Below are 72089 nucleotides of genomic sequence, written 5' to 3'. Positions count from 1 at the left end.
CCCTGTTGGCGATATTGACAAAAACAAAACCCCTTGTCGGCACAGCGGAAGCGTGAAAATACTTTTGTCAAAGTCTTCTCTTTGTCTGAGAAACTCCTCAGGTGTTAAAATTCCTTCAAGCCCGGTCTCCTTTACAAATACTTGTGCTACTTCTGATGCTTTCATGCCAATCATTTTGGACTTCAGAAACCAATCGAAGTGTTTCCCATAGCGTTCCTGGACAACAGTATAAAACTTTTCTGTATCGAGCAATAAACCATCCATATCGAAGATAATGTGGATAATGCATTTGTATTTCGAGGTTGCAAAATCACCCATTGTTACATCAGTGCAGCTTGTTATGAGTGTGTTGTTGAAGTGTGAAGGGAGTGTTGTGGGAGTGGAAACGTGGTGGCACTGCTCCATACCTCGGCTTCGAACATTGTGGTATTATGATGATACACAGTTTTGTGGTATTACGAGCGCTATGGTATTACGTTGATACACATTTTGATACAAAATTTTGTGTATTACCTTAATACTCTGTTATGTTGGTATTACGAGTGTTGTGGTATTGATTTGGCAGACGTGAAAGCTTATATATGTGATTTCAAAGCGTGGAGAATCATCATATCGTTGTACTCGCTTCTTAGTCTGGTAACCCATATCATACTTGTGTGTGAATCTGTAATAGCTTCGAAGATGTCGAGAGACTAGAATATATTTTTTCCCATATTTTCGCCATGTATGGCCATCGTCTAGCTACACATCATGCCCTGCTTCAGTATTAATTGCATGTACCTTCATGGTCCATTTAGGCAGGTATTTCTTTTGCTTTGAGGTTTCAATTCGATCTATAATACTGGATGATGATTCCTTTTTAGAGCTTTCTGCAGTTTCATTGGTCTTGATCATGGGTAAAGTAGTAGCAAGATGACCATGAATAGCAGTGAATTCATTGCTTGAGGAGGATTGTTTTAAGCTACCTCCAATGATTATTGCATGGCTTTTCTGAATGTGGTCACTATTTCAGAAGAGGATGTGTTGGTTATATGAAACCCATGAGGCCGTGGTGTATATATGAGTATTTTTTCATTGCTCGCTACTAAACTGAAGATCAATAGTTTCATGATTATTTCCTAGTTCCGAGGTTTATGAGATTATGTATAGCTCTTTCTTTGGCGATCTGTTATCCCACAATTGCAGCTGTTCCACATGCTATCATCAATGGTTACAAGAATGTATTAGTAGTCACTATTGAACTTGACTATTCTTTTCCACTGGCCGAGAAAGTGAAGGAGTATTTGAAGGATCCAAGCAAGTTTGCAATTGTTGCTGCCCCTGTGTGGCATTGTATTTAAAACTCATTATAGTTTTTGTCTACATATATATATGCATTGATTCCTTGTTACTTCGATTGCTGCATAAGAGTTTAGTGCGCTGTATAAAGGCAATGATTGTTTTGACAAATAAAAGTAGTCTTTTGTGGAGAAAAGATTAGTCGGTTGTATTGTCAGAACATAATTCTAGTCATGAGTAAACCCTTATTTTTATGTAATGGATTGTAATTGGTGCTTGCTGGTTGCACAATGATCATTTGCTGCACATTTATAAAGGATTAAGTGGGTATTACTTTTTTGCATTGAGTAGTAGTTGTGATCAGCTTTTAAGGTGTAATTCTGACATTGAAGAAAAAAAAATGGCCAGAATCAATGAAGTATTAGAGTTCCTCAAAACTCTGATATTGTCTACTACTCATGATACATTAAAAGTCAGTAAATTTTCTCTCACAAAAATTCAAGTTTGTCTACAAAATGCACAAGAGAAAATTATTCTTTTGCAGCTCGAATCTCAGCTACAACAAGAAGAATTAAAACAGAGGAGTCATCATTCTGAACCTATTTCTATTTAGAAGATTGAAAAAGACTCCCATAAATTGGTAGTTGTACATGCAAATGCAGAAGTTCAGTTTGCACTTCCCAAGCCCATCATCAGGCCTTGGGAAGAGCTTGTCCATAACAAGCACATAACTGGTCTTGGATATGAGAAGGACTTGTCCTTTCATAATCCAGACTACTCAAAGCCCATTTAGTTTCAGAGTGCTCGATTCTTTCATGACAATTCACCTCTAGCTTTTCTAGATTCTACTCCTCTTCCACAGCAACAACAACAAATTGTGAAATGCCAACACTGTGACCGAGTTGGCCATCTGAAAGATCACTGTTTTGATCTTCATCCTTGTAAGAACTGTCATAAAACCAATAATTCTTCAAACAGATGCTTCAAAAACAAACGTCTTGCAAGAACAAAAATTCAACTTAGATGGATCACTTCTTAGCAATGGGCATCAATAGCCAAGAAGATATTTCAGTCACATGTCAGAACTTGTTCAAGAGTATTGAACAGTCTTGCAGTTGAGTTTTCTCCATCATCTCACCTTGTATCTAACAGGGGGGGAATGATGGTCATCTAATGGCTTCAAAGCCACATCAAGTGAGCCTAAGCCACAACCTACCACACCAGTTTCAGAGTTGTAACCAGAGACAAAGATCCCCCTGAGCATGCCTTCAGTTGGTAATCTGGGACACTTCCTCTAGCAGAAGACTTCAGCTTCTTGCCAATTTCAGAAGTATTCCAAGAACGAAATTGAGGACACTTCCTCTAGCAGAAAACTTCATCTTCTTGCCAGACTTGGAAGACTTCCAGGAATTGCATTAAGCATTCCAGAGTTGTTGGTCATCCTTAAACCATCACAGGTTGAGACTTCCCTTTTCAGGGTGAAGTTCTCCATTTTATGCATAGTGAGACCTCCCTTTCATGGTTGAAGGTTTCCCTCTTCAAAACAATAGGAGCACTTCCTCTAGCAGAAGACTTCAACTTCTTGCAAGTTTTGGAAGAGTTTCGGGAACTGCACTAAGCATTCCAGTGTTGGTGGTCATCCTTAAACCACCACCCTTTATTCCAACATTTCAGAGAGCACATTCAACCTAGTGTTGCCATGCATTTTTGCAAATTTTGTATTACAGCTCTCTTCTTGGAATCATACATAACCCTTCAGATTAAGGGGGGGAATGTTGGACACCTAATCCTCAATGGGTTAGTGTGGAAGCCGAATAGACAAAAGGAAGTCCAAGAGACCTTGAGATGTGAAACCCAACGATCAAACCATGTACTATAAATGCATATGATCTGTTAATAAAATTACTCTCTCATGTTTTACCTTTCCTATTTGTCTTTGCCATGTGTGTGTTTAACAATGATTGATAACTATGTCAGAATTGCTCTCACAATTTTATTTTTCATGGTCGCGAGTAAGGTTTTCAATATATTTTTTGAACCATATGCAAAGTTGAGAGAATACATGTGTAGGAGCTTATTTACGAATTTATAGTTATTGTTTTGCTCATAGAAACGGTTACCAATTTATCATAAATATAATTTGAAGAGAACCAATTTCAAGAATGGAATCCCATCAATGGAAGGACAAGAGGGCTTTCTTCCCCACTAAATTTCTGATTCATTGAACCCACCATTATTAATTTGTTAAATCTATATTCCCTCTCAAATCAAATTTCACGTAACTTTATACATTTACATTCAAAATTTCTCAATCATCCTTTTGGAATCAAGATATGAATTACTTTTTTAATATTTTTGTTCTCATCATTACATAACTCACAAAGATAGATTTACTTATATATTATATAGATAAATTTATATACTATTTCCACTTGAAGTTTTTGAAAATGTTTTAATTATTAGGTATACATATTTATTTATTACTAGGTATTAAATTATTATAGGTATAAACTTATTTCTTCTCACCAAAAGCATTTTCATATAACAATATTATTGTACAAAAATTATTGTACAAAATAGAAATGGTGTATATTTATCTATCACATGATTTTTTTTAAATGTTTTAATTATTAGATGTACATATTTATTTAAATATTTTCTTATTACTAGATCTCAAATTATTATAGGTATACAATTACTTCAACTCATAGAAACTATTTTTATATAATAATACCATTATACTTTATATAAATCATATACCGGAAAAATTTTTGAAATACACTGAGATTTAATTTAGATTACCCTCATTAATATATATTTTCCCTATTAAAAAATATAATAAAAAATCAACATATTTCTATAATATTATATGTATGAAGACTCTAATTCAATCAAGACGATGTATTAATAATTCAATCAAGACAATGCATTAATATTATATGCTTGTTTTAACCCAAAAAAAACTATGATATGCTTGTTTTAACTCAAACAAAACTATGTAGACTCTAATTCAATCAAGACAATGTATTTATTCAGAAAAATTTGTAATCCATAATTAACAATTATGACCTACTTAGGGCTGAAATGATTTTATTCACAATAACATGAGTTTATTCCCTTCGAAAACCTAATATTTTATATTATCTCCATCCCATAATGTTAAAAGCATTACATGTATATTTCAAAAGTAGCAACATAACTAAAAGGTTTACCTTGACCCTACATTCTTGAGTGAGCTTCAATTATCTAATGAGGAACCTACATTCTTGAGCTTCAAGAATCTGATGAGGCTTTATTGCAATGCATAACATGTAGATTAAATTTTTAGTTATAAAAGCACAGGCTCAATGACGGTTGTCATGACCAAATTCTTTATTTCATAGTTCACAACGCTGAAACCATCTCGGTATTTGTAGAGATGGTATAAATCTCTTAGAATGTCAAATGCGTGTTTCTTGGAAGTGATCAGAACATTGCTGTCAGTTCTCAGATACTCCTAATTTAGTTCCTTGAGTAATTTGTTGACCATGGATTTTATATGATTGATCACATCTTCCTTTATTTACTCGGAATTCTCTTTCATATAACATGATATACAAGAAGTTTTTTCTCCATGGCTCCTCTCAGCTTGCACTTTCCAGGCTAGTAAATCATTTATCCAACTCTAAATTAGAACCAATCATGCAAGGCAAAGAAAAACTAACCAATCATGCTTTCAGTTTTTTTAGTTTTTGTATATGCTTTTTAAAAGATTTTTATTTTTACTTATTTTTATAGTTTTTTTTTAAATTTTGTTTTTTTTTGCCAATTTTTTTTATGGTTTACTAGATAAAAAAAATGTAGTTTCTTTCGAAAATGTTTTTTACTTTTTTTTTTTCTAAAGTAATCGTAGGTCCTTCTATTCCAATTAAAAGAAAAGTTACATAATGATGAGCAGTTGCCCAAGCAAAAGCCGAGCCTCACAAAGCATTAGTCCGTGGGTCCACAAGCCAAGACTCGGGCCCAAACCACCTTTCCACGTTACCACCTAAGACTTTAGCCGTTCGATCAAGCCCCGAAGATCTAACGGTCTAGGTGATATTTCAGGTTTCCTTCAAGCTCACTCAATAACAACAAAAATGGGCCCGAAAAGAAAATTGAACTACCAATAGAAACCATTTCGGGTCCGAATGGGAAGATAACCTCTGTGTAGTTTAGCCACCTGAAATTCACCAGATGCATGCGATCTCAAAAGGCTTGTCCAACAAGCGCAGAACTTAACTGCGTCTTCGGACCCGATGCCAAATAGAGACTTCGCCTAATCTCATTTCGGGTCCATTTGGAAGGTTAACCAACTATTTGTTTGCCGTGCGAAATCCATTGTATTTCTATGATTTTGCTAACCTGCTTGCTCTTTAATGAAGCTCTTGGCACCAAACATTAAAAGGCTACATTTAACTTTTTCCTAATACCTTTGAAGACTTGTTCTATAATTAGTTTCCCGCTTGAGAAACTTAGGAAAGTAGAGTTTCGTGTTCAATTTCCTGCTCGATAACCATAGTCAAACTCTAGATCCGTCCTTGTCCTTTTGCTCATACTTCTTCCTCATGTCGACCAAAATTCCTTTGTTCTTGAAGAACGTCTTGCTTATACTATATCCTACTTATTTCCTCTGTTTTGACGGATTTCCTTGTCTAAGGTTTCTTGTTTGTGGCACTCATCCCGCAATCGACCTTGAGGAGTCTCTGACCATTAATATATTTTATTGCTTTTGGTACAAAGAACGCCTTCATTAGCCATAATATCCACTAACCTATTGTTAGTTATTTGCACATGAATGAAACTAAGGGTTCTCATGGTGCGCAGGTGGGATTGAATCAGTTGATAAACTTGTAGTAATCTCCAGTTTTCGACACTTTGTCTGGCACTGAGCCATTGCATAGTTTCTTAACTGAATTGATTATCATTTTAGAATCAACTTCAATTATGGTATTATGTAAGTTTGAGTCCCTTAACATTTCTAGGAATTTCTCAAGGGCCATGAGCTCTGCCATATTATTAGTGGCTTTACCCAAATGACTGTGAAAGATGGCTTTTATTAAACCCTTTTCATCTCTTGTTACTCCTCCATAACCAACAATGTCAGGGTTTCCTTTTGAGGCCCCATCTATATTGCACTTCATAAAACCATTTTGGGGGGGGGGGGGGTGTTGCCAGAAATCCTTATCATATGTTATATGACTTACATTCTTGGTTATCCCCTAGGGGAAGAGCCCCTGAAGGCCCAAATGCAAAAGTATCTGCATATCCTGATCATGAGGTTGGTTCTCGGGGGGGATTTTATAAGGCTTCCCACAATCTCTTTGAGCTGTCCTATGATCTGATCCATAATGCTCTGGGCATTACCAACCTTGTTCTTGAAGATTCTATTGTTGTGTTCTTTCTAGACATCCCAAATTAGAAAGCCAAGAACTAGCTCCCAAGCTTTGTTGATTATTTCATTTGCAGAGAAATTTCTCCTCCAATTCCTCAAAGTGTTGTTGATGCTGCCAATGTCGCTGTCAGACTGTCTGAAGATTGAAGCCACCCAATTCCACAAGGTGGATGTGAATGGGCATAGGTTGAGAAGGTGTTATAGTTTCTTCTTGTAATTTTCAAAGTTGGCATCTTGATGGACCAATTAATCCTCTCTTCCACAGGTTTTCCCAACTTAGAATCTTTTTATGTTGCACCAACCACATGAACAATTTGATTTTTATCCAGTTTTGATTCTTCCATAAGTCCTTCCACACCATGTTAGGGTTTGGAAAGTCAAGCCCAAGGGCTATTCGCTTGGCCTCTTTAAGGTTAAAATTACCTTCATTGTTTTTTCCCCATCTTAGTTGGCCTAAAGATGTTGAAATCAAAATCTTTCTTTGTTCCAAGATAACTGTGAGAGCTTCTGCCTGGGCCTTGAATGGAGAGTCCTCACTGTAAATCAGGTTCTTCCATACTCTCCAATTTTTTTCGTTTCTATCCTACTCCCATAAGTCATTTACCTTGTGTAACCCTTTTTCCTCAGTATCCTTCTTAAGATTGTCAAAATCTTCTCTCAGCAATTGTGGTTCTTATTGCCAATTATCTTACCAAAACCAAGCAAGGTTTCCATCTCTGATTTCCCAGAAAATATGCTTTTGAACAATAGCTCTATTCTCCCAAGCTTTGTTCCAGATGTGTGAGCCTTTGATTATTCCAGACATCTTGATGTGCTCCATTTCTTGCCAATTGTTTGCATATTTCTGTTTCCATACCTTGGTCGAAGGGGCACCTTATTCCTTTAGCCATCTCCACCATAGTTTTTCCCTCAAAACTTTGTTTAGGGTTTCAGGGTCATCAAGTCCCAAACCTCCATGTGTCTTAGGTTTACAGATCTTTTCCCAGGCTACCAAAGCCCATTTCTTTTTCTCTTCCCCTTTGCCCCAAAGAAAATCTCTTTGAATATTTGTAATGTGTTGCATAACTTCTTTAGGAGTTGGGAGTGCTGAAAACATGAAAATAGGAACAATTTGTAGGATGGCTTTTGTAAGAACTAGTCTTCCTGCCAAATTCAAAGACCTGTTTGTCCATTTTTGGATTCTGTCCTAGAGTCTATTAATAACAGGCTCCCAAACTATCTTTCTTAGAGGCTTGTCTGTTAGAGGAACTCCCAAATATTTGGAGGGTAGCATTTCTCTTTGAAAACCTAGAATTCTGGTGAGGTTTCTCTGTATAGCAATATTAGTATTAAAAAAGAAAATATTTGATTTGGTAAGGCTTACCTCAATACCCGTAGCCATAGCAAAGTCTGTCAAAATTTGTTTTAAGGCATGAGCTTCTTTGACCGTAGGTGTACCCTGCAACATGGTGTCATCCACAAATTCTTAATAATTCAAAGCATCCCCATTTAGGGTGAGTTTGAGCCCCTGAATTTTTCCTTCTACTTTGGCAGCTTTGATCGCATTTCCTAGCCCTTCCATCATGAGAATAAAGAGGAAGGGTGAGAGCAGATCTCCTTGTCTAAGTCCTCTTGAAGGCTTAAAGGTTTTGGATGTTGAGCCATTCAGCAACATTGAAAAGCTTGAGGTGGTAACAAGGGCCATTACCCATCTTATCCAGTTATGGTCAAAGCCATATGCTTTTAGAACAGTTTCCCTGATGTATGCCCAACTAAGCTTATCATAAGCCTTTTCTAGATCAAGTTGTATGATCATACCTGTCTGCTTATTACTCTTCAGTGAGTGGACCACTTTGTCAGCTTGAACGATATTGTTTAGAATTTGTCTACCTTCCACATATCCGGTTTGCTCCTCTAACACTAGAGTTGGAAGAAGGGGCTTAAGCCGGTTTGCAATTATTTTGGAAATAATTTTGTACACCGCATTGTATAATGCCATGGGTCTAAATCTATATGGTGTATCACATTATCCTGCTTTGGAATCAAGGATATTAAAGAGATGTTGATCGCCTTCAAAACAATTTTGTTTTTCCTTGGGTCCTCCACCACCTCTAGAATATCTTGCTTGACTATGTTCCAGCATGATTTGAAGAAGTCAACATTGAAACCATCCAGGCTTGGAGCTTTCCCATTTTGCATCTCTTTGATGACTTCACTGACCTCCTATTCATTCACTGGCCTATTAATATTATAATTGTCTTCTCTTGTCACAAGCTTAGGGATGTGCTTAGTGAAGTCCTTGATGAATTATGATCTGTCTATGAGAGGCTCCTCTACTATGCCTTGCAAATGTTGAACCAGAGCAGATTCTATTTCTTTGTGGGTATTGAGCTAATTTCCTTGTGTATCTTTCAATTTTAAAATCCTGTTATGAGACTGATGATCCATGGTGGACTTGTGAAAAGACCTTGTGTTCATGTCTCCTTCCTTTAACCATTGAACTCTCGATTTCTGTTTCCAGAATATTTCCTCTTGCTTACATAAGCCTTCCTAGTCTTGTTGAAGTGAGTTAGCTTGTTTCTTACCCTCCTTGGTGAATCCCTTTGAGATGAGCTCCTAGTTAATTTCCTATAGCTTTCCCTCAACTAAATTTTTGGCTTCGAAGATATTGCTAAACTCATTCTTATTCCAATCTTTAAGCCTGCGTTTGATGTGTTTCAGCCTCTGTTGTAGAAGGAACATTTTAGTACCCTGAACATTCAAATATCTGTCCACCATTTTTCAATATTGTTGTAAAAGTCAAGATGGGTAAGCCAAATGTTTTCAAACATGAAAGATATATTTCTTGGCGTTCCTATAAAGGATGCTTCTAATTGAATAGGCCAGTGATCCAAACCTCCAAAAGGGAGGATCATAGTTGACAAGTCAAGGCCTAAGAGGATAAGGTCCTCAAAGATAATGAATCTATCTAGTTTAGAGGCCACTTGAGCATCCCCTCCACTTTTATTATTCCAGGTGAAGATACCATTGTAGGTCTCTGTATCTACTAGCCTCATGTTGGTAATGAAGTTTTGAAAAGCTATGGAATCTCTGCCTAGAAATCTAGTCCCACCCTTTTTTTCTGAGAGAGATATAATCATATTAAAATCCCCTTCCAGAATCCATGGGATGCGTGGATGTCTTTCTCTTAGCTCCTTCAGAGAGGTTAGAAGCTTAAATTAATCTTCAAGCTTTTGTGGACGATAGATATTTGTGATTAGATAAACTTTCTTGTCCCCAAAGGTTGGATGACCACTGATAAGTAATTCTTGGATGCTTCATCATCTAGGATTCTATGTTTCTGAGGGTTCCACGGTATAAGAATTCCCCCTACTGCGTTGTCTACTTTAACTTCTAGATATTCATACTTAATAAGACACTATCTATGTATCTCTCTTATTTTGTCTAAAGAACATTTTGTTTCATGGATAAATACCAAATCTGGTTTTTATTCCTTCATTCTATTGCTTAAATTTCGTTGTTTCCTTTTACTTCCTAGACCCCTAATATTCCATGTTGTGAGCTTCATTAAGAAAGATTCGTAAATGAGTAGCTAGTTAGGTCTTTCATCTTACCTGAGTTGATCATGAGTTTTCCACATTCAATCAATAGCTCATTTGTCTTTTTCTTCCTCTTTTCCTTCCTGGGTTCTTGGAAACTTGTCCCTCTATTGCCTCCACAGTTTTGACCCCTTCGTTATCCTGGCTATCATGGTTTCTTTTGACCCTAGAACCCTCTGCCTGAGTTCTATAGAGGAAGAGCTATTGTACTCTATTAAATTCCTCTTGAGGTAGCGAATCCACTCCTCTGGTAGTTCCTTCCTCCAAGAACTTTTATAGATCGAGATGCTCCCTTTCTAGTATGTCCTACAGTTCATGCTCCTCCGTTCCCACTACGCTTGGCGTCATCTCTTGGTCCTTATCAAGTTCCATCATGCTGGGCTAATCCTCCTTTTGTTGGCTTTTGTCAGGTTTATCCTCCATGCTGTCATCCTTCTATTTCTCTACTGGATTGTCCTTCAATACTTGCTTCGCTCTTTCATCCTCCTCTTCTTCTTCTAATATCTTGAACCTATTATGACTAGGCTGCTTTTCCTCATAGATTTTTTTTTGGTTCGTTCTCCTTCCTTTTCCTTTGCCTCCCACTTTGGTAAAACTTTCAGTCTCTTTACCTAAGGGTGCTTTGAAACTGCTCTCCATTTTATTTAAAGGGTAGTATCTGAAGAGGTGTCCGTGTTCATGGTATTTGCGACATCTGAAGGGTATATGCTCATAGTCCACTGCCTACACCCAATATTCATCATATACTTCTAGAATTATTTCATCCAGCAAAGCCCCAGAAAGGTCCATTTCCACGCATATTCTGGCAAAGGAGGTATATTTTTTGCACAGTGTGGCCTATGATATTTTTATGAAATTCCCTAGTTTATTATCTATAGCTTTTAGTGATTCTGGCAGCTAATAATCTAGAGGTAGCGAATAAAGTCTTATCCATACCGGCACCGAAGTAAATGTTTCTCACTCCAGGACGAAGTTCATCACCCATGGTCACATATAGAGACCCATAGCGGCATAGAAGTAAGGTCCTCCTTCAAACCTCCTATCCTTATCCTCTAGGTTTGTAAACACAACTGTTAAGAAACCCATGAATCCAAGGTGTAGATCTATATCTCCCTTAGGTTTCCAATGGTTTTTTATCCATGCGTGTAGGGCCTTCTCCGTTGGCCATAACCCCATGAATTTGCATATCACTGCATAACTTGCCATGTGCTCCCTGTGTGCCTGTAGCACTGGATCACTTAACACCACTTAGGGTGTGATGGAAGCCCTTGGTTTACATGGTCCTGTCTGAATTATGAGGTCAACTTTCTAACTGCCTACTCCTGTACGTTTCTCACTTCTAACTTCCTCCTGCATTTCTGCCAGCCTCTGTGCTCTGTTGTTTTCCCATTTTCCTCTTTCTGTACACCCGGTTTCCACTTCCATGGGCTTCTTGAAACAATTATAGACTACATGACTATAGGAGGGAGTAGAATTGCCCCCTTCTCGGCCCTCCATGGTACCCAGCACCGAACTCCTGCTACAAACCCTAGTTCTGCGTGTTTTTCCACCTCAAGGTTCACTAGCAAATCTCGCCCCTATCCTCCGTAACTGAATCGAAAATATGTTTTACTTATTATTTAATTTTTTATATTTTTTTAACTTTTTTTAGTTTTTAAATTCTTATCCTTTATAGGATAATTTTGTTTTTGTTTTTTTTTTTACATCTTTATGTTTGATTTTTGTTTTGTTAATTTTTTGTTTATGTTTTTTGTTTATTTTTTTTTGGTCTTTTTTGTATAGTTGATTTTTATTTTTATTTTATGTTTTGTTTTCAATATATATTTTTATTTACGATTTACAATTTTTTTTAACTTTTTTTTTGTTTTTTTTCATTGTTTTAATTTTTAATTTTATGTTTTCATTATTCTTTTGAAATTTCAATGTTTTTCGAACTCATGATAAAATCTTTTACACCATTATTTCAAAATGTTGAAAATTTACCCCATAAAAAAAAGTGTTATTCCAACATCAACACTTTTCGTTTTGAGGGTGTTTTTTGCACAATTTTTGCACATCAAAATTCAGTTTTACTAATATTTTTTAAAAATGTTGAAAATTGACCCTAAAAAAAAATCCATCATTCCAGTATCAACACTTTTCGTTTTTTAGGGTGTTTTCTGCACATTTTGTGCACAAAAAATTTGTTTTCACTGCCATTTTTAAAACATGTTAAAAAATGACCCTAAAAAATAAAAATAAAACGATCATTCAAGTATACACACTTTTCATTTTTAGCACTATTTTTCATGTTTTTCTGCGGTTTTTTGGCCAAATTTCCTATTTTGAGTTTATAGTTCTCGCTTCAAAGTTTACATTGTTATAGATTAAACTTGTGTAAAACATCCTACAAAGTAGGTCATAGCAAGGAATTTCCCAAAATCAGAAATAGATAAGTTAACTAATAAGTTATTAGATGACAAGTTATATGAGTAAACTTTAGATAATAGTCACAATCATGCAAGTGATCATGAAATTCATGAAGATGGAGACCAATACACCATTCAAACATTCATTACCATCCTACACAAGTAAACTAGTTAGTAAACCATGAATATTCAGTGATTGAAGCATTCATTCATGAATCATACAAAACCATATATTAACAATTAACATAACAAGCATAGTCATATATGGATAAATTATTATACTTATTTTAGTGAGTTAAAATTGTTAGGAATTGAAGGATGGACTTCCACTCTCCACCCAACCATAGCCCAACTACACTGTAATATCTCTTGCAATTAGCCACCCCGAAGTTGGATCCAGAGTCCAAGGGGATGCTTCTAAAGGGAAAATTCACATCAACGACATGGTCAAACACTCAAGAGATGAATCCCATTGTCTAGGTGGTTCATTAACTAAGCTTTCGATAGTAAGAACTAGAGTGACTCACTTACTCTTTGAGATTCACATCATAGGGCGTCACCCAAATTAAAAAGGGGAGTGGTTTTTTTAGTTTCCAAGGATTGAACCCACTATGAAGGTGGTTAATCACCCAATTAGAAAGAACTTAGCAAGCACTAAGTTATTCATCAGCCTAACTGCAAGCACCTAATGGTTTAACCCAAGGATTGATTCCACTATGAAGGTGGTTCATTAGCTAGTTAGCAAGCACTTAGAAAGCACTAAGTGGTTCATTGGCCCAACTACAAGTACCCAATGGTTTAACCCAAGGATTGATTCCAATATAAAGGTAGTTCATTAGGCAATTAAAAATAAGCACTTATCAAGCACTAATTGGTTAATCAACCTAACTAAAATCTCTTACTCGTTTAACCCAGGGATTGATTCCAATATGAAGGTGGCTCATCAGTGAGTTAGCAAGCACTTGGCAAGAATTAAGTGAGTCATCAACCTAACTACAAGCACCCAATGGTTTAGCTAGGGATTGATTCCAAATGATGGTGGTTCATCAGCAATTTAGTAAGCACTAAGTGGTTCATCAGCCTAACCATAAGCACACAATGGTTTAATTCAATCACAAAACTACAAACTAGAAACATACGTTGACACGGGGATTTTAGTGGCCTCAATCACTATCAAGGTAGTTAACACTCAAATACATAGGGCACTGACTCAAGGTCATACAACCTTCGAATTTAGAAGGGGAGAAAAAAAATCTAGTTTCATAGGAAGCTTTAAACAATGAATTGTTGAGAAAATTCCTTCTCATCTAACAAGTGAAGTGAACCCTATATTCATTTCAACTATGTGTATATATAGAATTTCTCTTGTATCCTTTCCCATCACCTTGGCTCTTCTGTGCCTTTGCCTTCTAGGTTGTCTCTTCAATTCGTAAGAGGAAAGGATGAGAATGGGAATTGCCCATTCCAATATTTACTCTTCATAAATGAATTGTCATCAAATATGCCAACTGTAGTTCAACCGCAATTGCATCACATTAAAACCTATAAGGTAAAATGACTTTTCTCAGTTGCAAGTGGTTCTGACATTTAATTCAAGAGGGTTTACCTTTTAAAGTCATTCAAGGAAAATAAGCAATGCCCCTTAGAACTCAAATCTATAAGTTGTCCCTTCCTCCAACAAATTTACTTAAATTTAATTAATAATTGACAACTGCTAAAAAAAAGGTTCAACCAAACTTTAGTCTATGAGACCTAAAGAAACGAATTATTATTTAGTTTTATTTAAGATTTTATTCCTATGCTCAAAAATCTTGGAGAGACGCCTCACGAGCTCACTATAATTTTTACATCATAAAACGCTAGGAAGGTCAATATTGCAACAAAGATTATGAAACTGAGATCTAATGTGGTTGTACATGGGGAACTCTAAGAGGAAGTGATTTTCATCCTCGATGTTCATATTCTCACAGAGATGACAGGTCCTTTCCATCCATGGTGTTTTAGGAACTACCCAACGACCCGTTTCACTATAGAGCTCATGAGAGTTCATTCTAATCTTGGCTATATTAATTTTCTTCTTTTGCTAGTTAAAACAGAGAGATACTATTGATATTCTAGGGTGGGGTTGATGAACTCCTTATAATATCTTAATTTTCTTTTAGCTGCTCAATCTTTCTCACACCACATTTTTTCTTTGAACTTAGAGCCAACAATATTTATAATGTTATTAATGTTTTGCAATGAAACATTCTTGTCAATCTCCCAATGGTTTAACCAGGCTCTGGTGTCTTCATACCAACCTCGTTTGAGCCTTAGGTGGTTTTAGATGGAATTTAAAGCTAGCTTAGGAAGTTTATGGTCTCCTATGTTATTGATTTTGTGCTTGTACAACAGAAGCCTAGTCATAGCTAGGCTCTTGGTAGGGGAAAGACCTAATTCTATAAGGAGAATAGGATAGGGTGTATTTATTTTAATTTTGTGGTTATACATTATAAAACGCTTTTGGATTTGCTTAATCTTTCTCCAAGATTCTCTAGAGATGCTACAACCCCAAACCTCACATCCATATAAAATAACAGGAGTGACTAAAGTTTCAAAAATGAACTTCTTTCTATCTCACATTACAAGGTTCTCTATTTTACAATTATTTTCAAGACCAAAACAATCTTTCCACCCCCCATTAATCTTTTTCTCAATGTTGTAGTTCTAGTTGAGCTTGTGATGAATATCAATTCCTAGGTACTTATAAGAATACACTTCCTCCTAGCTACTATTGTCATACATAGAATTAGTGTAAGTGTCCTTCTTGGATTTGATAATCATAAATTTTGTTTTGTCAGTGTTAACAGTCATACCCATGGTAGAGTAGAAATCCTTAAGAAGTCTAATTTTCTTATCAAGATCAGATGGGCACCTTTCCAGAAGAACAATATTGTCAGCATATAGAAGAAAGATGATGACTATCCCAACTAAGATCGTGCCAGCATATCTTGCTTCCTCTAAAAAACCTTCTAGCTTGTCGATGTAAATGCCAAATAGGTTAGGGAAGAGGGGGCAACCTTGTATAACTCTGATATTACACTTAATATCTTTCGATCACCCCTCATTACTCTTTAAATTGGCAATTACATTCTCGTATAACCTTATAGAGACAACTCTCAACTCGAAAGGAACCTTTAGCTCTTTTAATCTATTCCATAGGTTCTTTCTAGGAACCGTATCGAAAGCCTTTCTAAAGTCCATAGAGAAACAAAAGAGATTGGATTTATTATTTCAGAATTCCTCCACAATGATCCTAAGCATAACGAGGTGGTTAGTTGTCGAGTGTTGCCTTCTAAAACCCGCTTGGTATTTAGCCCGCTTACCTTCACTTTCAAGCCATATGCTCAACTTCTTTTCCAAAATATTACGATATAACTTGGCTAAGATAGGGATGATCATAATTACCCGATAGTTAGAGGGGTTATTTGTATCCCCACTTTTAAAAATAGGGATAATGAGGCTCTGAGCGCATGGTTTAGAGAACCCTTTCTTGACCGCTTGATTGAAAAGATTTTGGATGTGGGGGATGAGGATAGGACCTCCAATTTTTAAGGTTTCTGTCTAGTAACCTTCAATGTCCTTAGCTTTCCCATTTTCGAGGCATTTAACCTTGAAATCAATGTCTTCTAATGATAAAAATTCTTTTTTTGTGAGCAGGGTTTCAAAGTTATCCATGAAATTTGGAGATTCGTAAAGCTTTTTAAGATAGGAATTCCAGTTTTGTAAAGCAATTTTATTATTATCTTTAGTTTTCCTAGTTAGAATCTGCCTCCAAAATTTCTTAGGAGCTACCTTAGAGAGGTGTAAGAGATTCTCTTGTCTTTTACGAATATACTGCCTTTTTCCTTTTAGTTAGGGCTTTGTATATTTTTATCTTGCTAATTTTAAGAGATTCATCAACAACTCCCTTAATTTCTCTCCTCGCACTTTTACAATCTTTGTCATACCATGGGTTGGTTTTGCTATTTCTTTTATTACTTGAAACTTCAATTGAGAACTTGTTAATATAATATGAGATGGTTGTAGTAAAATTATGATAGAGGTCTTTTATGTTGTCTATACTAGATAAAGGAAGCAAAGCAATTTTTAATTCATTTAGAAAGAGATTGTTTTTATTTCTATCAAAGATTAAGTTCTTTTGGCTATAAGGATTATCTTCTAATGGGATCTCTATGCATGACAAAATAAAGTGTTATAAGTAGAGGCCTATGATCAGAGCCAGGATCGTGGTCATTTAAGATGTCAAAAATTATTATTCCGTTGTATAAAGGGAGATTGGAAATAACATAGTCTACCATGCTGCTACCGAGCCCATGGATGCAGGTCATCTGGTTAGAATTGGGCCACTTCTTTAAATGTTGAAAATTATGAGATCCTGAGCACTACAGAGCTTGAATAGCTTCGACCTAAACAAATTCTCCCCGAGGTCTTCAGAGCTCCATTTGTACCGACTAGCCAAAGTAAGGTCTTCATCTAACGAGAGAGGAATAGGGTTGGAATGATTGGTTAGAAGAATAGCTTGGTTGCTTGAAGTTCAAGCATTAAAGTCACCGATTAAAAGGATATTACCTTCATTCCTTAGGCTAGAAATATCATTCTCTAAACCATTGTAAGGACTATTTTTATGTAGATTCTTTTTCTTATAGAAGTTAGAATTGATGGGGGAAAAATAATAGATTGCTATGTAGGTATTTTTATCATTAATGTCAGTAATCGCTATCCAACTATATTGGTTGTAAGGGTCGTTTTTATAAATCCTAGCATGAGGGGAGATATTCTTCTTAATGTAACAAGCTGTTGGGTCCCTATAATACTAGTGATTACCCCATTACTATTGTAGTTATACCCCTTATTTATATTGTTGTGCCCCTATTACCCCCATATTGTTATTTCTGTGCCCCATAGAATCCCTCTATTGTTATTTTTGTGGCTTTATATTATTATTGTTAGGTCGGCTGGATTATATTGTGACTCCTTAGACTCCTATATATAGAAAGGAGGTTTTGTCATTTGTATCATCCAAGAATTGTTCATTTATGTAATGTAAAGGAGGTTGCCCCCTCGAAGAGGCTGAATTCTAAGGCGTTGATCTATCTTTTCTATCTTTTCTTGAGCTGGTTTCATAACATTTGGTATCAGAGCTTTGGATTCTAGGGTTTCGCTGCTCCAAACAGGTCATCGTGGAATTTTCGCTATAACTTTTTTTCTGTGACGTTTCAGAAGTCGCAAAAAAAACCCATTTGAGAAGAATTGGCGCTGAACCTTGGGTCCAAATTTCAGAGCTTTTCGCGCGATATTTTTGGAGATATGATCTGAGGAAGTTGGTCTTTTTGCAGACTCCTGAATTACATTCAAAACAGGTGACCTGGGGAAAATCGTCATAACTTTCTCTCTGAGGATCGGATTGAAATTTCGTAAAAAGGTACAGAAAGAGGACGGACTGTAGTTTCTTTTGTATGTGTTTCAGATTCAAAGGTTGAAACAGTGACTCGTGGCACGTCGTACAAGTTCGCTCTACTGAACCAGTCTAAAAGCAAGTCACTGTGGGAGATTTCACATAACTCTTCTTGGAGAATCCAATTTGGCTCAGACTTGTGGCATTGGAAAGAGGACGTAGAAGGCTACTACAGGTAGCAATTTCAGAACTGGATGATCCAAAATTACAGAGATACATCAGATTCAATATCAGGCTTCTATAAAGTGAAAAAAGGTGTGTAGTTTTTTTTTAATTTTTGTGTAAGCTTGTTTTAACAGAATTCAAAGGGCATAGTAAAGCATTATTATCGGTAACTGATGCCCCGAGGAAAGAAAATGCAAACACCTAGTAAGGAACCTGAAAGCTCTAGCATGACTCATGAAGAAGAGGAAGAAATGCTACATGATATATCAAAATTACAAGAACAAGTGCAACAAATGTCACGCTCACAAAAGCTAACAGAAGCTAAGATAAGTGGCATGGAATCTAAGGTAAATGGCGTGGAATCTAAGATAAAGGGAATGGAAGCTAAGATGGATGGCATGGAAGCTAATATTGACGCTAAAATTGATGGCATGGACGCTAAAATTGATGGCATGGATGATAAGATGGATGAATTGAAGAAGTTGCTACAAGAAAGGGTCACTAATGGTGAAAAGGTAGTAAAGGAAACTCATGATGAGAACAAAAGAAATGTTAATCATGATTCCATAGACTCTAATGTTGGATCGAAGACTCACCATGTTCCAAAAATCGATATGAGGAAGTTTGATGGCAAGGATCCCGCCACATGGATATTACAGATGGAGCAATTCTTCGATCTCAATAATGTGCAAAACACACAAAAGGTACGTATGGCAACTTTATATTTGGAACCAAATCAGTTTGTATGGTATCAATGGCTTTGTTCTCGTAAACAATTTATCACTTGGGCAATTTTTACGGAAGAATTGATAGCACATTATGAGGATACAAAAAGCAACACTTTTTTTAGCCAATTGATAAGTCTCAAACAAAAGGGTTCAATAATGGAGCACATTGAGGAGTTCCAAAAATTGAACATAAGGGTAAAAGATATTCCAGAGGAGCATAGGATTGATGTGTTCATAGGGTCTTTAAAGGATAATATCCAACATGATGTGCGCCTTTGGGAACCTGATTCATTAGAGAAGGCATTCAGGTTAGCAAGAAAAATGGAAAGCAAAATTATGGCAACTAGGAAGCATACCACTCACAACTATAAAGACGGAAGTGTTGTTGCCCATAGTCTTCCACAACCTACAAGGTTGACACCACAACAATTGGAAGAAAAAAGAGCAAAAGGGCTTTGTTACAATTGTGATAGCAAATACACAAAAGGTCATAAGTGTGCTGAGAAGAAATTATTCTACATAGATTGTGAAGAGGAAGAAGAAAAGGAGCAAGAAAGGTCAAAAGAAGAGGATATATTCCAGGAACAAAGCCTAGATGAAGAACAAATAAATCCGACCATATCTTGTAATGCATTGGCGGGAATTACCACTCCTCAAACCATCAAGATAGAAGGACAAATCAAGAAGAAAAAGGTAATAGTGTTGATTGATTCAGGAAGCACCCACAATTTTATTCATTGTAGGGTAGCAAAAGAATTGAATTGCTTCCTATATCCAGCACCAGAGTGTCAAGTGATGATTGCAAATGGAGGAACAATAAATTGTTCTGGAAAGTGCCATAATATCAAGCTATCCATGGGAGAATATGTATTGACTAGCCCAATGCTTTCCATTCCAATGGGAGGTGCTGATGTTGTACTAGGAGTCCAATGGCTACAATCCTTGGGTACAATAGCTTTTAATTTTCAAGAACTTTTCATGAAATTTTCTGTGGAAGGAAAGGAAGTTGAATTAAGGGGTATTGCAGGGAAACCAGGAAAGATAATCAGCTCTAATGGCATGACAAAGCTTCTAAAAAAGGAGCAAAGAGGTGTAATTGCACAATTATGTTCGCTAGATGTTTCCACATTGGAATCATCTATTTCTCCAGATCTCCAAAAAGTCCTGGACAATCATTCCAAGGTATTTGAGACTCCCAAAGGTCTCCCACCTATGCGTGATCATGATCATGCTATTCATCTGATTCCAGGAAGTGTTCCTCCAAACATCAGGCCGTACAGATATCCCTATGTCCAAAAAAGTGAAATTGAACGTATGGTTGCAGAAATGCTAGAGGCTGGTATAATTCAACCGAGTCAAAGTTCTTTCTCAGCTCCAGTAGTATTGGTGCACAAGAAGGATGGATCATGGCGCATGTGTCCGGATTATAGGGAGCTCAACAAGCTCACTATTAAAGATAAGTTCCCCATTCCTGTCATTGATGAATTACTGGATGAATTGCATGGATCAATTTACTTCACCAAGTTGGATCTTCGTTCGGGATATCATCAAATCAGAATGAAGATTGAAGACATTCCGAAAACGGCATTTAGAACTCATGAGGGTCATTATGAATTTTTGGTCATGCCTTTTGGCCTTACCAATGCACCTTCAACATTTCAAGGTTTGATGAATTCAATTTTCAAACCATTCCTTAGAAAATTTGTGTTAGTATTTTTTGATGATATACTAATCTACAGCAAGTCTTGGAAGGATCATGTTGAACATGTTGACAGGGTGCTACAACTATTGGAGGAGAAACAATTATATGCAAAAAGATCCAAATGTTTCTTTGGAGTCCAGGAGGTGGAATATTTGGGTCATATTGTATCTCATGAAGGAGTTAAGGTAGACCCTAGCAAAATTAAAGCCATTAAGGAATGGAAAATCCCCACATCCATAAAGCATCTGCGAGGATTTCTTGGGTTGACAGGGTATTATCGCAAGTTTGTTAAGAATTATGGGAGAATAGCAGCACCTCTAACAACATTATTGAAGAAAGATTCATTTTCATGGACTCCGGAAGCAACAAAGGCCTTTGAACATCTTAAAGAGGCAATGTGCCAAGCACCGGTCTTAGCTACACCGGACTTCACAAAAACCTTTATTGTGGAATGTGATGCTTCAGGAAATGGAATTGGTGCTGTTCTAATGCAAGATGAAAGACCCATTGCTTTTGAAAGTCGTCCAATCAAGGGAAAGTTTTTAAGCAAAGCTATTTATGAGAAGGAAATGTTGGCAATACTCCATGCACTTAAGAAATGGCGACCCTACCTAATGGGAAGACACTTCAAGGTAAAAACGGATCATGATAGCCTTAAATACTTTTTAGAACAAAGATTATCCTCTGAAGAGCAACAAAAGTGGGTCACAAAGATGTTGGGTTATGACTTTGAAATCATCTACAAAAAAGGGAAGCAAAATGTGGTGGCAGATGCACTCTCAAGAAAGGATGAGGATGTGGAAGCATTGTTGTGTGCCATTTCTATTATCCAACCAGATTGGATAAACGAAGCAAGGGAGGAATGGAAGAATGACGAAGAAGTGTGGGCACTTATTCGAAAGCTACAACAAGATTCCAGTACTTCTGATACATTTAGCTGGAAAAATGATTCGTTATGGTACAAAGATCGCTTATACCTCTGTAAGAATTCCCAGCTAAAACAAAAGATTCTTATGGAATTGCACACTTCTCCCTTAGGAGGGCACTCAGGATTTTTAAAAACTTACCACAGGGTTAAGAAGGAATTTTTTTGGGATGGCCTTAAATCAGATATTCAAAAGTTTGTGGCGGAATGTTTGGTTTGCCAACAAAATAAAGTTGAAACAATTAAGACACCGGGTCTATTACAACCTTTATCCATTCCAAGCCAACGTTGGGAGGAGGTTTCAATGGATTTTATCACAGGTTTACCCAAGTCTGAGGGAAAGAGTGTCATCATGGTGGTAGTTGACAGACTTACCAAGTATGCACACTTTTGTGCATTATCACATCCATTTAAAGCCAGTACAGTTTCTACTGCATTTATGGAAACAGTTCAAAAGCTACATGGAAACCCAAAGATTATTGTAAGTGACAGAGATCCCATTTTCACTGGAAATTTTTGGACAGAATTATTTTCTTGTCTTGGTACTCAGTTAGCTCATAGCTCATCTTATCATCCTCAATCTGATGGGCAAACTGAGATAGTAAACAAATGTTTGGAAGGATATCTTCGTTGCTTTGTATCTGATAAACAGACACAATGGGTCAAATGGTTGCCTCTGGCTGAATGGTGGTATAACACTTCCTTCCATACAGCAACAAAAATGACCCCATTTATGGCACTTTATGGGTATCAACCACCATCCATCACATCATATTTAAGAGAAAATTCTAAGGTTCAGGCAGTGGAACATCACATCGAACATCAACAACAAGTCCTCCAACTCTTAAAGGATAACCTCGTGTTGGCACAAAATAGAATGAAACAACAGGCAGATCAACATCGCAGTGAAAGAAGTTTTGATGTAGGTGATTGGGTATTCCTACGGCTACAACCATATAAGCAAATGTCCCTAAAGCAAGCTAAGAAGGATAATAAATTATCACCAAAGTATTATGGTCCGTACAAGGTGTTGCAAAAGATTGGTACTATGGCATACAAATTGGAGCTTCCTGCAGCTTCTCGATTGCACCCAGTTTTCCATGTTTCATGTTTAAAGAAGGTTATAGGTGACAAGCTCCCAATTCAAACAATATTGCCAGAACTTGACGAGGAAGGAAAAATTATATTGGAACCGGAAGCAGTCACAGAAACAAGAACTCGACAGCTACGAAATCGATCAATTTCAGAGTATCTTATCAAGTGGAAGAACTTATCCGCTGAAGATTCCACATGGGAGGATGAGAATTTTATGCAGAAGTATCCAGAACTACTCAAGCGTTGAGGACAACACTTTTTTGAAGGAGAGGGGCATGTTGGGTCCCTATAATACTAGTGATTACCCCATTACTATTGTAGTTATACCCCTTATTTATATTGTTGTGCCCCTATTACCCCCATATTGTTATTTCTGTGCCCCATAGAATCCCTCTATTGTTATTTTTGTGGCTTTATATTATTATTGTTAGGTCGGCTGGATTATATTGTGACTCCCTAGACTCCTATATATAGAAAGGAGGTTTTGTCATTTGTATCATCCAAGAATTGTTCATTTATGTAATGTAAAGGAGGTTGCCCCCTCGAAGAGGCTGAATTCTAAGGCGTTGATCTATCTTTTCTATCTTTTCTTGAGCTGGTTTCATAACACAAGCTATACCCCCAATGCCTCTACGAGAGGATCGATTTTTCCAGGTAGACCATAGTGCAAAGTCATCTATGTTGGGGACCTTAGATTCTTTGTGCTCCCAAGTTTCAACAAGCAATATAATATTAACATCATTCGAGATCTGACTTAGCTTAGGGCCTTTGTTCCATGGAAATCCCTGACAATTCCAAGAAAGAATCTGAAGCATGTTGAATTGCTATTTATTACTATATTTTTGGATTCTATCTCGAATAATGGCTTTTCTATTTCTAATTATTGACCATTTTCCTTCCTTCCTAGCTTCTTTTACCTTTTGAACCTCCTTTATTAATTCTACTTGATCTTCTGGAATGAGATCTTCATTTATAAATATTCTCGTTCCTTTTAGACTTGAGGTTTTACTAAGTATATCATACTTATGGTCAGTAGAGCTCACCTTTATTTGGATCAACCTTCCTTTATTCTCAGTTAATTTCCCCAACCTTTTTGCTTCTGTGAGACACGTTGTTTCAATTTGTAATATATTATGTAATTCTGTCTAGGCTATGGATAAAGTATCCTCGCCTACCTCCTTTTTCAAACCGAAGATTCTAAGGTTCAAGGCCCTTTTGTTATGCTCATGGTCTAATTCTATCAAATTTTTCATTTCATCTTTAATTGGATTGAGATCTAATTTACTTGCAACATTATATAGGGTGAGATGGTTATTAACTTTTTCTTCTAGTTCTTTAATCATGTCAGTTATTCTAAGACTCTCTAAAGTATCATCATCTCCTTATTGGGAAGTTTGGTTCATATCTTGGTTTGTTTTTCTATAACTTGCAACCTAGTCTCCATTGCCTCCATTTTATTCTCCAATAGTTCTATTTTATTTTCTATTTGTTTTTTGATCTTGTCTTCAAGAGATGTGAATTTATTATCCCGCATGGCTTCTAACTCTGTTTGTAGCTTGACTTCTCTTTCATCTCTACATTTCTCTAAAGACTCTATATACTCATAAAGGCTCTGTAGAGTAACTGCGCTAGGTCTACCTTTGGTAATCTTTAGTAGCTGTGGTGAATTATGCATGCTTGAAAATATATGACCAGGTATGTATTACAAAAAGATAAGGAATGTGTACACGTGATATCGGTAAACTAGATCGCAGACTGCACATGCCCTGGATAAACCATAGCCCACAGACCAGATTGGATCAACAAAATAAAAAATATTATCACCCTAGATTCCCTGATTTTCGAAGAAAAGTTTAAAACACCGACAACCGAAAATTAACCAGAGTTAGCGACCCGGTTTTGTTCAGTCCGGGGTCTTGGCCTCCCGCCGCGCGTAAGGGATCTGCACCGAATATCAGAGATTGGTGATCTCCGAGCGCTAAAAGTGAAATGGCCATTGAACACGACAAAACAGAGAGAGGGGCCTCTGTCAGAAAATAGTTAAAGGCTTTACGTAACTAACCCTTTCATTCATCCGCCACGAGTCCAAGACTCACGGGATGGACTGAAAGTATTTTTACTGTTCTGTGTGATTGTCAGTCATTCGCTAAAGAACTCAGAATAGGAATGAGTGTTCTTCCTCCTCAAGGGTTGTATCCTTGGCAAATAAAGATTCATCAGAGTTGTAGAAGTTAGGGCTTGCTTCTCCACGCCCACACTGGAGAAGTAATTCCAGCAACTACTATATTCCTATGTTTCCTTAACGTGGGACTCCAGAATTCTTTGGCTCCACTACCTTTTCTAGCTATTCCACCACCTCAAATCCATCTTTGTACGTGCGATTTCTTGTTTCTCAAGAGGGGTTAACGCACATATCCAGATCGTATATGGAGCCCTCAACATAGTCCATCAATTTGATGGGGTTATGCAGGATTCCATTGCAAGTCCATTAAGGTAATGAGATTTGGGAGGAGAATAAATAAGGTTTACGTAAACCCAGGTTTCGTTTATGCTGTTTTTATCGTTGAGTTAAGCTATTCTCTAGGGTTTATGGCAATAGGGAAAATGGAGAGCGTCAATGGAGCTCAATGGCAAGAGCCCTCACAAGCTTCATTTCATCGGAATATATCATTAGCATTCAACTCTTCTCTGTTATAGACGATGGTAGGGTACGCTATGGCTTGCAACTTATGGGTCGCAGAGATCCTAGACTGCGGAGACTATATATATATAGTAAGCATGGTTAAATTATATTATCTAAGCTAAATTTGTAGTATTTATAGCCATGAGTTTCGTCTCTGCCTCAAAGGAAGGAAACCAGATAGATAAGACAAGAGTACTCCGCCCCTTGTGGGGGCAACCAGAGCTTATATTGTTTTTAAAAAAGATGGAACCGTATGAGTTCCATAGGAAGGCAAGGCCTCAAGGTGTCTAGACAGTAGACTGATGAAAGATGATCGTTTCAGGTTGAGGGAGAGCAAAAAGATCCTCTATCTCTGAATTGACACTCTTAGGTTGAGTTGCAATGGTGTTATCACACTGGAAATTTCCAAAGAAAAAAGATATTTTGCGAGCCATTTACCAAAAGAAGAAAACAACAGACCTCAAGTTGCTTAGGATGTCACCAGATGATGTGAACTGTTATGATGCAAGAAAAAAGTCGAGTTGGAGCCACCATGTGCCTAAGAGATTACATGAGTTTGCATCGAACTAATCTTTGAAATCACCCTCTGGTCACACAAATCTGGGGAATATATAAATATATTTCATTTCATTTCTTCATATAAATTTTGTACATTTTACTTTTATATATATAAACAATGTAGAGATGTATATTGTAGATTTCATTTATATGTAAATGTAGATATACATTTCATTTACAATGTACACAATGACCTACATTTCTTTTATAATTTACATTACATTTTACTTCATTTCACTTTAATAATACATTTCATTTTTTATATAAATAATGTTCATTTTACTTTAATATATATATATATATATATATATATATATAGATGTACATTTCATTTATATATAAATATAAATATATATTTCATTTACAATGCACACAATAATCTACATTTCTTTTATAATTTACATTTCATTTCAGTTCAATATTTAATATATATAAATTGTTAGAAATTAATGGAGAATAGGTTACGTAGTTATGATTTTCTCTTTATTTGACATTCAGTTCCTATTAATTAGGAATCTGTTTTTGCCTATGTATCTATTTAATTCCTGATGATTAATGAATAAGTGAAGCGAATGCATTTGCTGGTGGGAGCTCCTGGTGATCTGCACCTGTGAGCTCCCGTGTGTTTGTCTAAACTTCTGTCTTCTGCATTTCTTATCATGGTATCAGAGCAATAGGTCAGAGGCCTGTGTGTTGTGTGGTTGCCTCTTTTGTGAAGAGATCGTAACAACCCTTCAAGGAGATCGGAAGCATTTCTTTTGTAGATCGGCGTTTTCTTTTGAGACCTCTTCTGAAGTGAGACATCGGCGCACTCGAGGTTGACAGTTGAGACTATTTCAACGTGGCAGATATAAATAATATGTTTGGCATCTTCTGCATTGGCGGCGTGGAGTTGCCTTCAACCTAGTCGTGAAGGAGACTGGGATCACCAGGAGGACGGATCGTATAGGGATCACAGTGAGATTGCATCTGAAGGTGGAAAGAGCGTGGATCAAGCACAGATTTTTCTGAGGTATCAGCGTGGAGCGATAAGGAATCACCCTCCGTGCGAGGGCGTTTACAACCGACTGTTTTTTTATTTTGATTCTGCTACGCCATTAGAACAGTCGCGCCATCTCCGGATCTGGATTGGATCGGATCTACCTTAATCATTTGGTTAAGCCTGTGTCCGAGAATCTGAATCTGTATTAGATCAGTGCACTGAAGAAAAGTGGTCAGCGGTCATTGTGTGGTATGACTGAAGTTCACCACAGTGAAAACATTACTGTAATTGTAGAAATTCGGTGTGGATCGTTTCAGCAGTGGATTAACACCAGCTTTTCTCAGCGTGGATCGTGGAACTTATGCCCAGGATGCGTGCATGCTGCTCTGTCAATGATCTCTAGGATTAGTGCCTGAGGAGTCAAACCCCGATTGCAATTTGTGGTTTGGCATAAGTGCCTGAGGGATCGAACCCCATTCCAGCGTGACTGAGATCGACAATTTTTTGGAAGGCGAAGGGTTGTGGCCTGCGCCTGGTTGAAGTGTGGGCCTGGTTTAGCAAGAGATGGGCAACGTGTGATAGGAGCGGGGGTTTAGTCTATTGTTGCAGCCCACAACTGAGGGCTTCTTGAGGATTTAAATCTGGGCAGCGCATTGGATTTAAGGCGTGATCTGGGCACCAAATCATCACTTGTGTAGATCGGTGGTTTCAAACAATAGTGAAAGAGAACCGAAGACTTCCCTAGAGGCTAAGATCCTGAGAGGCCTGCAGCCTGATCCATTGCCGCTGGAGCGAGGGTGCCTGCTCACCGTGGCCATTGAGATCTGAAGTTGTGGTGTGGATCGAGGTGGTGTGCTTTCCTTTCAGATTCGTCTTTAACCGTTAGGAAAGAAGCAAGATCAAGATAGACTCTTCTGCGTGACAGAGTGGACTCGCTGTTGCGGGCCAGCCAGAGGAGTTGTTGCTGATTGCCAAAGTGGGCCTTCGCCTCTGCCTTAAGATTTGTTTTCAAGATGAATTCTCAGATGGCAGATTATTTAAATGAAAGCAACAAATTGGATGGTTCCAATTACTTAAATTGGAAATTTAAGCTTCAGACTTTGCTTGAAGGTCAGAATACCTACAGCATTGTCATCGGTGATGAAGGTAAGCCAACTGTTGCAAATGGTGGAACGGATGCAACAATTCAAGGATGGGAGAAAAGGGAGCTGAAGGCAAAGGTCCTACTAAAATTTTCAGTTAAAGATTGCATCATCCCTCATATTCGGGATTGCAAGACAGCGAATGAGATCTGGACAACTCTCAAAGACATGTATGAAATCAAGAACACCAGCCGAACCTTGTTTCTCAGGAAGAAGATCCTCTCAATCAAGATGGAGGAGAATGAGTCTGTTTCGTCATTCTTATCTCGGATAAAGGAAGTTAAAGATAAACTATCTGATATCGGTCAAACCGTGGCAAATGATGATCTGGTGACAATCACAATGAACGGTATGACAGATGACTATCAGATGTTTATAACTGGATTGAATGCAAGGGAAAAGCCTCCAAGTTTTGAAGAGCTTACTGGAATTTTGCTACATGAAGAGGAAAGGAGGTTGTCTCTCAAGCCTCAAGATCCAGATCTTGCATTGATAACAAAGTTCAAGCCAAAAGGGAGAGCGATGGCTGATCAGAGGAGGGGCAACACATCAGAAATGACACCACAAGGTATGACCTCGTATAGAAATGACTCTGCTCCTGAATGTTTTTATTGTGGTAAGATAGGCCATATTGCTAAATTTTGTCACAAGAAGAAGGCAAATCAAGAGAGGTACAATCAGAAAAGGCATGCAGGTCATTTGGCAGAAGCAGATGCAGATACAGACCCAGATCAGAATCTGGATGTTAGACTATTTATGGCCGAGGGTGATACTGCTATTGAAGAGGATGAATCAGATATTTGGATCATGGATTCAGGAGCCTCCTCGTATATGTCAGGTAAAAAGCAATGGTTCAGAAATTTTAAAGAATCCAACACTGGAGTAAAAGTCTATCTTGGAGATAATAGTGGGTATGAGATCAAGGGACATGGAGATGTCCTTGTTACTCTGCCTAATGGTAAGATCATGAATATATCTGATGTGTGGTATGTTCCTGGCATTAAGAAGAACCTGATTTCTGTGTCCAAGAATACAGATCAGGACCTCAAGGTAGAATTTTTTAAATCTTATTGCATTATTAAAGATTTGTTGGATCAGATGAAGCCCATTGCTACAGGTATTCGCATAGGAGGACTCTACAAGTTGGATGTGAAAAGTACGCCTCAGCAAGCTTTGATGCCATCAAATAAGTTTGCTGAAAATCTGTGGCATCATGGTCCTCGAAGAACTCCGCTTAACTGGACAACTAGAATGAAAATAGCGTTGGGTGCAGTCCATGGTTTGACCTTCATTCACCACTCGTGTAAATCTCCCAAGCTGGCCCATGGGAATATCAAGTCTTCCAATGTTTTGTTAGATAAGAGTGGAAATGCTTGTATCTCAGACTTTGGTCTTGTTGTGCTTATTAGTCCTGCATCTGCTGCATCAAGAGCTGCGGGATACAGGGCTCCAGAACAGGCCGAGACTCCCATTGCGGCGACGCCCAAGCGAGCAGGGGCAAATGCTCCCTCACTAGCACAGGCTCCCATTGCCGCGACCCCCAAGGGAGCAACGACCGAATCTCCAGTAGCATCTCCGCCGGCCTCTGCCCCTTTGGAAGTTGCCATTGCCGCAACGCCCAAGGGAACGACTGAATCTCCCGTAGCATCTCCACCGGTCTCTTCCCCCTCGGAAGTTGCCAAAACCCCAAACTCAGCCCCAACACCGTGTTCATCGAATACTTCTGAGACTCCAGCCTCCAGCCCCTTCGCCGCAGGCCCAGGTATTGCTTCAGCACCAAAAAGCGGAGCCGCCGCCACAGCTAAGGGAGATCAAGCTTCTATCATTGGAGGGGCCATCGATTTCGTTAAGGAGCTAGAACAGCTCTTGCAGTCGCTTCAAGCACAGAAACGCAAACGAGAATGCGAAGAATTTGGGTGTAGTCCCAATTCTCCTACTCCTTTCAATGGCTTCTTCCTCTCTCCACAGTATACATCATACTCCGCACAGTGGAACTCGAGATATGGTGTGGAAAATACTTCATTTAACGATACGGGCAACGAATTGATTGCAGAGAACAAGTCTGCAGTGGCAGACATAGAAGTGACTATGATTGAAACACATGCTAGTATTAAAATCCTATCACAAAAGAGGACAGGACAGCTAATGAAAACCATTGAGGCGCTTCAAAGTCTTCACATGACGATTCTACACCTAAATATCACCACTATCGATCAGACTGTTCTCTACTCTTTCAATGTCAAGATTGAAGATGAGTGCCAGTTAACGTCCGCTGATGAAATTGCAACAGCAGTACACGATATCTTCAATATCATCCATTCCAACGCCATCAACTAAACGTGCCCACTTAGTCAACATTGTCTCCATATGCTTGCTCTTCATACTCAGTTTAGGTCTCCAGTACAGATTTTCTCTGTCATATTTATTTCAGTTGCAGAATGAGGCAGTGCGACGGGTTAGTACAGTGTGATCATTCTCTTCTTCTTCAAAGTAATGAACGCCACTGCAAGCACAATTAAAGGCCGATCAAGCTCTGAATTGTACTATCTCCATATTCTCCGTCCATTTATGTTTTCTTGCATTCATTAGTTGGGATCTCAAACAACCGTTCATTCCTCTTGAAGGTGCAAATCTAGCGTGGGTTCTTGCATCTGAATCTTGTTTATGTCCCTTTCTCCATTAAGGGGGGATGTTAGAAATTAATGGAGAATAGGTTACGTAGTTATGATTTTCTCTTTATTTGACATTCAGTTCCTATTAATTAGGAATCTGTTTTTGCCTATTTATCTATTTAATTCCTGATGATTAATGAATAAGTGAAACAAATGCATTCGCTGGTGGGAGTTCCTGGTGATCTGCACCTGTGAGCTCCCGAGTGTTTGTCTAAACTTCTGTCTTCTGCATTTCTTATCATAAATTATCTACATTTCATTTAGATTTATAAATAATGTACATTCAGTTTAATAAATAGTGAAGAGCTAAACAATGCACAAATAATAATAAATAATGTAAAACTAAAAATTGTAGATTTCACTTTAATGTGCATTTTGGTTTATACAAATCTCTTTATCAAATAATGCACGTCTTACTTTTTACAAATGTTTTCATCCGTGTACGTCTAATTTTGGCTCTGTACCTTCTGACTTTGTTGTAGCGGATCAGATTTCCAACCCACGACAACGTCCATTGTGTTAAATAATTAATAGTTAGACTACCTCATTAATTAATTATCAAATATATAATATTAAAATAATTAAATAATTTAATTAATTATCTGATTATAACATTAAAATAATTAAATAATTATAGAATTTTAATATATTATTGATGAATGTAGACTTTAACATTTAATGTTAAAAATCTTTGATGTGAGGGATGTTTGGTATTCCATCCAAATTATTACATGTTCTGATGTTTTCAAGTGAACTACTGCAACAAGTGACAGCATGTTCATCCCACGGTATGTGACAAGGGATCAAAGCAATTAAAAAGGCCTCCACATCCTTGATTGCTTCCCACATGATGACTGATAACTATGTTTTCAAGTGAACTAGTGCAACAAGTGACAGCATGTTCATCCCACGGTATGTGACAAGCGATCAAAGCAATTAAAAAGGCCTCCACATCCTTGATTGCTTCCCACATGATGACTGATAACTATGTTGGAATTGCTCTCACATCACATTGTTGTTTTGCATGGTCGCGAGTAAGGTTTTCAATTTTATTTTTGAACCATATGCAGAGTTGAGAGAATACATGTTTAGGAGTTTATTTATGAATTTAGAGTTATTGTTTTGAGCATAGCAATGGTTACCAATTTATTGTAAATAGAATTTGAAGAGAACTAATTTCAAGAATTGAATCCCATCCATGGAAGGACAGAAGGGCTTTCGTCTCCACTTAATTTCTGATTCATTGAACCCACTATTATTAATCCGTTAAATCATTCCCTCTGAAATCAAATTTCATTTAACTTCATACATTTATATTCAAAATTTCTAAATCCTCCTTTTTAGAATTGAGATATGAATTACTTTTCTAAATTTTTTATTCTGATCATTATATAACTCACAAAAATAGGGCTCAAATGATTTTATTCACAATAACATGAGTCCCTTTTAAAACCTAATATTTTACATTATCTCCATCCCATAATGTTAAAATCATTACATGTATATTTCAAAAGTGGCAACATAACTAAAAAGTTTACCCCTACCCTACATTCTTAGCTTCAATCATCTGATGAGGACCCCGACCCTACATTCTTGAGCTTCAAGCATCTGATGAGGCTTTATTGCCATGCATAACATGTAGATTAAATTTGTAGTTATAAAGGCACAGGCTCAATGACAGTTGTCATGACCAAATCCTTTATTTCATAGTTGGTAACGCTGAAGCCATCTCGGTATTTGTAGAGATGGTAGAAAGCTCTCAGAATGTCAAATGCATGTTTCTTGGAAGTGATTGGAACATTGCTATCAGGTGTCAGATACTCCCAATTTAGTTCCTTTAGTAATTTGTTGACCGTGGAGTTGATATGATTGATCGCATCTTCCTCTGTTGACTCGGGATTGTCTTCCATATAACATGATATACACGAAGATTTTTCTCCACGGCTCCTCTCAGCCTGCACTTTCCATGCCAGTAAATCGTTTATCCAACTCTAAATTAGAACCAATCATGCAATGCAAAGAAAAACTAACCAATCATGCAATCCAAAGAAAAATTCCTTCCATTAACAAGATATACCTGGTAAGTGAGAATGTCGCCTTTTAGTCGGAGAATGGAACATGCCACATCACTGAGCCTCGAAGGAAAGTCTATTTCTTGTAGGATGTGATGAGGAAAGGGAATGCCCAACGTCAGAATGGGTTGCAATGTGCCAATGCGATAACCGAAACTAACTTTCCCGTTATCCAGGTACTCCTCAAATGTTGGCAAAAAACCACTGAAAATCCACTTCGCTTCTTTCATATAAGCATCAATATAAGCCTCCAACTGCACAGGCAAGAGCACAAGCAAAGCAAATGAACTAATAATCACATTACGTTCTCACAAAGAAATAGTTGTGTATGTATGCTTTATTATTGTACATACAGCCTTTCGGGCATAGCTGAGCGTGTCTCGGCCTTGAGACTTTTCTGCTTCTCCTGCCATTTCGTTAACGGTTTCGTAAAGCACCATATATACTCCTTTCATATATTCTGGAAGCCACTCCGTCGCAGACGGATGCCACCTGATCATATAAACACAAATTTTGGTCAAGTAAATTAGTTCCTAAAGATTAATGGAGTGATGAAGCTTACATTCTTCTAAAATTCTTTGAATTGGTCATCTCCAGTACAACCTCTTAACTGCCGCTGTGAAGAGTTCTAGCTCATCTATCGTTCCAAAGGTGTCGTAAATATCGTCAAGAACCGTGCCAAGATGACTTATTTTGGCAAATCCAAGTCTGAACGAAGAATGTTGAGGTTCACTGTCAATGCAAGATGCCAAAGTGTAATATTCCACGTGACGATGCCGAGGGAAGGTCATTTGAGAGAAACCCGAATCTTTCCACCATCTACACACAAAGTTCATAGATTTCACGTTATTTTACAGTAGACCACTCAAATCCTAGTTTGTCTGCTAAACAGATATTATCCGATGACATAATTCATCACATCACCTGGAGAGAAGTTTTAGCTCTTGCTGTTGTAAAGAGTGAAACATATTGAACTCCAACTTTGCAAGTTCTAGAAGTTTTTGGGTCTTCATATTTGGCGTCCTGGAAACAAACAAATGTAACGAACATTAATTGAAAATTTGACAGGAAATCTAAATTGTTAACACAGATTTTTTGTGAAAAGCAACAATGTCCCTTGGCTTAATGGACAAAACAACATCAAATGGCCTAACTGTATCTGTTTATATATCAAAGAACATATATCCATCTTCATCCAGATTTAATAAGGCTTTGGATTTCTCTCAACATAAGTGGATCCATGGAACTTTGCGAATAAAAAATGTTGTTACACGATGAAATCATGGACCTACAAATAAATGGGGTCCTGTCCAAATACGTCGATGTAGTTCCTTGCTTCCAATCTTGGCAAATTTATATGCCAACCATATTCCAGAACGTACGATATCTGCCAACAACAAAATTTAAATTGTAAAATACAGATCACAACATATGTGTAAATTAGGCTATATCATGTTATGATGATAGTATGACCCCCTCACCTCTCGTGAAAGACCGCAGACCGGAAGCTTTAGTATGGCTTCTTTTAAATATATTGTAGAGAAGATTTCTGCTTCTTCCATAACTTTCTCTCCTGGAAAGGCAATTTGGGAAGCCCGAAATAAGTTGAGAACACTTCTTATATCTCCCTCTGTTTGAATGGCCGAACATGCAAACTGCCCTTTTTGTTCTCTGAAGTGTTCTAACACATCTGATTTTAACATATAATGTATTAGCAATAAATGTCTGCCAGTAGAAGGAAGTTCAGAGCTATCATAAAGAACTTTAAGGATTAATAGATTTTTATGTATACCTGAAGACACCGGGTATCCGTGTAGTCGAAGAGTTCGAAGTCCCAAGGCAGTTGAGTTGAGATCGGCAACAACACTATCTCTTGCACACCCAATGCCTTTTTCGTTCCAATAACTATAGAAAATGGTCAACAGTAAGAGGATTTCAATATTTCTTTTAAAAGCTAATTTTTCAGATTCCTCGAAATTGAAACGAGGATAGATTTTATGTGCCCTCGAATTTCTAAATTAGGATTACATTTTTTACAGGAAGAGAAAAAATTCTGAAGTATTGGAAAGGATTCGATGTACATTGGAATAGAGATCTGCAAGAATTCATAATTCATAAAAAGAAATGAATGAAAATCAAGCAGAAGGTTATGGATACACTTAAAGATCATTGTTTCCTTTATCTGTTTGAGAAAAAAACCACAATAGAAATGTTACGGATTCAGTCACAGATTACCTTGTCATGCTCACATAGATTAGTGATCAAGTTGATGCAGTTGAGGAAAAGATAACAGATGCAGATCATGGCACTGACTGGATTTCCAACTTCATGTCAAAGTTATTTGTACTTGTAAGAATCTTCCTAATGTGAGAATATATTTACAAGAAGAATTGAATTGAGTTAAAAAGATAACCAGAAGGGTGGTGATCAAAACATAACAAACAAATAAGGGTCGAGGTAAACTACCTAATATAGATAAGGACAATAATAATAAGTCAACCTCATATTGAAGGAAAAAGAAGTTCAATAAAAGCAACTGCTAAAATTAAATCAATAAATTTGTTTGGGAAGAATATAGAAATAAATTTGTATTTGAAGCCTTTTGTATGGTCTCAAGTAAGGCAACTAAAACATGACATGGTATCTTGGTTAACAGAAATAATTGTTCAATTTAAGATGAAGGTGATGGAAATTTCTGATAATTTCGAACAAAATAGAGGAAGCAAAGTTCCTCAACTCGACACAAAGAAATGAGAGAAATCTGGACAAAGAAGATATGGAGAAAGGCTATGTTTTATTAACCATAAAAATGACAATAAAAATTACAAAATTCTTCAGAACTACAGTTCTGGAATAACTAAAAACTCCATACTTTGTTTTTACAAACTCTGTTTTTTAACACAGATTTGTGTTTCAGCATCTAGTAGACAATTGCTGAAACACCAGTTTCAGCCACACAGTCTGTTGCTGAAACACACAGACAGTTGCTGAAACAGCATGTAGAATGCATTGCTACTCCAAAACACAGCGACTCTGTTTTCTCTGTTCTGCCTTCTTCTCTGTATTTTTCTATTTCTAAAACTCTCTAATATTCTTCTAACATAAAAAATAACTGTTGTTCATTACATTTATATGTTAAAAACATATTTGACTTTAAACAATAAAATAATAAAAATATTTTCTAAAGCTTATTTGCACATTGAATGCAGCAAGCGGTGATACCTCTTGAAGAAATGAAGTCAGCTGTTGCAGGGGAATATAATTCTGAAAATTTAATGCACAGTAATGTGCAAAATATCAACCACGACTTTGAGGCATCCAACAGTCTCGAATATATACAGCAAATCGGATTTCTGTCCAGCTGTTTATGTTGCAGTTGGAATTAAATTCCAACACTGATCCAGATGGATCTTGGTGGCCACCTGCCAAGTTCACCTGGACCCCCACCATTTTTTTCTCTCAGCATTTTCACTTTCATTAGTTGTAGCACAACTTACTATTTTTAGCAGTTTTTGGGGTCCTGAACTTCCGGAGTCGTTTTGAGGCCCTAAACGACATTTTTTGGGAAATCTACCGCCAACGATTTTTTTGGTAAAAATCATCTTTTCCGTCGTAGTCCTCAGAGAGTTCTTTCCAACGGGCTATCATGCGCGTCAAACGGAGATAATACGACCAATTTGCGACCCCGGGAAGTTGGCTATCCAACTCACCCTAAAACGGGGCCCACAATTTGGCGTTTCATCTTCTAGGGTTAGGTTTTGGAATGTGAAGGGTTTTCCATTGTTTCTCAATAATAAATAGGCCTTCGAGCCTCATTGTAAAAACAGTTTGATATAGTTCAGAGGCATGTAGCCAACACATCTCTTCTCAGAGATAAGCTACCATCGCCCTAGCTGGGTTATTTCTATTTCTATTTGTAAGCATATTTCAGTATTTTCCATTAATGAAATGAAGTATTATTTCTGCTGCATATTTGTCTTTATGGTTATCTCTATCTCTTATTGCATTCCTATTTAAATCCGGATCAGTGGTATTAGAGCGGTTTGCTTTTTCTCTGTTTTTCTTTGCATGTCCCCAACGAGGTCAGGATATAAGGAGTTAGGGCTTGAACTGGTCGAACCTTTGCGAGACCAGCCTCGCAGATCCCGACGGCCTCCTATGGCGGATGAGAAGAAAGATGAGGGGGCAGGAGATCCTATCAAAATCTTGCTCGAAGAAGCCCTCGAGCGACAACGGAACGCGATGATGGACAGTTTTGCCCAAATCCTTCAGCGGCTACCCAGAAGCGACACATCGGCTTCCAGCAGCTACTCTGGAAATGCCACGCCCTTTAAGGTACAAGTTAATTTTGAAATCCCCATATTTGAGGGTCAGATAGATGCAGATGTTGTAGATAAATGGTTAAATCTGCTGGAGGGTTATTTTTTTGTTCATGAATTTTCAAGTCGGAAAAAGATTGTTTTCGCTCTTCTCAAAGCAACCCCCCACGTCAAGGACTAGTGGGAAACCTACTGCGAGCAGAAGGATGAAAATACTGGCTCACTATTTTCAGCTGCACCCACCTGGAATTCATTCCGGGATGCCATCAAGGAGCAGTACTACCCTGTCGGAAGCTATGAGGATGAATACATAAAATGGACCACGTTGCGGCAGGGAAGGGACCAAGCTATGCCGGAGTTCACCAATCTTTTCCATACCCTTCGCACAAAGCCGGGTATCAAGGATATGGAGCAACATTTGATACTCAAATACTGCGGCTGCCTGCACAAGTACATCCAAGAGGAAATAAAATTCCTAAACATCTCCTCGCTCGGCACAACGTATCAATATGCCGTCAAGGTCGAGCAGAAGTTTAAACGAAAGAAGCGAGACTTTGGATATGCGAATCTGAAGCAAGGGAAAGGTGCCCCTAAAACACAGAACAAAGGACAAAGCCAAGGCGGGGCAGCCCAAGACAACCCGCCAAAGCTGCAGGCGAAGAATAGCGCCGCGAAGACGAAAAAGGACACGAGAAAATGGTGTGAGTTCCATAAGAGCTCCACTCAGAACACCAGTGAGTGTCGAGCCAAGCAGTCACTGTTGGCTGAACTAAAGGTTCCAGAATCAGATGCATGTTCCGACTCTGAGTCAGAACCTGACAAGGGGGATGAAAAAGGGAAGCAGATCATTGACGCGGATCCCAACACCACTGTTGCTACCACAAAGATCCAGAAAAATGAACCCGAAGATCTAGAAGAGGAGGAGTGTCTCTTCCACTCCCAGATGTGGGTAAAGGGCTCCCCACTACAGTTCATTGTCGATAGCGGGAGCCAAAAGAACCTCATTTTGGCAGAGGTCGTGAAGCAGTTGGGCTTGCTGACCACAGCACATCCACAACCATACACCATCGGGTGGCTTCACCAAGGACGAGATCTTCGCGTGAGCCAGCAGTGTCGCCTTCCGTACAACATCAAGCCCTTCACGGATGAGGTATTGTGTGACATTGCTCCTCTTGAAGTTTGTGATGTATTATTAGGACAACCATACTTGTGGAAGCGACATGTTGTGTATGAATCAAGGCCCCGTACTATTATTGTTACATTGGGAAATAAGTTGTACAGGATACCAGAGGTAGTACCGCCTACCGCCATCTCTTTGATTACTGCAAAACAATGCAGTAAGCTCATTTCCAAGATTGGGAAATTTGTTTTCCTGATGATATGCCCACAAGGAAAGAATAAGACTGTAGCCATGGCCTCCAGACAAGACCCCTCCGCACGACAACTACAGATGGATAAGGTCGTGAAGGAGTACGAGGACATCTTCACCTCCCCCGCAGGGGTTCCTTTGCACTGTCAAGTCAAGCACTCCATCGATCTGACCCTAGGTGCGTCGCTACCCAATGGACCAATTTATTGGCGCTCCGTTTTGGAGAACGATGAAATCAAGAGGCAGATTCAGGAGCTGTTGCAGAAAGGTCACATCCGTCCGAGTTCATCACCTTGTGAGAGCCCGATCGTGTTGGTACAGAAGAAGGATGGGACTGGGAGACTCTGTATTGACTATCGGGTGTTGAACAAGATCATTGTCTGTAATAGGTACCCAATCCCACGGATTGATGACCTCTTGGACCAACTAAAGGGGGAAAAATATTTCAGCAAGATCGATCTGAAGTCAGGATATCACCAGGTACCAATCGAACCCTCTGATGTGTGGAAGACTGCCTTCAAAGCCAAGGAGGGCCCCTTCGAATGGTTGGTTATGCCTTTCGGATTGACGAATGCTCCTGCAACCTTCATGAGGCTAATGGATGACATCTTGCGGCCATTCACCAACTCATTTGTAGTGGTATACTTGGATGACATTCTGATCTTCAGCCAAAGTTGGGAAGAGCACCTCCACCACATCCGATAGGTTCTTCAAACACTGCGGCAACACAAGCTATGTGCCAATTTGGAGAAATGCACTTTTGGCATGACCCAGGTTCAGTCTCTGGGATACATTATTGATGAACAGGGGGTGCATGTAGATCCGTCCAAGATCCAAGTCATTTGGGATTGCCCATCTCCAACCACTCTGATGGAGCTCCGCAGCTTTCTAGGTCTTGCCAACTTCTACCGTAGGTTCGTGTTGGGGTTTTCTCATATCACTTGGCCCTTGAGTCAAGTCACCAAGGGAGGAGCGAAAGCGAAATTCTTCTGGTCTGCATCTCAATAGAAGGCATTCAGAGAGTTGAAAGATTGCCTATGCACGGCACCGGTGCTCGCATTACCAGATTTACAACAACCATTTGAGGTCGAGACAGATGCCTCTGACTATGCTATTGGGGCAGTCCTTACTCAACACGGGCATCCAGTGGCATATCACAGTGAAACACTTTCAGACACAGTCCAGAAGTATCCCACTTATGATAAAGAGATGTATTCCATTGTGCAGGCCTGCCGACAATGGAAGCATTACATTTTGGGGAAGGAAACGGTCATCCACATAGACCACCGACCCCTGCAGTTCATACAGACCCAAGGGAAATTGCAGAATGATCGCCATCAGAAGTGGTCTACATATCTGCAACAGTTCCATTTGAATATCAAGTATAAGAAGGGCAGCACCAATAATGTTGCAGATTGCCTCAGTCGACCACCAATCATGGCATTAACCACCGTGCTCAACTCTTGTGGGCACGAGACTTCTGATTGGCCACTTCTCTACAAAAGCGACCCAGAATTTGGCCACACATACCAGACACTCTTGGGGGGTCGGCATGTTCCAGATTTTCATCTCCAAGATGCCCTGTTATGCCACCTGGGTCACCTTTGTGTTCCTTCAAGTGAGCGTGCCAAGATGATTTGGGAAGCACACTACAGTCGGGCTGTTGGGCATTTCGGGGTCGAGAAAATGGTGGCAGTACTACAAAAGTATTTCTATTGGCCAAATCTTCGACAAGATGTCGGGAAACACATCAGATCATGTACTGCCTGTGCCATTGCCAAACCAACCATCAAGAAGAAAGGCCTCTATACCCTGCTGCCTACCCCTAGTCGACCTTGGGAATCCATCTCCATGGATTACATGTCAGGCCTTCCTTCCACTAAGCATGGAAATGATTGTGTTTTTGTGGTCGTCGACAGGTTCTCAAAGATGGCCATTATGGTGGCCTGCAAGAAGAATATCACAGCAGAAGCCACTGCTAAACTCTTCTTTGAACGAGTTTGGGTGCACTTTGGGATCCCATAGTCTATCATCTCAGATCAGGACAGTCGGTTCCTCAGTACATTTTGGTCCAGTCTCTGGTCAATGCTGGACACCAAACTCACTAAGTCCACAGCTTTCCATCCTCAAACTGATGGCCAGACAGAGGTTGTCAATCGGATGATTGTACACATTCTGTGCATGTACAACTCAAAGCATCCACGCACATGGGACGAGAGCCTCCCATATGTTCAGCACAGCTACAACCGAGCTCTTCATAGCTTGACGAGCCACAACCCTTTTCAGGTGGGTCTGGGATTCCAGCCACTCTGCCCCATTGATGTGGCCATGCCACTTGCAGCTACTCACATAGATTCAGCTCATGTCCAGTCCGAAACAAATAAGGCAACTAGCTTCATTGAGCACATCCAACATATTCGCCAGTAGGTCCATGACATTCTGGAAAAATCAAATGCCAAGTACAAGCAGCGACATGATCAACATTGGGTGCCACACAAGTTTCAAGTGGGCGACAAAGTCTGGTTGCATTTGCAAAAGGAACGCCTTACGGGAGCCTATCGGAAATTGAGACCACTTCGATATGGTCCTTACACCATTATTAAGGCTGTGGGAGACAATGCATTTGAGCTCAGCATTTCCCCATTCCTTGGCCTACACCTAGTGTTCAATGTGGACCGCCTTCGGCCATACTTTCCACCATTGCTAGACACATCCGACATTGCAGAATAGCTGACACCCACAGAATTAAATGCAGATTGCATGGAACAAGCTGCAACTGATCTGATCATGGACACACAGGTCAAGAACACTCGCTGATAGAATATCCAACTGTATCGAGTTGTCAAAGTAGGCCAACACCTTCACCAGGGCAAGTGGTTCACCAGGGACCAAGTTCAGCAAAGTTTCCTCATCTCATGGAGGAACTCAATGCAATGGGGACCATTGCTTCCTAAGGGGGGAGGAATGATCCAGGTGGATCTTGGTGGCCACCTGCCAAGTCCACCTAGACCCTCACCATTTTTTCTCTCAGCATTTTCAGTTTCCTTAGTTGTAGCACAACTTACTATTTTTAGCAGTTTTTCGGGTCGTGAACTTCCATAGCCGTTTTGAGGCCCTAAACGACGTGTTTTGGGAAATCTACCGCCAGCGACTTTTTTGATAAAAATCGTCTTTTTCGTCGTAGTCCTCAGAGAGATCTTTCCAAATGGGCTATCATGCGCATCAAACGGACATAATACGACCAATTTGCAACCCCGGGAAGTTGGCTGTCCAACTCACCCCAAAACGGGGCCCACAATTTGGTGTTTCATCTTCTAGGGTTAGGTTTTGGAATGTGAAGGGTTTTCCATTGTTTCTAAATAATAAATAGGCCTTTGAGCCTCATTCTAAAGACAGTTTGGAACAGTTCAGAGGCATGTAGCTGACACATCTCTTCTCAGAGATAAGCTACCATCGCCCTAGCTGGGTTATTTCTATTTCTATTTGTAAGCATATTTCGGTATTTTCCATTAATGAAATGAAGTATTATTTCCGCTGCATATCTGTCTTTATGGTTATCTCTATATTTTATTGCGTTCCTATTTAAATCCAGATCAAACACTCTCCCTTAATTTCAACTGCTGGGTTTTTCTGCATACCTAGGCATTTCCTAAAATGATCAAAACTTTTCTTTCTCGATGGTTTTGTCAAGATGTCAGCTAACTGATCCTCCGTCCTGCAGTGCTGCAAAACAATCTCACCATTGTTATCCAATTCATGTATGAAGTGAAATTTGGTGTCTATGTGCTTTGTCCTTTTATGAAAAATAGAGTTTTTAGACAATGCTATTGCCGAGCTATTGTCACAGTAAATGGTTGTGCCCTTTTCTTGTTCATGACACAAATCTCTGAGAACTCTTCTTAGCCACACTACTTGGCATGCTGCTACTGTTGCTACCACATACTTTGCCTCTACTGTTGACAAAGACACAACTGGTTGCTTCTTGGAAGCCCATAAGATGGCTCCCGATCCCATATGAAACACATATCCCGATGTGATTTTCCTATCATCAACACTTCCAGCCCAATCACTGTCAGTGTAACCTATCAACATGAAACTTTCAGAAATGGAGTATAAAATACCAAACCCCTTCATTCCATTCACATACCTTAGAATCCTCTTGGCTGCCTGCCAATGAGTATCTTTCGGTCTTTCCATAAATCTGGAGATTAAACTCACAGCGTGCATAATGTCCGGCATAGTTGCAGTCAAGTACATAAGGCTGCCAACTATTCTCTTGTACAATTTTGGATCAAAATCCTTGCTGCTGTCTTCTTTGGTCAATTTCAACCCCATTACAGTTGGAGTCACAGCTGCCTTGCTGTTCTGCATGTTAAATATGTTCAACACTGCTTCTACATATTTAACTTGAGAAATGAAAACACCATTTTCACTTTGGTCCACTTCAATTCCAAGAAAATATCTTAAGAAGCCCAAGTCAGTCATTTCAAATTCACTTTTCATGACTGCTTTAAAATCATCAATGAGAGAAGCATCATTGCTAGTAAAAATCAAATCATCTACATATAAAACAACAATAAGAATCTTACCGTCATTCTCCTTTATGTAGAGTGTGGGTTCACCATCACACTTATCAAACCCATTCTCAATCAGATAAGCATCTATTCTGCTGTACCATGCTCTTGGAGCTTGCTTCAGCCCATAAAGAGCCTTCTTCAGTTTGCAGACTTTATGCTCTTGGCCTTCAACTTCATAGCCTGGAGGTTTTTCAACATAAACCTCTTCTTTTGACACTCCATTCAGGAATGCAGATTTAACATCCAGCTGATAAATCTTCCATTTGTGTTGTGCTGCAATAGACAACACTGTTATGATTGTTTCCATCCTTGCTACTACTGCAAAGGTTTCATCATAGTCTTTGCCTTGTTGCTACTTGTAGCCTTTCACAACAAGTCTTGCTTTGTGCTTGTCAATCTTACCTTCAGCATTGCTTTTGGTCTTATAGACCCACTTAACTCCAATGGCATCTTTGCCTTCAAGGAGGTCCACTAACTCCCATGTTTTACTCTTCTCAATTTCATCAATTTCTTCATTCATTGCTTCAATCCATTTATCTTCATTTACAACATCTTCAAAATGAACTGGGTCATCAACATGACAATACAAAGCGAATAATGAATTTAGACCAGTATTGTTACTTACCTCTCCTTGTTCATAAATCTCATTCAGATTTCTGAATCTTGGTCTTCTTGGTGTGCTTGGAGTTCCATCCGAACTTGAGGGTATTTCTGATCTCTGTGGTGTGCTTGGACAAGCACTTCCTTGACTTCTCAAGGTTGTTCGAATTCCAGCTTGTGGTGTGGTTTGTTGTACTTGTTGTGATGGAGGAGGAGCCACCAAGGAAGGATTATTTGCTGCAGTCCCTTCCTCTTCTTCTTCGTGAGACACAGTTGTCTTCACATTCACTGTCTTCTCTAAGCTTCCATCCCAAGCTTCATCTTCAATGAACTGCACCTCTCTGCTTACTATCAATTTCTTGGTGGATGGATTATAGAGTTTGTATGCTTTTGACTCTTCACAATAGCCAATAAAGACACACTTCTCCCCCTTATTGTCAAGTTTCTTCCTTAGCGGATCCGGTACATGTCCATATGCTACATAACCGAATACTCTCATGTGAGTGACAGTTTGCTTTTGACCACTCCATGCTTCTTCTGGTATTTTGTTCATGACAGCTTTAGTTGGGCATCTATTCAAGATGTAAACTGTGCAAGTGACAGCTTCCGCCCAATACTCATGCGGCAAGTGTTTTGCCTTCAGCATACTTCTGACCATGTCAAGAATGGTCCTATTCTTCCTTTCGGCAACACCATTTTGCTGAGGTGTATACCTCACAGTGAACTGCTTTTGTATGCCATTCTCTCTGCAAAAATGCAGAAAGTATTTGGAGATGTACTCTCCTCTTATATTTGTTCTGAGCACTTTGATATAATGCCCACACTGCTTCTCAACAAGAGTTTTGAAGTGGCGGAATTTCTCAGACACTTCACTCTTCTGTTTCAGCATATACACCCATGTATTTCTGGTGTAATCATCAATGAAAGTTAAAACATATTTATTTCCAGCAAATGATGGTATTTGCATCGGTTCACACACATCAGAGTGAACAATTTCCAAGGGTGCTTTTGCCCTTATACTCTTTCCTGCTGGAAAGCTTTCTTTGTGTTGCTTGCCCAAGATGCAGCCTTCACAAACGATGTCCGGTTTCTCGATCAATGGCAATCCCTTTACCATTGCCTTTCTATGCAACAGATTCAAGTCTCTGAAATTGAGATGTCCAAATCTCAAGTGCCACAACCAATTCTCATCTTTCACTTGTTCCTGAAAGACTTCTTGTGTTACAGCTGCAATAGTTCTTCCTTCCTTCAAATATGCATTGAGTTTGAGAGGAAACATTCTATTGCTGGTCATTTGCACTTGTGTAATGATCTTCTTACTTGGAGGTATGTCTCTGATTGTACACATATCATCCTTGAAGAACAAATTGTAACATTTGTTAATGAGCTGTCCAATGCTCAAAAGATTACATTTCAGACTAGGTACATAGTATACCTCTGGCACAATCATCTGTTCTCCATTTCTTGCTTGGCTACTAACTCTGCCCTTACTGTTATAGACATTTCTGGGCCCTACAACCCCAAGCATGAAATTTCCATAAACCAAGGGCTCCTAAGTCCCTAAAAGTGTTGTTCTAACCCCTAAAGGAACAAGGTCAAAAGATTACAGCTTCTCGTAGAAGTTCTCCATGAGAAACTGCTCAGAATTGGTCAAAATAGGATCATTGCAGCCGCTCCACTGGCTAGGTGCGTTGCATCTCACCCAAATACACTGTGAGGGTGCGTTGCAATTCAAAAGTCCCTTCTGTGGGGTGCGATGAGCGATAAATGACAAATGGCAGTGTCATTTCGCGAGGTGGAGAGGCAATGGAAGCTTCTAGAATCTTCTCCTGTGACACTTGCCTCACTGAATTCGACCAAGGATGAGTAAGGGGCCCTCAGTCTCCAAGTGGAAGCAAGAACTATCAGAGAAAAGACACTAATCAAATCACAAGCTGACTCATCCCCCTTACAGATATCTATATATGGATCCCTCATCCCAGAGATCCAGAGGCTGGAATTTTGCATATTGTAAGGAATTGTTGTTGGTTTCTTGAGACAAACATCAGATTGTTGGGTGATCTAAGCTTTGTTTGAGGTGAAGAGGGGATTCTTTGCTGGGAGGTTGATGCTGGGTCGGAAAAAATGGTTGTAACTCCTCCTGGCTCTTTTCTTTTTTATCAATAAAAGCTATTTGAGTTTTCCTCCATGCTTTTGTATCAGTGATGTTTGTTACATTTGTATGGTCAATTTACATATGATCCTAGATTGTTTATGATTATAGATCCATGTCTTTGTATAGTGCTATGCTTCTGTGATCTTACAGGTACTTTGTGAAGCTGGGCATGCAAGGGAGCAGGTAGCTGAGGACTATCAAAGAAGAGAGGGATTGAATCAAAGGATTAGCACAAGACAGAGGTTGGTCCTTCTGTTCCTCTCTATCTATAATTCATAAAGGAAAAACAAAAGTAGTTTTTCTCTGTTTGTTTCTAAGGCAGGTGTCACACCTTAGTGGGATAGAGCAATTCTATATAGACACTTTTCCCTGTAACAAAATGGCGACTCCACTGGGGAAACTAATTAGTTTGTTTGTTTATCATTCTTTGTTGTTTGTTTCATAAACTTACAAGTAGCATTCGAACTGCATTTGCCATAACAAATGCAAAGTAGACAACTGCTACTTCAATCCGTCTACTGGATCTGTTTATGATTTAAACAACTGATTCACAAACTATCTGATTGCCCTTGTGATAGCTCTTAAATCCTCCTTAGATCTACCCCTGATTGTTGCATTACTGATTTCTTTTTGCTTAGCCAAAACCGAAGAACTGAACTACAAGCTGTGACCCGGAATCCAAATAGAGTCTCGTTTCTGGCCCAGCGCAGGTACTATTAAGAGATTCTGAATTTTAGCGCACTTTTCGAGTGGACAACCTGCGCTGCATTTTACATTCTTTGTGTTACAAGTGCGCTGATCAGAATAGCTCTGTGCAGTTGTGGCTTCTGTGGTTCATTCTTTCTAGTTCTATTCTTGAATTTTGCTGCCTGTGATCAGTATATGCCTGTTTGAAACCCCTTTTCCTTACTGTTATTCCGCCTCCTTTGTACAAAAGAACTGTAGATGTTTTTGTGTGTTTGTTGAGTCATTTACAATTCCCCTTTGCAAAAGTAGCATAATTGTACTGTCGCCCTTTGATTTGAAACTGTCGCAAGTGTCGATTTCAATCCTAGGAAAGAGTTTGATTGCTGTTGATGGTCGATTATCCTATTACTATTGCTTTTGGTCTGAATTTGTAATTTTCTAGTGTCAAAAACAAGTATTCATTTCAAAATCGTAAGGTGTTGTAATCGTCTCCATTTTTTTTTATTTCGAAAAGAAACTTATTTATATTTGTCGCTTGAAAAGAAATTCAGATTTGTGCATCAACTTTCTTTTTAGCATTCATAAACTAAGAAAGTCGAAAAACAAATGCATGCATGTGCATTTGCATATAGACGGTCTGATTGGCTTGATTTAGGAAAGTTCATTTAGAGTGTGCTCTTTGCTCTTTGTGAAAAGATTCTGTCTTTCTTTTCCCTAGTAGCTATGATTTTCATTGCATAAAGGAGATAAAAAGTTTGTTTATCATCTTAGATTGCATTTTAGGAATTACATCTACATCTCGTGGTGAACCTGGAAGGCAAACTTCATAAACAAGATCAACTTAAAATAAATTCAATGAATCTAACAACGCTTTGGAACTTAACGCACAACATTTAGAAGTCTAGGCTAGAGACGTATTCCGGCGTCGTAAAGCCTAGTAACTGTTGTTCTCACTGATGGTTGGGTGATTCCTCCACTTTGAGACGATAAGTGCCAGTACAGACTTGTGCTCCCACGTACCGTCGAGTATATTTTGGGAGACCCCAATAGGCTTAATCCTTTATCCATAGGAAGCCGTGTCTGCCGCCCTATCGATCGCAATGCACTGAACACAACATTTGGGAAGATTGACTGTCGTACCGTAAAAAGTATTCTGCAGTTTTGCGATTGGTTTGGTACTCCCTCTACCTAGATTTCCAGAGCAGTCCCTTTCGTTCCTTTTCAGACTCCTTAACAGAAAAGGTCCATCTGAGCACTTGTCACTTCAGGCTCATTAAAAATCGAAGGAGACTAGAGTCATCTTTTGTTTTTTCTCGACTCTTAAAAATTGAGAAAACAAGTTGTGTCAAAGCGTCTAAAATTCATTTAATTCGGAAACATACTTCCCCTTTATTTTAGTTGATCGAGTAATCCGCAATCGTGGAATAAAGTCAATTGAAACCCCGTCATTTGCGGAGGCTTACGAGTCAACCGTCTTTGTCTCCGGAATCGAAGCCAGTACGGACAAAGCGAACTCGCTTAACCGGTTCCAAATCTCCTATTGAAGTTGGAACAAGTGTTCCAACGACATCAGAGACTCCGGTTACTCCAAACATTTCTGGAATCCCTGTCTCTACAGAAGAAGTTCAGCAGCCACAGAAGGACAGTGATACTAATCCTAGTCTGAGAGTAAACACTTGTGTTACCAAACCAGTTCCATCTACAACCGGTTCGGAGAGTCTTTCTCTTCAAACATCTGTCGCTTCCGATTCTATACCTTCTTCGGCACCAGAAATATTTTACGGACCTGACGGTCTTCTCCTTCCACCTCGTCTGATTGCCATAGAAGAAATTGTAGAAGATCCTCCAACAAGTACTCCATCGCAATTTGGAGTCAGGATCACTCTATATCCTTCTTCATCAGAAGTTAGTCTACCACCAGCGGAAGCTCCTGTAGAATCGCTAGGTAATATTTTGGATAGACTACAAATGTCTGAACAACCGTCAACATCTAGGACTGTGTCATCTGACACAGCGACGGCAGAACTCCCTGCTATCACTCCGACAATGTTCGCCGGTATACCATCTGTCCCGACTAGCTCTCAACCGCTAGAAATAGCCCACTCAGGGGCTATTTCGACAGTATGGTCTGTTCTTGTTTGTTCATTCGGAATAATATCCAGAAACTCTTATGTTGAGTCTCAGCAAATTGATCCATTTGGAGGTCAATTTGGGCATTCCGGCCCCCAAGGGCAAACAATTCCCTTGAGTTCTGGATTACCACCGTATGGGGGGCAGTATACCCTTTCATTATCCCCTCTGGGAGGATATCCATACGGGAGTTCACAACAACATTCAAGTTATACTGGAATTACCTCTAGCGGTTGGGTACCAATACTACCTCAACAACCAAGAGTTGTATATTCAATGCAACAATGCTTACCTATGTTAAATATCCTAACTACGCCAGCTATTGTGACGATGTCGCAAGTTAAAGCGCTGCATTTTGTATGCCAACCTCAGGTTTCTGAGGTTGTAATGCAACAGACCCTTGACCCTGCGACTCAACCACAATCACCAACCGGTGGAACGACACAGGTTCAGACGGGTACGATTACCCCTCATCTTGGTCAAACTGTTAGTATCGGGCAACAGCACATGGCTTCACAACCATGGCTGGTGCAATACCAACAACCGCAATTCCAACAAGTATACCAAGGTTCTGAGCAACAAATCTTTGCTAACAGTGGACAGCCGTACATTCAAAACGGTCAAAATCAACCATTTTACAATGGTCATGCCCACCAACCTTACCAAACATACCAGCATCAAATGCATTATGCTGGTATGCAAAGACCAACTGCTCAGGAAATCCCATCTTATCCTGGGTATGCTTCACCTAACCTGAATCAATAGTTACCCTTTGTGGCAACTTTAGAGTTACCTGATTTAAATAGGTTAACAAACGATCCAATCGCTTACGCCCCTTGGTGGCCGGCGATTCCGCATAAACTTCCATCAGATATTCCTAAATTTAATGGAAATCCGGGTGAAGATCCATCGAATCACGTGATGACCTTTCATCTATGGTGTTCATCAAACACCCTAAATGATGATTCGATAAGACTTCGCCTCTTTCAGAGGATGTTAACGGGTCCAGTGACAAAATGGTACATTGAATTGCCTAGAGCTTCGTTCGACAACTTCAGTACCTTAGCCAGAACCTTTTTAACACATTTTCAGTTACCAATAAGGTACGAAACGGGAACAGAACTTCTTACCAATTTCCAACAGACAACGGCCACTCACATATCTTATCATATACATGAGTGGCGACGTCATCGTAGAATGGTAAAAACATATGTCCCCGATCAGCTCTTAGCTGAATGGTTTATCAAGTCATTACTACCTTCCATCACGGAAGATGTGGCAAAGGGGGGAGTCGTAACAGAAGAGCAAGTTAATGCTCGTGCGCAATATCTGGACTTGATTTACACTCAGTCTGGCATGCTCTATTATAAAATACCTGACGCCCCTAGACCGGAATTCTCAATTCCTCCTCCTAAATCGAACAATGACTCTCATGCCGGTGATGGCGTGATTAGCACAACAGACACGAAATCGACAAAGGCTACATCCAAAAAGGCCCGTAAGATTTTAGGTCAAAATGAAAAATACGAACTTCTTGCTTCAGAATTAAATGCCGTATCGACAGATAAAGGAAAAGAAACCAAACAACCAGGGACCAAGAAGAAAGGCAAAGGGAAGAAGAAGAAATAGGAGGAATCATAACCTGAGAAATCTTCTTCAAACCCTCGTGGAGATAGGAAACCAAAAAATCCATGCTTTATATGCGATGAGGATCACTCGACTGCAAATTGTCCACACAAGGTTGAGCTTAAGAAATTCTTCAAGAATTCGAAAACCTCCACAGTGTTAACTGATCCTTTTCCAAATCTAGGAACAAATCTGGTTGAAAGTGGAAATGCTTCCCCGTCTCAAGTGCTAATGTTGTCGGTTTCAAAATAGCTAAATGATGCTTTGATATCAACAAGGAACAAAGATTATGGGAATCCACAGCTGTCGAACAACAAGGATAAAGATCAACCTAGTAGTTTGACAACAACTTCGACAGAAGTTGCGCCACCCACCATTCCTGAATTGACGATAAAACTGCCAAAGGGAGTAGTACACAAGTCGACATTTAATCACCGCGCTAGAGCGGCACAACATTATAATATAGTGGAAGATTTGGCCCAATCGCCATCCGCTACGTCGACTCTTGAAGTATTGCAGAATTTCCCATCCCAAAGGCAGGCTTTATTATCAGCCATTGGTGGGATTGACCCAAAGGATTCCAATCTTGTATCCTTCGATCATAAAGGATATGATCCTCAATTACCAGCTCAACTAGCTTTCCTTGTTCAAGTGAAAGCCCTCAACAAAATTGTTCATCGAACAATTATTGATGAGGGGGCATCTACATGCATTATGTCAATGAGTTGCTGGAAAACTTTAGGATCTCCAACCTTGTCGCGATCTTCGACGACATTAAAAGCATTCGACGGAAGAACATATACCCCATATGGTATTCTAAGTAACTTTAAAGTTGAACTAGGAGGTAAAACAATAGAAATAGATGTTGAAGTCATCGATGGAAATCTTGATTACAACATCCTACTAGGAAGACCATGGATATATGCTATGGCTGCTGTTGTGTCGACCTATTTTAGGAAGATTGCATTTCCCTTTCAAGGAGGGATTACAATCGTCGATCAACAAAACTTCCTCCCCAATGGTTCTCAAGTTACAGGAAGCATTCTCATGATCCATGGAAGCCCCCATTCGCTTCAAAATATCGTAGTAGGCCTACTAAAAGATCCTATACTAATGGGAACTTTCGCCCTTCCATCTCCAATCAACCTAGTGGAAGTAGCGTCGATAGGAACTTGCAATATGATATCTTCTAAAAAGATCTCAGAAAACGATATCGACATGGATCATGCAATGGTTTTACCCCCAAGCCCAACGGAAATATTGTAGCAATCAATGTTCCTAGCGTGGGAGGCGAACCCAAATCAACGCTCATCAAGCGTTTGGATAGATAGGTCTAAAGAATATGGTACCCCTTCAGATCCTTGGTCGCAAGTGCATGTCACCGACGAAGGAATTGTCCAATCAATGGTAATTGAAGGAGCACCATGGAATGTTTCCCACCATCGTTCCCTTCTTCCGGATTGTGGAGAAGATACTCAAGATGACCTTTATCATCCTTCAGTGTTTGATTTCCTATCAAATACTGTGAACACGGTGGTTTCCGAGCGAAACTTGTCCAATATTGAAGAGACTATCGCCATAAATATCTCGACCAAAACAGATGTTGTAGAGAATATTTATGTTGGCAAATGTTGTTCTCCTTCAGAACTGGAAATATATAACGCTCTTTTTCACAAATTCAGAGATGTCTTTGCTTGGTCATACAGTGAAATTCCAGGCATTGACTCGAGTATCGTTGAACACGAAATTAAGATGTATCATGATGTCAAACCAGTACGACAATGGCTAAGGCAGGTGCACCCCAAGAAAGCCGCTGCCATTAAGGCAGAAGTTGAAAAACTTCTCCATGCTGGTTTCATCTACCCGGTTCCTCTAACTGATTAGGTATCGAATATTGTCCCTGTTATGAAAAAACAAGGAACAATTAGAGTGTGCATCGATTATAGGGATGTAAATGAGGCTTGTCCAAAAGACAACTACCCTACACCCTTTATTGACCAGATAATTGATAAATGCGCCGGATGTGAAATCTTTTCATTCATGGATGGATTCTTCAGGTATAATCAAATAAATATCCGCCCACAGGACTAGTCAAAGACTGCATTTATTTGTCTGTGGGGCACGTTCGCATATCGAAAATTACCCTTTGGTTTGAAGAACGCAGGGGCGAAGTTTCAGAGGGCAATGAATTATGCCTTCCATGACATCAAAAACATCATTCGACCATACCTCGACGACCTACCGGCTCATTCGCAAAAGCGGGCTGATCACCCGCAACATTTAAGAGCAATATTTCTAAGTTGCCGACACTACAAAATATGACTCAATCCACACAAATGTGTATTTTGCATCAGTTCTGGTCATTTGATTGGCTTTGTAGTCTCGAAGGACGGGATTCGTCTTGACCCATGTAAGGTCTAGGCAATCATAACTTTGCCTCCACCTTCGAATTTGCTTCAGATTCAAAAACTCCAAGGGAAAGCGAACTTTCTGAGGAGGTTCATTCCAAATTACGCCGAACTTGCTAAAGGTTATACACGTATTTCGAAAAAGGAATTGCCCTTTGTCTGGGATCAGGTTGCACAAGCTTCCTTTGATGCTTTAAAATAATCACTAACGAAAGCATCATTAATGTACGCTCCTGATTATCAAAAAGATTTTAACCTGTATCTGGCTGCAGCGGATACGACCATCGCAATGGTTTTAGTTCAAGAAGTCGATGGAATTGAACATCCTATATATTATTTAAGTAAAAACTTAAATGATACAGAAAGCAAATATTCTTACGTTGAAAAGCTATCACTTGCAGTTGTTCAAGCGATACAGAGATTCCGACACTATGTCCTATTTCGGAAAACTACCATTCTGTCAGATTGCAACCCCATGACTTATATATTGTCGCGACAGTTGTTGGGGGTCAAATATTCAAAATGGATAGCAATCCTACAAGAGTTTTATCTGGAATTTGTAAAATCCAAGTCGAAGAAAGCTCTAGTTTTCACAAAATTATTGTGCGATCTCCCATCGTTGTCCAACGATGAAACATCTGAAGAAACAATTGTGGACAAAAGTTTGTTTCTAATATCTTCAAGTAATGAGTGGTATGGAGATATAATAATTTATCTCCAAACCCAAAAATACAGGCCAAACACCTCCCACTCCGAACAAAAACGTATTCGATACCAAGCAAAAGACTACATGATCGTCGGTGATACACTTTACCGTCGTGGTATCAATACAGTTCTGAGAAGGTGCCTCACCCATGAGGAGGCTGAAAAAGTCCTGAATGATTGTCATTCGGGTGCGTGTGGGGGGAATCAATCTGGATATGCTATAGCGCAAAAAATCTTACGAGCAGGATACTTCTGGCCAACAATGTTCAAAGATTGCATAACTGCAGTCAGAAGTTGCCATGCTTGTCAAATTTTCGATAGCAGAACCATAAGACCACCCGCACCTCTGCAGCCAATAGTGGCTGTTGGGCCATTCACCAAATGGGGCATTGATTTCATGACAGGTAACCCCACCTCGACCGGGGGGCATGGGTATATCATAGTCACAGTTGACTATTTTACCAAATGGGCCGAGGCGATGCCTACATTAGATAATACTGGTGAAACAGTTGCCGTCTTCTTTTTCAATCATGTAGTCGCCAGATTCGGCATACCACAGGCTATAGTCATAGATCATGGATCGCATTTTCGCAATCACATGATGGTCGAATTAGCTGCCAAACTAGGGTTGTCTCACGACCGCTCTACTCCATATTATCCGCAAGTCAACGGACAAGTTGAAGCAATCAATAAGGTCCTAAAGCGCATGCTGCAAAGGATGATTGGAGTTCACAAAAGAAGATGGCACCTAATCCTGTACTCAGCTTTGTGGGCTTACCGAACATCGGTAAGGAATGCAACCAGGTTGACACCTTTCCAACTGGTATATGGCCTGGAAGCAGTCTTACTAATCCAGTGCGAAATCTTGTCTCTCAAACTCGCAATTGATCTCCTCCCTGGAACTTCAGAATAAGAAGCTCGTTTCTTGGAATTAATCCAGTTGGATGAAACCCGTCGTGATGCCGCTTTGGCTAACGAAGCCCATAAGAAACGAGTCAAAGCGAAGTTCGACAAAAATGTCAAACCCCATGTCTTCTGAGAAGGTGACTTGGTCTTACTTTACGACCAAGAATCCGATAAATTGGGAGCAGGTAAATTTAAGTATTTATGGATGGGCCCCTATATTGTTAAACGAGTGTTAGCAAAATGAGCCTATGAGTTAATGGACTACGACGGAATTCCACTGGCGCAACCTCGTAATGGGTTGTACCTTAAGCGTTACTATGCGTAATGGTAACCTGTATGCTTTTGTTATGTTTTTGTTTTCGCTAAAGTGTTTATTTTGGTCAAGTAATCCACTTTTTACATTTGTTGTAGATGTCAAACCTATTGGAGTCATGTGTTGGATATGCCGACGGAGCGAGTCATAGTTCGCGGAACCTATCTTCCGCAGCTTGGGCTATTTTTGATCCAAGCGATGAGTTAGTAAGTTTCAGAGGGGTATGTATTGGTCGATCAACAAATAACATCACTGAATATAACGCGTTGATAGAACTTCTCTCTAATGCCATCATACATGGTATACGCTGACTAATTGTCAGGCTAGACTCACAACTCGTAATACTACAACTCACAGGTATATATTCTGTCCGAAACCCAGCTATTTATCGCATGTTCCTAAGGGTTAATATTTTGGAAAGACAATTTGATTTTATTCAATATCAACACATTTCTAGAAACTTAAACACATTAACTGACTCATTAGCAAATTATGTGTTAGATAGACATTTGCAACATTTATAAAAGAAAACATACTATCAATGTTTGCATGTGGATCATGTAACTTAACCAAAATAAAACTCCGAAAATCAAAAATATATATAACTGTTTATGGTTTACACATAATGTTCTGTAACTAAGACAAAATCGGTCAAATGACCAAAAAACTCAAAATGCTAGGGGGCACCCTAGTCTAATGATGCTTGTGATAGCAAGTCATAGCCTGTGCGATCATGTGTAAGAGACGAGTCCATCGTCTTGGCACACCAGTAGTATGCCACTGTAACCTCAAAGGTAGCTCGTCAGTCCTCACATCTGGAATACCAAGAGTGAGGCCCTCAACCTGCTCCTGTAATGTTGTGAGAGTCTTGGCCACATCGACGTCACGAAGGATAGCCCTTTCGACGGCCTCTCCTGCTCGGGCAGCAGCTGGTACTCTCAGGGAAACTACTGGACGAACAGGACCAACATCTACATATACACATGAGTTTGATTAAAGTCTTGATAGAATAAAGCACAAGGACATTATAAATGAAAAATGATAAACAGGAATATGGTTAAATATTTTACCAATTGCGCCCCACTATTCGCCATCCGGCAGTACTAAATCTGGATCACCCCGGAAGTCCATACCCACATATGGATAATCGGAATAAACCATCTCCTGAAAATCAAACCACCTGAAGAAGGTATCAAAAAATGAAATGTGAGACTGACCAGCATGCCTAGACATATGGTCAACCCATCTCTGCATACGTGGTTCAGTAGGAGAAGGTAAATCAAGTGCAATATACTGTGGTTGCATCAGTGGTATCTTCTCCAAGGCAAAGGCGGTCGAAATAGAACCATACCCAAAGTTCTTCAATCTCCCGCTCTTTATCTTGGTCAATTGTTCTTTCATCACAAGAAGTACTGCGTCACATCAGTTGAACGCCTTCGATTGGAGGCATTCCAAGGCATAATGCATGTAAGATAGATTGGCTACATCAAGAGCCGCACCACCGGCCATCCTACCAAAAGTAAACAGAATAGTCCTGAGGGACCTGTCAGTGACATCACGGATGATGATCTTGCCATCTTTACTCGGTTGAGATCCTTCTCTATAGTACTGGCAAACATAATCTCTCACGGAGTCGCCTCCTCGGGCCGAACCTGATAAAGAGATGGGGGCACCCCGCCTCGACAAGCCAGTCAAGAAATAGATGTCTACTACAGTCAAGGGGATAGATTTGCCCTTGATCTGGAAACCTGGTTGGTAGGATCCCAAGCATCGAGCAAATACTGTAGTAAGTTGATCTGCTGTCTCATGATAGAAATGTGGAAGAACTTCAGCAAGCCACAGTTCCGCAGTGCGTTTACTGTAACCGGATCATGTAGGGCAAGCATGTTCTCTTCTTCATGCTCACGTTCTCGCCATGTAATGGTCATCTTACTCCAAAGATCTCTGAAAAACAAACAAGAGAAGAGTTAGATCCTGATTTTGGTAAGAAACAGGAAAAATTTCCATAAAAAATTGTGCATTAAATTCCTTTTCTGTGCCCAACGCACCTACAGCAATGTTCAGGGTGTGTTGAATGTCAGATAGCCTTTAGACAGGCCAACATTCAACACACCTTTCGATACACAGAGGGTGCGTTGAAGGGAGAATGAGTTTTTCAAACCCCAGGGGCTCAGAAAAACTAGGAATCAAGCTCAAAATGCAAAATGGAAACCATGAAATGAAAGAGCTCAGGTTTAGCTCCTACCTGATCCAGACAACGCCGAGAATCATCCACAGAATCTCCCGAAATCAGCTGATGAAAATCAAGGGGGGAAAGCACCTCCAAAGCTCCAACAAACCAAATTTCAAATGAAATGGTAAAATGAGAGGTAAAAACACTTTTTCATTACTTTTTACGTAGTTCAAAGTAAAATATTAGTGCTCTAACTCGTTTTTAAGCATATATTGTTCATTTCTGACTAGTTTGATGAAGCAGTTGAAAATACAGTACAATCTTTGAAAGAAAAAAGCTATTTATGGTAAAATCAAAATTGGACCATTCAATCGAGCAGTTTTAGCACATAGTTCAAGCTCGTTAAAAAATAAACATAAGACATGAGCAAATGTTTCCACCCACGTTTAAGCTCGTTAAAAAATGAACTATTCCTCGGTAAATAACCATCGTGAATGTAGTACTTTAGCTGTTAAATCCTTGGTTGTGTTTCCACCGTCACCTCCACTTTTTCATTGGCCGATTATTCACCTCCATTTGATTGTTTACCCATTTTGAAGAACAACTGCAAAGAGTGATTTCACTAGCCATCCTTGTGACACTGCCGTGATTGGAAAATTCCAAACCTTAGCTGGAATCAGCTGCTACCCGTTTTATCACTCGTTCCTCAAAAAGCGAGTCTCCTTTAAGCTCTTTTCAACTGACTCGTAAAATATGAAAAGATTTCTGAGCCATTGGCCTCTCCAGCTCGTTAAAGGGACAAGAAGTGCTATCCCTCCTCTAGATTTTAATCTTTTTGGACCTGAGGGATTATTACACAAAACGATCGAGCGCTTGTTTTGTTCGACTCGTTAAAAGTATCGAAAATCCATCCCTTCTATATTGTTTTATACTTTTTCGGACTTAAGGGATTAGATGACGAAAAAGGAATTTTGGAGTTACCTTTACGTTCCTTTTCAGATTCTCTAAAATTGAAAAGGACCGAGTTATCTTTATCGTTAAACTCGTTAAAAAGATTAATAGCGACAAACTTGTCTATAGACGAGAACGCGTTTCACTATCGCTAGGCTCGTTAAAACATAGCGATGGGTTTGTCCGAATGGAAAATTATAGAACAAGCATATGTTATCCTCCTCAAGCTTGACAAAAATAAAGAGGTACTGGTCAGCAATGACCGGGGAAAATTGGGAAGAAAACTCAAAGAAACTTTGTTGGTAGCAAGTCGCTCTTGAACATGACACTTCCACTCCATGTCCGAGTCGGGTTGGGTTGTTTCATTCGCCGGTCACATCACCATGGTCACGCCATACCATACACATTTGGGGTTAATGCTACCAATCCATCACATCAGTGTTGCCGATATGTTCAAGAGAAGTCATTCAGAGAATTCACTTGTGTCTCACTCACTACCATACATTATACTCCATTCTTTCATGACCGCCACCCTGAACCTTATATCACCAGATCTTTTTCACCTCCATTAAAATCATTTGCTCCGTTCCGTGTCATTGATGTGGGATTCATTAAGGTCCTCCTGTGACGGATCACTTCTTGTCGACATCAGCTCATTATCCAAGAATTTGATCTAGGAACACGCCATTCAATACTTTGAAACTTGCATGCCTCAATGGCAAGTTTCTCACTTCCGGTGACAGGTTTACATCAATGGCCTTCGACTGAAAGATTTTGCGTGGTGTTCAACGCCAAGTCCTTCATTCACACCACATGAATTGTACTGCGGTACCTTGAGGGTCATTATCATTATCGATGATTCCTCTCGCGCTTGTTAATAGTTTACATCATTTACTGGTAATCAAGCGATGTCTTTCCATGTTCGACTTCAGAACATTTCTCACATGGATCGACTTGTACTTTGAGTGAAGATCAGACGAGATTGAAGACCCTGGATCTAGTTTCATCCATCCGGGCTGCGATATATATTCAGGAAGATAAAGACATTAAATGTACATCATTGCAGCACAGATAATCATCCTATCAAAAGGATGATGGCTCTACCAGAATCATCAGTCTACACTCAGACGATTGTCTGTCCTATGTACATGAAAATGAATTTATAAATCTGAGCATGGGAATGCCCACCTCAGCCAAAATCATGAAAGTAGTATGAAGATAATGTATTGTATTGCATCTTATTACAGGTCTCCTCCCAGCATTGAAAGAACTTCGGATCCTCATAATAAAGCATTTCACCCGACACCAAAAGATTAACGACCTCATACTTTAGGGGGCAACTGTTATAGACATTTTTGGGCCCTACAACCCCAAGAATGAAATGTCCATAAACCAAGGGCTCCTAAGTCCCTAAAAGTGTTTTTCTAACCCCTAAAGGAACAAGGTCAACAGATTACAACTTCTCCAAGAAGTTCTCCATGAGAAACTGCTCAGAATTGGTCAAAACAAGATCATTGCAGCTGCTCCACTGGCTAGGTGCGTTGCATCTCACCCAAATATACTGTGAGGGTGCATTGCAATTCAAAAGTCCCTTATGTGGGGTGCGATGAGCGAGAAATGACAAATGGCAGTGTCATTCCGCGAGGTGGAGAGGCAATGGAAGCTTCCAGAATCTTCTCCTGTGACACTTGCCTCACTAAATTCGACCAAGGATGAGTAAGAGGCCCTCAGTCTCCAAGTGGAAGCAAGAACTATCAGAGAGAAGACAACAATCAAATCACAAGCTGACTCATCCCCCTTACAGATATCTATATATGGATCCCTCATCCTAGAGATTCAGAGGCTGGAATTTTGCATATTGTAAGGAATTGTTGTTGGTTTCTTGAGACAAACATCAGATTGTTAGGTGATCTAAGATTTGTTTGAGGTGAACAGGGGCTTCTTTGCTGGGAGGTTGATGCTGGGTCGGAACAACTGGTTGTAACTCCTCCTGGCTCTTTTCTTGTTTATCAATAAAAGCTATTTTAGTTTTCCTCCATGCTTTTGTATCAGTGATGTTTGTTACATTTGTATGGTCAATTTACATCTGATCCTAGATTGTTTATGATTATAGATCCATGTCTTTGTATAGTGCTATGCTTCTGTGATCTTACAGGTACTTTGTGAAGCTGGGCGTGCAAGGGAACAGGTAGCTGAGGACTATCAAAGAAGAGAGGGATCGAATCAAAGGATTAGCGCAAGACAGAGGTTGGTCCTTCTGTTCCTCTCTATCTATAATTCATAAAGGAAAAACAAAAGTAGTTTTTCTCTGTTTGTTTCTAAGGTAGCTGTCACACCTTAGTGGGATAGAGAAGTTCTATATAGACACTTTTACCTGTAACACTTACCCTTGACAGATACCTTACTATCAGTTCCTGTTGTTACCTCAGATTTCACATTTTCATCCAGATTGGCAAACATTGCAATATTTCCAGTCATGTGATTACTGCAACCTAAGTCTAAGAACCAAAAATCTTTTTGTTTGTCTTGTGCAATGTTACATGTCAACAGCACAATTTTTGGATTCTTATCTTCTTCATTTGCAAAATTCTCATTCTGCCTACTATTCATGTCATTTTGTTTTTTCCTACATTCATTAGCGTAGTCCCCATATTTCTTACAATAATGACATTGGACTTGGGATTTTTCATACCTCTGTCCATGAGCTTGCTGTTTGCTTGAACCTTCATCTTGGTTCTAATTGCAGCTCCTTCCGCTTGTGCTTGCAGGATTATTTCTGCCTTTGTTTTTGCTTCTTCCACGACCTCTGTTATTTTCTCTACCTCGACCTTTTCCTTGGCCAAAATACATCTGAGTCTTGAATGCTTGCTCAAAAGAGGAATCTGTTCCTCTACTCAGTCTATGTTCATGAGACATAAGAGAAGCACTCGGTTCATCTACTGTGAACTGTGAGAGATCCTTTTTTTCTTCTATTGCTATCACAATAGTTTCAAACCTTGAGGGTAAAATTCTCAAGATCTTCTCTACAATCCTTCTTTCTTCAAGAATCTCACCATGAGATCTTATATGGGTTATCAACCCAATAACTTGAGTGAAGAATGAATCTATTGCATCAGATTCCTTCATGCTGAGTGTTTCAAAGTCTCTCCTCAACATCTGTAACTTTGCAGTCTTCACCTTCTTCATGCCTTGATAGGCAGTTTTGAGAATATCCCATGCCTCCTTGGATTTTGTTGCTACTGTAATCCGTGGAAAAACATTTTCATGTACTGATTGGAAGAGAAAAAAGAGGGCTTTGGCATCCTTCTTCCTGTCGCTCTTCAACTGGTCTCTTTCTGCTACTGTCAAAGCAGCCAATGTTGTTGCATCTGTAGGTTCAGCATATCCAGTTTCAACCAGCTCCCATATTCCTTGAGAAGCAAACAATGCTTTCATTGTTATGGACCAATAACTGTGATTTTTCCCATTAAACTGTAGCAGTTGAGAATTTGTCAAACCAGTTCTAGCATTTGCCATCTTAACCTGTATAAGTAAAGAAGATATACTGACTGTATAATTAAAACAAGAAAAAAACTTTCTCTGTTGGAGAAAATCTGCTCAATAAGCTTCTTACAGCTCCTACAGTGAAAAACAAACTTTGTTTTTTACTCACTGAGTGCCTAGACCAACTCTGATACCATGATGGAAATTTCTGATAATTTCGAACGAAAAAGAGGAAGCAAAATTCCTCAACTCAACACAAATAAATGAGAGAAATCTGGACAAAGAAGATATGAAGAAAAGCTCTGTTTTTATTAACCATAAAAATGACAATAAAAATTACAAACTTTTTCAGAACTACAGTTCTGGAATAACTAAAAATTCCATACTCTGTTTTTACAAACTTTGTTTTTTAACACAGATTCGTGTTTCAGCATCTAGCACACAGTTGTTGAAACACCAGTTTCAGCCACACAGCCTGTTGCTGAAACACAAAGATAGTTGCTGAAATAGCGTGTAGAATGCATTGCTGCTCCAAAACACAGCGACTCTGTTTTCTTGTTGTTTTCTCCGCTCTGCCTTCTTCTCTGTTTTTTTCTATTTCTCAAACTCTCTAATATTTTTCTAACATAAAAAAGAACTGTTGTTCATTACATTTATATGTTAAAACCATTTGAATTTAAACAATAAAATAATAAAAATATCTTCTAAAGCTTATCTCCGCATTTAATGCAGCAAGCGGTGATGCCTTTTGAAGAAATGAAGTCGGCTGTTGCAGGGGAATTTAATTCTGAAAATTTAATGCACAGTAATGTGCAAAATAGCAAGCATGACTTTGACGCATCCAATAGTCTGGAATATCTACAGCAAATCGGATTTCTGTCCAACTGTTTATGTTGCCGTTGGAATTAAATTCGAACAGAAAGATATTATTATCTTATATATATGAATAAGCATGAGTATGAGGATTCATATTCTTACTGATTAGTCGAGGATCTGCAGTGTATCAAGTTGTTTTGAGACATAGTTTTGTGGGATGGACATATTAGAAGAAAATCTATGTAAATGAAAACTTTCCTTTTAATGAAAATGAGGTTTTTTATTTTATTTTGAAAAACAAAAAAGAGAATAAGTATGAGGATTGCCGTGGAACAAATATTGTAGAAAATATATGAAGATGGGAAGGTGGAAAACACTGGAAAAATATATGAGGATATGGAAAGGGTATATAAAGAAAAGAGAATGGATGGATTTAAAAAAATATAAGACAAGTTTATTGAGTTGGAGGAATTGTTGGAATGATTATTTTAAGTCTAATTGTCTGGATGATTATTTTAGGTCGATCTGGATCTATTTTTTTGTTGGAATCCGAGCAATTTTTTTCAACAAATCTTACGCAAGGAATGTTTAAATCATGTGATTGAAAGTGGAAATAGATTCAGTACCATCAAAAACCTTTAGAACACCCAAAATATTGAAGTTTAACAAGTATAACTTGGATTTATAAAAATCTCTACTAGAATTTATCGAAATATTACAAAATTTTTCTAGATTTTGAAAATAAAGATAAAAATCAGACTTGAATTGAAAAAGAAGGAGTTACAGCTCACAGGTGAGTATTGCACATGGAGACTGCACTCAAACAAAGAGAACTTTCTCCGTACACTCTATATTCATCAAATGAGCAATTACATCATTAAGTACATTACTAGAACTCATGAAGTTGCAACCAAACACCTAAACTCTAAGAAAAAATCCTAAACTAAGGAGATACTTTACAACTTGTGTAACCATTTCTCCATTAATACAAAATAATATTAATTATTTTCAACTAATAAATATAACATATAACATAGTACATAAGTTTATTCGTTGAGCAAAATAAATATACAATTGAAATACTGGGAAAAAAACATGCGAGAAATTTATGAAGTATAAATAAATAATGATGACAACGCTGCAATGGCTTACCTGTAAACATAATCCAGCGCTGATTTTATTTCACTTTTGAAATGCCTTTCGATTCCCAAACGTTCAATGCTATCGACTACAGAGAGGCGCATAAGGAGATCATTGCAGGGAGTGATTAATTCTCCATCTTTAACCGAGATTGAATTGATCATCTCTTTTACTTCTCCAATAAGTTTCTGAGCACGTTCATGGTAGGAAGTTGTCTGACCCACCCATATACGTTCAGTAATGTAAATAAAAGAATTTCAATTGTGAGTGAAGAAGGAATGCACGAAAGAAAAACTTCAAAGATGAAAATTACCCCATAAGGCGTTGAGAGGGACTGTATGAAATTATGGTCCTAGAGGTTGGAATGATGATTGGCTATGCGTCTCTGTATACCATCATCGGATATTGTCCGACATAATCGGATCGAAGTTGCGATCATTCTGCGGATGCCCTTAACCTCACTAGGACTGACCAACGATTTGTGCACGCGCCATCTCGGAGCCAGCGATGCGATAGAAACAAGAGCCATTCCTACTCGATATGATATGATACACTAAAAGTGAGGCAGCTCAAAATAATGAACTGAAATTCTGCGAGATCCACCTTACCTGGGTTACTTATTTATAGGTAAATATCCAGCAGTGAGAAAATTATTGGTATATATGATCAAATATTAAGCATTGTGTAAGTGAATCAATTATTGGTATATGTGTATATATGCAAATGAGCCAATGATTTATTGTCTTTTTTATCATATCCATGGGATATCTCAAAAGGCAAAAACAGTAAACCTATCATATCCATTGAATATCTCATATTTGCAAAAACAGTAAACAGTAAACCAAGAACATCGCAAACGTAACAGGATGTACGGCTTTCCGTAACTTTACCATGGCGTGATGTCTAAGCGGAAAAATGTAATCTCTTTACACACAAAGTCAAGATATATATATGACGTCATCGATGTTTACGATGTCAAAGTTTCTGTCCAGCTCAGTAACCCTCCAAGTATTGTACTGTCACCCGAATCTTTAAATAAATAAATAAATAGAATACACCAATCACCCGAATCGTTTTTTCGGAGGGCTAAAAAGTCTATCTTGTATTGTCAGTGGTCACTTCAAGAACAAATGACAAAGGGTTTTGTATATATTTTGAGAACAAATGACAAAGGGTTTTGTATATATTTTGAACGGCGATTCCTATTTTTAACAGTATAGTAAGTTTATTACGTCTTGACATGTGCCGGAGATAGGCAGATATAACACGTGACCGGATGACTATAGAAAAAAAAACGGCGTGTTATAAGGGGTTATCTCCGGCTCATGTGAGGCGCAATAAATTTTCTATAGTGTTGGAAATAAGCATCGCCTATTTTGAACACAAACATATTAAATTACACTAAAAAAACAAAAAAAGGCATAATAAGTCTCACATGAGGAAGTTGTTGAAAAATTAATATGTCAAAAATTATTAATTATGAAACTAACGACACCGAAAACAGAGATGACTCCATTGAAAGCAAGATATCTCAGTTTTATTTTTAAAATTGTTTTTATAAGAAAAAGATGTTGAAAGAAAGACATCTCAATTTTATTTTTAAAATTATTTTTATAAGAAAAAGATTTTGAAGAAAAGATATCTCAATTTTATTTTTAAAATTATTTTTATAAGAAAATGGAGTAGTTATATAAATTAATGATTTAAAATAACAATTTTCTCACTACAAGCAATTATTGTATTTTAACTCTATTTTAAAAAACATTTCAGTATGAAAAAGTAGTAGTTATATATTAATGATTTTCTCTTGTAATATGTTGTTTATAGTAGAAAGTGGAAAAAGAATAATGAAAATGACAAAAAATAACAATTTATTAATTATAAGTAATTAATATAGTTATATAAATTAAATAGTTGGTTTTATAGGGATGAAAATATTTGTACCTCATGCTACATCTATCTTTTTCAAGACATTTAATAGAACATCTACCAAGATTCTTAACTATGAAGACCCTTAACCTGTAAATAGGTTTTGTTACAATACCATGGCATACTAATACCACATTCCAAAAAAACCATAACTTTGCTCATATGACATTTTTTTAATTAAACTATTTAATTTAAAAGACAAAAAGAGCATAACTACTCCTGAGATCAATCACAAGCTTTGATTTGTGACCACTACTCGAAATATTTTAGAATATTCTATGGAAGTTAAATCCTTACCATCTATCTAATAATTATTGATACTTAAATTAAAATTGTTGAAGTCCTATTTCAAAATAGGTACACCTATTCACATAATTATTCAAGCTAATCACACAATTTATTATAATATAATAAATATGGTGTATAAAGATGATGTGCAGTAAATCTAGTTAACTTCTCAAAATGTAGCTTTTATCTATGAAAAGGTTGAGGCTCTTTTATAGATGGGCATAGGAATAACTCCACATCTGTTATTTTTCATTAAGGTGTTAGGTCCTTATACTACTACTGTAACCCCTTATTATTATTAGTGCAACCCCCTTATTATATTGTTGGGACGTGTAGTCCCCATATTGTTATTATTGTGCCCCATAGAAGCCCACTATTGTTATTATTGTGCCCTTACATTATTATTGTTATGTCGGCTCTAATTATATTATGACCCTTTAGACTCCTATATATATAAAGGAGGTATTGTCATTTGTGTCATCCAATAATTGTACATTTGTGTAATGAAAAAGCAGGTTTCCCTCTTGAAGAGACTGAATCCTAAGGCATTGATCTTTCTTTTCTATTTTTTTGTGAGTTGGTTTCATAACAATTTGGTATTAAAGCTTTGGCTTCTAGGGTTTTGCTGCTCCAAACAAGTCATCATGGAATTTTCACTATAACAATTTCACTACAAAGTTTCAGAAGCGAAAAGGAAACCCCATTTGAGAAGAAATCGGTCTGAACCTCGGGTCAGAATTTTAGGTCTTGTCTCGCTATATTTTCGAAGATATGATGTGAGGAAGTTAGGGTTTTTGCAAGCTCCAGAATTTCCTCTCGAACAGGGCATTGTGGAATTGTCGCTATAAAGCTTTTTCTACGAAGGTTCAGACTCTGAAATTAAAACCCATTTGAGAAAAAGGTTTGGTGAATCTTAGGCCCGAATTTCATATTTTTCTTCGCCATATTTGTGGAGATAAAGTCCTAGACAATTAGGATTTCTATAGGCTCTCGAATTACATCCCAAATAGGTGACCTTGGGAAAATCATCATAACTTTCTTTTTGAACATCACATTGAAATTTCATAAGAAGCTACAGAACGAGGATGGACCGTAATTTTATTTGTATCGGTTTGAGGTCGTAACGTTGAAATAGTGACACATGGAACTTCGTACAAATTCACTTTATTGAACTAGTCTATAATCAAGTCATCGTGGGAGATTTGACATAACTCTTCCTTGCAGAATCCAATCTTGATCAGAGTTGCGAGGTTAGAAAGAGGACTCAGAGGGCTACTATAGGATGGAATTTCAGTACTTGGAGATTTGAAATTACAGAGTTAAAGTTGTGTCAATATCGAGCTCCTAAAATAAAGAAAAAGGCGATATGAGGATGTTTGATGGCAAGGATCCGGTAAATTGGATACTACAGATGGAACAATCTTTTGATCTACATGAGGTGCAACTGTTACAAAACGTATGTATTGCATTCTTCATATTTAGAACTGGATCAATTTTTATGGTATGAAGGGCTTTGTTCTCATAAACCACTTGTTACGTGGTCAATTTTCATGGAGGAAATGATACCAAATTATGAGGATAAAAAGAGAAACACCTTGTTTAGCCAATTGATAAATCTCAAAAAAAAGTGTTCAATGGCAGAACACCTTAAGAAATTTCAAAAATTGAATATAAGGGAAAATGATATTCCAGAGGAGCAGAGGATTGATGTCTCCATTGGGACTTTAAAGGATAGCATTCAACATGAGGTTCGTCTTTGGGAAATTGATTCGTTGGAGAGGGCATTCAGGTTGGCAAGAAAAGTGGAAAGAAAAATTATGGCAATAAGGAAGCCTACCACTCACAACTATAAAGATGGAAGTGTTGTTCTCCTAGCCTTCCACAACCTACAAGGTTGACACTACAACAATTGGAATAAAAAAGAGCAAAAGGGGTTTTGTTACAATTGTGATAACAAATACAATAAAGGTCATAAGTGTGCTGAGAAGAAATTATTTTACATTGATTATGAAGAGGAGAGTGAAAAGGATCAAGAAATGTCAAAGGAAGAGGATATACACCAAGAACCAACCCCAAAGAAAGAAGAAATGAATCTGACCATATCTTGTAAAGCATTGGCAAGAAATAACACTCCTCAAACACTCAAGATAGAAGGACATAAAAATGTTCAAGAAGTGAAAGATCACATTGAGAAAGAAGAAATTAAGCCAACCATATCTTGTAATGCATTGGATGTAATTACCACTCCTCAAACTATCAAGATAGAAGGACATATTAAGAAGAAAAAGGTAATAGTGTTAATTGATTCGGGTAGTACCCATAATTTTATTCATTGCAGGATAGCCAAGGAATTGAATTGCTTCTTATATTCAGCACCAGAGTGTCAAATGATGGTTGCAAGTGTAGGAACCATAAATTTCTCTGGAAATTTTTGTAATATCAATCTATACATGGGAGATTATGTATTGAATAGCCTAATGATTTCCATTCTAATGGTTGGTGATTATGTTGTACTAGGAGTCCAATGGCTACAATCCTTGGGTGCAATAGCTTTTAATTTTCAAGAACGTTTCATGAAATTTTCTTTGGAAGGAAAGGAAGTTCATTAAAGGGTATCACAAGGAAACCTGGAAAGATAATAAGCTATAACAGATTGACAAAGCTTCTAAAGAAAGAAAAACGAGGCCTAATTTCACAATTATGTTCGCTAGAGGTTCCCACATCAAAATCATCTATTTCTCCAGATGTCCAAAAAGCCTTGGACAATCATTCCAAGGTATTTGAGACTCCTAAAGGTCTCCCACCTATTCATGATCATTATCATTCTATTCATTTGATTCTAGGAAGTGTTCCTCCAAACATCAAGCCTTATAGATATCCCTATGCCCAAAAGAGTGAAATTGAACGTATGCTTGGAGAAATGCTAGAGGATGGTATAATTCAACCTAATCAAAGTTCTTTCTCTACTCCAGTAGTACTGAAGCACAAGAAGGATGGGTCATGGCGCATGTGTCTAGATTATAGAGAGCTCAAGAAAATAACTATTAAAGATAAATTTCCCATTCCTTTCATTGATGAATTATTGGATGAATTGCATGGATTAATTTACTTCACCACGGAAAATTTTAAGAACCATCCTAAATTTATATGTATAACAAATGGGCGAATCCCCATGATACATAGGAAAAATGGGAGGCGATTTTTTCACTAATATATATATATATATATATATATATATATATATATATATATATATATATATATATATATATATATATATATATATATATATATATATATATATATGGCGAATCTCTCACCAAATTATATTATCTTGTAAAGTCATGGCGAATCTTTCACTGAATTATAAAATCTTGTAAGATCTTGGAAAATCTTTCACTGAATAATAAAACATTGTGAAGTCTTTGTGAATGTTTTGTTAAAGTATGAAACCATATATGATAATAATAAAACATATTCATTAAACTGTAATATACTAACATACAGGTTTGGAAAAAAGAAACATAATTTTCACTTCCTACAAACAATGTTGCAAGTTTTAGTGGCCATGTTTGTCATGGTAGGAGAGATTAATGTTTTCTCTACCACTTTTGTCAAGCTACCACTTTTTCCAATCTATCAAATTTATTTCTTATTCCATAGACTCCAACTGCGAGATAAAAAAAAAACACATCAAGTTTGTTTACCCCAACACGCCAACCAGTAGCAAGCCCCAACGATATAATATAATGAAGTAGTAGGTATCCCAAATGACTGTTGTCAAAGGCCTTCCAATCAATATATAGATATATAAATGTAGATTTATTATTATTTTAATTGGAAATCTTCAATTCAATAATAAAATTTAATTACATCTCTCCCAATCTAAATTTCTTATTAGCATAATTCACTACCTTCATACCATTTTTAATAGCATTGTAACATGTGGATTAATTTCCTTTTTGGTGCACAATCTCCACCTTTTAGGACAATATGGTGCAGTGACCCAACACCTACAGATCATTACGACAAACTAAGAATAGTAAAGAAGATGAAAGGTTGTACAAACTAGCATATTTTTCAAACAACTAATCCAAGATCAGTACCTTAACTTTTTCATGAAGATATCATATTGAGAATGTTTGGTTGTACAAACCAGCATATTTTTCAAACAACTAATCCAAGATCAATACCTTAACTTTTTCATGAAGATATCATATTGAGAATGTTTGAAAAATGGTGGGAAATCTGGGCAGTGATTATAAGATTTCATTGTTTTGAATTTTTTTTGTTAAATCAGAAAAACCAATATTAATGGAGATATCTATATTTTTTACTAAATCTTGTGAAGTGACTAAATGTAGCTTTAACCATTCACCTTAAGATTTTTTTTACAATATAATTATGTAAGTCTATTTAATATCTTCATTATCATAAAATCCAACCTATATCCATCTTAACTCCACATCTACCACTCTTAGAGGGATGAAATCTATTTAACCCTCCCAGCACTTGGTAGACCCGGAATTAAGATGGATCTAAGTTGATAGAATTTCCCCTTTAGATAGTCTATGCTCACATGAATACTATGGTATTACCATGGGTCAATACCATGGGTTATCATAAACCTGGAGCTTAAAAACTACTATTAGTAATTTATAAAAATTAATAAATTAATAATTGATTTTTATTTTATTTTTTATTTTAACCAAGTTAAAATGTTTAAGTGACATGAAATCACAAGATCCATTTTTGCTCTTGATCTACCAAGCCCCGAGGGGGATCAAATATTTTTTCACTATATGTTAGTTTGCATATCGCGATATTTGATCCAGAGTAATGATGGATCTATGCTAGCTTAATTCCCCTCTTTAAATAGGCTGCATTCCATGTGAATACCATGGGTCAATACCATGTGCGATCTTTATTTTTATTAATACTAATATTAGGGTTAATAATGTTCTTTTGCATGGTATTAATAATAATTTGGCCCATGGTATTTGGCCCATAGGCTTCACCTAAATATAACACATTTTTTGAGTGTTCGTAAATATAAGGTGGCTTATGGAATAAATATAATTTTTTTATTTATTTATTTACCATTCCTCTTGTTTATTTATATTTTTATTAATTTACCATACCTTTTTTATAAATATGGTATTTGGCCCATAGGATTCAATTAAATAAAACCTCTTTTTTTAGCCTTCTTAAATAGAAAGAGGGTTATGGACTAAATATGAAAGAGGTTTTATTTATTTACCATACCTATAGTTTATTTATATTTTTATTTATTTACCATACTTCCACTTTATTTATATTTTTATTTATTTACAAGCTTGCGTGTTCATAAATATAACGTGACATATAGAGTAAATATAAAAAATGTTTTATTTATTTACCATACCTCTCGTTTATTTATATTTTTATTTATTTACCATACCTTTACTGTATTTATATTTTTATTTATAACTATCATAAATACATTTTCTTGAAAATGAGGCGAATGGAAGATTGTAACTCCTAATTTCAAGGACTAAATTTACTTTTTTACCCTCTCCTCTAAAATAAGGTGGGCTAACCTCCATACCTAATAAAATTTGAGGCAATTTGTAACAATGTACTATGATACAAAATATTCGCCCAATAAAAATATAAAACCCCTTAATTTATCCCAAGGGCGAAAATTCGCCCCTAAAATTTTCCATGTACTTCACCAAGTTGGACCTTCGTCCAGGATATCATCAAATAAGAATGGATAATGAAGTCATTCTGAAAACAACATTATTGAAGAAAGATGCATTTTCATGGACTCCAGAATCAACGAAGGCCTTTGAACATCTTAAAGAGGCAATGTGCCAAGCACCAGTCTTAGCTAAGCTAGACTTCACAAAAACCTTTATTGTGGAATATGATGCACTACGAAATGGAATTGGTGATGCGTTAATGAAAGAAGAAAGACCCATTTCTTTCAAAAGTCGTCCAATCAAAGGAAATTATTTACACAAAGCTATTTATGAGAAAGAAATTTTGGCAAGACTACATGCACTTAAGAAATGGCGACCTTACATAATGAGAAGATCCCAGTTCAAACAATATTGTCAGAACTTGATGACGAAGGAAAAATCATATTGAAACCTAGAGCAGTCACAGAAGCAAGAACCTGAAAGCTACGAAATCGATCAATTTCAGAGTATCTCATCAAGTGGAAGAATGTACCCGCTGAAGATTCCACATGGGAGGGCAAGAGTTTTATACAAAAGCATCAAGAACTACTCAAGCATTGACGACAACACTTTTTGAAGGAGAGGGGCATGTTAGGTCCCTGTACTACTAGTGTAACCCCGTATTGTTATTAGTGCAACCCCCTTATTATATTGTTGTGCCCATGTAGTCCCCATATTGTTATTATTGTGCCCCATAGAAGCCCACTATTGTTATTATTGTGCCCTTACATTATTATTGGTATGTCGACTCTGATTATATTATGACCCCTTAGACTCCTATATATAGAAAGGGGGTATTGTCATTTGTATCATCCAAGAATTGTTCATTTGTGTAATGTAAAGGAGGTTTCCCCCTCAAAGAGGCTGAATTATAAGGCATTGATATTTATTTT

General features: G+C 38.2%; 1 pseudogene across 1 annotated transcript; it reads right to left on the bottom strand.

Moving 5' to 3' along the window:
* Window positions 1-32251: 32251 nt before the first annotated feature.
* On the bottom strand, window positions 32252-63785 carry LOC149255564 ((R)-linalool synthase, chloroplastic-like; annotated as a pseudogene). Its single transcript, XR_016266384.1, has 10 exons — window positions 63570-63785; window positions 63269-63471; window positions 34691-34803; window positions 34380-34588; window positions 34191-34285; window positions 33823-33921; window positions 33502-33717; window positions 33252-33390; window positions 32904-33152; window positions 32252-32781 (listed from the first exon to the last, which is right to left on the bottom strand). The product of XR_016266384.1 is annotated as a (R)-linalool synthase, chloroplastic-like (transcript).
* Between the last annotated feature and the right edge of the window lie 8304 nt (window positions 63786-72089).

Source organism: Pinus tabuliformis, chromosome 7 (assembly GCF_031772625.1).
Source record: "Pinus tabuliformis cultivar Carrire ecotype Pingquan chromosome 7, CPIR1, whole genome shotgun sequence".
Classification (NCBI taxonomy): Eukaryota; Viridiplantae; Streptophyta; class Pinopsida; order Pinales; family Pinaceae; genus Pinus; species Pinus tabuliformis.
Note: the sequence above shows the minus strand (reverse complement) of the source record. Positions and strands in the feature narration are given on the sequence as shown.